This window comes from Lichenostomus cassidix, chromosome 3 (genome assembly GCF_008360975.1).
Source record: "Lichenostomus cassidix isolate B80296 chromosome 3, HeHo_3.0, whole genome shotgun sequence".
Taxonomy (NCBI): domain Eukaryota; kingdom Metazoa; phylum Chordata; class Aves; order Passeriformes; family Meliphagidae; genus Lichenostomus; species Lichenostomus cassidix.
The window spans coordinates 104793417-104865505 of record NC_139483.1 but is presented as its reverse complement, the minus strand read 5'-3'; the positions used below and the strand labels follow the sequence as shown (position 1 = coordinate 104865505).

At 38.3% G+C, this 72089-nt stretch overlaps 1 protein-coding gene across 1 annotated transcript; it reads left to right on the top strand.

The window, feature by feature from the left end:
* Nucleotides 1–18970: 18970 nt before the first annotated feature.
* On the top strand, nucleotides 18971–61793 carry LOC146440351 (uncharacterized). Its single transcript, XM_085056777.1, has 7 exons — nucleotides 18971–19019; nucleotides 19467–19700; nucleotides 20532–20631; nucleotides 38926–39021; nucleotides 49827–49942; nucleotides 58694–58779; nucleotides 61751–61793. Exons 3-7 carry the CDS (start codon nucleotides 20616–20618, stop codon nucleotides 61791–61793), a joined length of 357 nt encoding a protein of 118 aa, XP_084912903.1. The 5' UTR covers nucleotides 18971–19019; nucleotides 19467–19700; nucleotides 20532–20615.
* The last annotated feature ends 10296 nt before the right edge of the window (nucleotides 61794–72089 follow it).

Genomic DNA, 72089 nt, shown 5'->3' with positions numbered 1-72089 from the left:
TGTGCATCTGCACCTCCTTGATAATGCAGGCATCAGTGGTTCAATGCAGACCTCTGCACTGCAGGTACCTGCATTGGGTCTCATGGATTGCACCCAGTTGTAAAACTTGTAGGTGAATTCTCAAACCCCAGAGTATTATGCAATTATACATAACAAGACATAAAATGTGTATTGGGAATTACTGTATTATTGTTTTTTTTCAATTTATTTTGTTTCCAATGTTCTCTTCTTTCAACAGTGAACTTACATAATTTAAAGGACACTTTTAAAAAGGACACTTAGCTTGGTTCCCAAACATGTGTGTCCTAGAGCCCTTTGCAATGTCCTAAATCTAATGAGGTATCTGCACAACATCAAGTACATCCAAGACCTAGACAAACATGACTAGCCTGGCAGATGCAAGCCAGTCAAGATACCCTAGAAAACCTCAAATTATCTTAAATTTCCATGTTTGAGCAATTGGGGTTAACAAATGAGAAAAGTCAGGCTCAGAACCTGAGCGTGTCCAGAGGTACTACCTCTGAGGACCAAAACCAAAGGGGACGTATAATAGGTGAATTTCAATTATTAAAAGTAAAAAACAGAGATGGCAATTTAAAACAGTGTTCTTCTGTTTGCTTTATGAGATCTGTCCAAACTACCCACAGAAGGGATTCTCTTTTCAGTGAATAAAATTTGGCTTCTTCAGGATGTGCAAATGCAACCATGAGTTGTTCACATTTTTTAGTGATGATAAGACCTCAGGCATTAAGATGGATCTGCCAACTGCAAGCACCCCAAAAAGGCTAAAAAGGTGTTAAGCTATGCTACTTCCTCTGAAATTTTGTGGATCTGGTAGGCTGGAGTTGGCTTGCAGCCCAGCATCACCACCTCTCTGGGCAACCTGTTCCACAGTTCTACAACTTTCATTGTAAAAAACCTCTTGTATCTAATATAAATCTACCTTCTGTCAGTTTTAAACCCGTTTTCCTATCGCAGCAGGTCCTGCTAAAAAGTTTATCCAATTTACCTTATAGTGCCCATTTAAGTACTGAAGAGCCACTATAAAATCCCCCTTGGTGGGATCTTGATGTATCTGAGTTACCTTTGTTGTCCCCCTGCTCCCTCAAATATTCTGTTAGCCTTCAGCCATTTCCAGTCGAATTTCCAGTTGGATTTCTTTTGTCTTGGAAGATTGGACTCTGTGAGAAGAGACCAGGGGCTGCACCATCCTGGGCAGAGGCAGTTCCAGACAGCTCCAGAATAGACCCACAGCAGGCCAAAGCAGGGCTTCCTAATATGTCACCATGTATTTTGTTGTTCCTGTTCATACCCATAATATATCCATGAAATAGGTGAAGCTTCAGTAGTGTCAAAGTAGAAACATGGTTTTCCTGGTTAAAATTGTATTTCAAAATAAATAAGATCAGCAAATACACAGCTATAAAAAGTTAATTTAAACTGCTTTCCTTAGGAAATCGCCATATCAGCTGAAAACTGGCAGAAGGCTCATTAAACAAGATAATTATAGATGGGATCATATATTCAGTTGGAAGGTGGAAGGGATTGGGATGGTCCAGAGCTATGAGTTTTAGGATGATTTTTCAGGCAGAGATGATACTGCCAGTGTCATGGAGGATACAGAACAAGCTTTATAGAAATACAGAAAAAACCCAGAAATGTGGTAAGACTTTTCTTAAGGAGATTCAAACAGAGGTAAAACTGTGAATACTGTTGGGAAAAAAATGCAAAATACAAATTCAAGGAAAAAGAAATGAGGCTTGGTTGCAGGAACATCTATGTGTCAATGAAAACAATGAAAAGATGGAACAGTGTCCTACAGGGAGACATGGAAGCTCCTATGAAAGACAGAAGAACAAACTGGTAGTTAATCTGAATTTGGCAGATGACTAGGCTGGATGAATTGATTTCATTGCAATGGGCATTTTCAAGCCTACATACACCCAGTTAGGTAAAGGAACCTCCAGGTTAACAGGTTTTGGTCCCAAGAAGGTGCTTGCTGGACTAGAATTAAAAAAGAAATAACATTATGAAACCATTAATGGAAAAGAAATCTCAGGAAAATTCAAAACACAGATTAACCCCATTCTTTTAGTCATCTGTTTTTTGCATACTTTGGGTATAAAACAAGGATATAAATAAAAGAATTTTCTTCCTACCACCCATCTACACACTGCCACCATCCAGCTGCCTGCACACACCATCAGTGTACAGTACAAGCGTGCTCCATTTCCAGCACAGTATTTGAATTTTTGGCCTGCTTAACAGTTGCTATCAATATGCCTTGCCACAGCTGTCAGATTAGTCAGGGTTGGGTTTTTTTTCTGTTTTATCCGAGTTGGCTTCATTCCCAGCTTCCAGATAAAAGTGATAGTATTTTGCTTGACCATCCCATTCCAAGCGTTAAACACTGTGACTTCAGGCTTGGATGCTCTAATGGTGTGTTAAAACTGTCCAATTTTTAGTGCTTGCCCTCCCCTCTGCCCACACATGCACACACACAGCAAGCCATGGGAATACATTGCTGAGGTAAAACCAATGTGTGGAGCCTCTGCCTGGGAGTGTGTTTAGCTGCAAGGGGTTGGAAGCTACAGAGTAATCACTAGGGTTAAAATAAACAAAATGAAGAGTCCACAGAATGTGGCTGCTGACATGAATTGAAAACAAGTGGTTTTTTTTAGGATTTTCCCTTAAGAAATAGTATGGCATTGACCTCACACATTTTTGTGATGAGAAATTACTGAACAAATTACTGACACTCAAATGAAGAAGAAACACCGTCTTCTGGGAAGTTTATCAGCAGGATGATTTTTGATAGACTGCCTGCATCATTTGATATTGTATTTACCCCATTCAGGTCTCTGTTTGTTTAGCACAGCAAACCTGGTGTGCAGGACTCCGTTAGAAACCAGAGTTGTCTATAGATCACTTCACAATGCAGTGAAATTCTGCACCTTACATGCTGAACTGCAAAACTGCATCTCTCTGCATCTGGATTGTTTTAACTTTCATTCTGTTGATGCCACCTATGGTCAGATATATAAATGGTCCAGTTTAGGCAATCTTTAATTCCTTTACATATAAATGGTCCAGTTTAGGCAATATTTAACTCCTTTACTCAATTTAGCTGTTAAAACTTAAATTACAGTCCTGTTCTACTCTCCTGGCTCCAAAATTACAGAATTTTTCACCATGTATGTCTTTGATATGAGCAGCTAAAACTGTGATGTTGAAAGGCTGCTTCCTCTCACCTAAATAACATACTTGAATGCAATTTTATCTTTATATTTTCTTAAATCAGGAACTCTACATTTCTATGCATCTGTTCCTGAGACAGAATTCAAGGTGGCCAGTACAGGCAACATCATCTGGAAGATATTTCTTGCATTTCTGTCACCTTGCCACATGAAACATGGAAAGAAGATTATGATAATTTTGGGCCCCCATTCAAAGAGATAACAACAAATGGGAAAGTATTTAGTGAAAGGTGATTAGCACGGTTAGGAAACAGTGGAATATGACACGTGAACAGAGGTTGATTAAGCTGGTTTGCTTGACCTGGGGAAGAGAAATCTAAAGGGGATCTTGGGAACCCAATTGTTGTCCTTCACAGCCTGCAGAGAAGATGGAGTCAGGCTCCTTTCAGGGGAGTGCAGTGAAAGGGTAAGTAGCACAGAATGAAAGATACAACCACAGATAATTTTATTTATGGAGAATAACACTCACGTAAGTGCAGACAAATATCAGAGTAGGATCCTCAGAGATGCTGTTAAATCTCTGCCCTCAGATGTGTTCAGTACTCAGCTGGTGGAAGTGCTCTTCCACCTATTTTAATTTCGCCCTGCTTTATACTGGAGTTTGGATCAGAAGATTGCCAGACATCCTCTCCAACTCAAATTATTCTTTAAGTGTGTAATTCTATCAAAATTATCTTCAGTGCAATAGCAGTCAAAACATCTGTGGCAGATCCTCTAATCCGGAAAGGCAATGTAGAAGCACATTAGCATTTCTTGCTTGTTCTCCTTTTCTTTGGAATTCCCCAGAGCACTGTCATTTGCTACTTGTCGCATTAGAACAAAACAGTGCATCTTTTGGCACATGTAACATTTTATAAACAAAGGAACTGAGTTGTTTGGATTCAGTGGAAAGCCAGAGGGACACTAACACAACCATGCAAAACAGTTACTGGAGTCAAACTTCTGAAAGAGCTTCTTAATTTCAGTTTAATCATGTATTTCAGTGAATATTATGAAAACAAGTGTTGATTATAAAAAATCCAAAATGCAGTTGGGAGATTTTTTTTGTCTGTTTGCAGATTCTGGCCACTACTAATATGAAAATGTTCTTCTCTGAAGATCCTGGCCTCCATGACAGCTTCAGAATCTGTCATTTTGATTCCTTTTCATTGCAGATATAATCTGAAAACACTTTTTTTCCTCCCTCAAGCCAGTATCTCATTCTTTACCCCCATGCAGTTACTAGGAGTGAAAGATATGCGTGAAGAGTGAAAAAGGATCGCATGATGAAACCAAATTAAAACCCCCTTAGAACATATCACACTCAAATGCATAAGTCTAGGGCTTCTTTGGAGTTGGATTCTGGGCTGCAAGGCTTCAGTACAAGGTTACGTTCTTATATCAGTGCCTTTACTCGACTTTAAGAGAAGAATGATTTACAGAAAATGATGAAAGACAAATAAAGAGACCACATGCTAGTATATAAAAAGACAGAGACAGAAAATTGTTTTTTTATGAACTAGGAGCAGCCTATTACTCTATATTTGAACCATGCCACTCTTAATAGATCATAAACTGTAACATCTCACCTTTTTTTTTCCTTACTGTTCAAAACTGATGACCAAGGTTGCAGTTTGACTCTCCACTCTCAATCCCCCAGTAAGCAGTGGTCAGGCTATGTGAATTCTGGTTTCTGTGCACTCATCTCTTCCCTCACAGCAAAGATGCAGCAAAGCTGTGTTGGAGTTGACACAGCACAAAGTTTCTTCTGGCACCAGCAGACCACAGATACCTCCCTCCCAACCATCCTGCTGAGCTCAGTACATTTTCTCTCTCTCTAGACCTTAGGCTGTTTCCTTCATTGTTTTAGGGTGAAGGTTTTTACCTTGTCTGCAGTCTCAGGTTCAGTCTCTTCTGCCAAAAGGCCAGCAAGAAATTTCTTTTCCCTTTCCCTTGTCTTCTGGCTACGAGGGCCACAACTGTGCTTTCCCTTCCGTAATGCTCTTTAAAACACCACTGTTCTTTCCTTCTAACACTACCTGTGCCCTCCTTCCCCAGGTTTGTCAGGATGGTTAAGCAGTAGGGATGGCATGGGATGGGATATGGAGGAGTGAACTATTTATGCCTTTTCTTCACTGACTGGCTTAAATTAAAAGGGTTAGAATTTGAGTTTTTATAAATATGAGGTTTTAAAAATTCCCCTGGGAAATTTAAGAGAGCCCACAGAGGTTTAGCTGAATCTTAGGATTAATGGCCTACATATTTTTTTAACTAAGCTGTTTATTGTCTGGAACTTGACTTATTTTACTGAAAATACAGAGGAAAAAAGGAGGAAAAAGACAAGGGAAAAAAGAGTTTTTTTAGTAGGTGAAAGTACTTTATATGTTTGTATGATTCCAAGCAGGCAAATATATTAAACCTCTGCCTTTCCAATACAAAGTTGGTCTGTATTTTAATATTTTAGCACAGTATGTAATGCCTCTGTCAGTGTATGGTTACCATAGCAGGAAAGACATTTTTACTATTAAAAACATTAAAATGCTCTTCTCTGGAAGTTCATATTTTATAATACTATATTTCACACCTGGAATGTTCAGTACAAACCCCTATTTTTTTGTGTGTTGGGCAAAAATCAATTTTAATGCTAAATTTGCTTTTGATATGGTCCAATAACAATGCAAAATGAATGAAGTCTAATAAAATAACACAAAGTTAAATGCAAGTCTGAATTCTTGCCTTCACTATCATTTTACCTGGATTTGATAAATGACATTGCCTGCATTCTAGACAGTATGAGTTGTCATATTTTTCTAAGATCTTGTCTAGTGGAAAAGTTAATGCATTTTTTCTCTCTCTCTCTGAATTTCTCAGTGTGGTAATTGCTATATATTTTTTAATTTAATTTAATTTTATTCTTTGAGATGAGAACTTAAAGTTGTTCTGTCAGGATGTCCTTTGATGCCAGGTGCATGTCAAATTTGTGGACACACACATGGCTTAGAGACTCTATTCATACTTTGTACATTAACAAATGAATCATCTAGAAACCATATTATCAAATTTTCTTTGACAGCCCCAAATTCATTTACTTGACATTAGCAGGGTAGTTTTTTTCCCTAAAAGGCTTGCATGAAAATTTCCTTTAATCTACCCATTTGCTATAAAAGAAGAATGTGAAGAATGTAAAGAATTTGAACTTGCTGACTTTTCATTAGTATTCTTTCCTGTCTCTCACTTCTTGGTACCAATTTTGCAAAAGGTGTTCTACCTCTATATTGACATCTGGATTAAAACACCTTTGTTTGTTTTGAATACTCCTAAAGACTAAATATACAAATTAAAATATATTAAATAATAAATTTATTTATTTATCATTATTGTATTAAATAATAATATTAAATAATAATATTATTCATTAAAGGAATAATGTTGTTTTATAAGATTGTTTTTATTTTTCTAAAATTTTTTGTATTCTTTTATAAATTAAATTTCATTGAGGAAATAAATTTATCTATGTTTTCATTTTGAGGAAAAAAATGCTGACCACCCTTGTAAAGAAAATGGGGAAGGGGAGCTAAGAGAAGTGTGGGTCACAGAATGTGAAGGTATGAGCAGGTTCTGGATGGGATGTTTATTTTCTTCATAGTAGCTCGTGTGGTGCTATGTTGTGGATTTGTGACTAAAACTGTGTTAACAATGCACCAATGTTTTAGCTGTTGCTGAATTGGGCTTACACAACATCAGGGTCTTTGTTTTTAATGTTGCCCTGTTAAGGAGTAGTCTGGAGGTGGACAAGAAGCTTGGAGGGTGAATCAATTCCCTGTTTTGCTTTGCTTGCATATGCTGCCGTTGCTTTTTCTATCAACCATCTTTATCTCAGCCCACAGGTTGGGTTGCACTGTCTTCTCGGTGGAGGTTCACATTCTCAGACTCAAGTTGATTACCAGACTTCTTTTAAGAATTTTACATGAGAATTTATGTCCCATAAGGCTGAAAACAATAATTTCAAGATTTTTTTCTTTCTGCCGTCTTGTCTAATAATTCATGACATACTTCCTCAAACTTGTTGGAAGCACTTCATCTTGAGGACTTGGACACTGCCCTCATCTCCCTTGGCAGCACATCAGGCTTATGGTCTTTTGTTCTCAAGGTTCTCAGTATGACTTTGGGTGCTTGGAACCATTTATTGCAAGTAACCTGATAGGTTAAGAATCCATTTCTACCAATGCCCTGCAGAAGTACAAATAGCTAGGATAAGAGTAATTGTAACCTGCTGAGGGAAAACTGAGTTTGGGATATATGAATGTCCCTTGGTAGCTGCAATTACATCTGCACAATGCTTCTGCTGTGGCTACAGCCACCTGGCACCACTGTTTCTCCAGGGTATAAATTCTTTAATTGCATACATGACTAGAAGTGGGAATTAACCTACATAAGTGTGAGACAGTTGGTGAGTGTAACAGGAAAACCTGCACACATCACACATTTTTTGCTCAGAAACTGGATCCTTTTTCTTCATCAAACAAAGCCACCACACTCATCTCATGGGGGACTTCTGAGTATGCTTAGCTTAATTGCTGTTCTTTCTCTGTGTCTCTGTGTTTGAGTGTTGGGTTTAATTGCTGTTTTCTGCATGTGTTTCTTTTGCACCAACACATCTCCAAAGAAGTATTGCATGCATTTTTGAAAGACACTTCCCTTGCACATGTTTAACAAAAGCTTTAGTATTATAAAGAAATTAATTACTATTCTAATCAGTTTGCTGGTGTCTACCTGATCCCTTTGGAGTCATATATACTTCTAAGATAGCCTCTTTTCCTCTACTATAAGCCAATCTTCCTTCATAACTTATGCACTCAGACCCTTAATCATTTTGCATGGCCTTTGCTGCGTGTTTTCATTATCAGCAATGTCCTTCCTATAATAAGTAGAGTTGATTCAGCTGATACTCATTAGATATGCTGTCTCCTCCAAATACCAAATGTTCCTGCAATATTCAGAGAGATTTCAGTGAACGTGGTGTGGGGAGATGAAAGTGAGGGAGACAGCCATCTAATCTTCCAAACTTAAGTGTCATTTGGTTTGCAATGACTTTGAATATCAATTTACATAGCTGTGAATCAGCTGTCATGCTTGGTTGTATCCTGTGCTGACTCCATGTATGATCATGTCCCTTTCTAACACTTTCCCCTCAACATAATCATACGGAGGGAAGAAAATTCTGCATTTGCTTCATACAGTGCTGTGAGCTGATGAAGCCCCTTTAGTCCCTCCAAACAGATCTCAGTTCACTGTGTTAGGAGATAAATGGGGCACTGATATCAGCTCCTGCAGATGCTGACTTGTTTCTCTACCCATGGGCTTGATCTATAACTAAATAATATCCCAATTTGGCCCTGAATTTCTTTAGCAGTAAGACCAACACTAACAATATGACATCAAAATATGGCCTCTGTAATTCTGATGGCTTTAAAAGAGACGCGTTGACAGGTAAACTAATAGGAAATTTGGCTTAAGGAGACCAGAAATGCACAATATTCCTAATGTAGCCTCATTACTGCCCTATTTAACAGAAAAGGACACTGATTATATATACAATGTAAATCCCAAGGCCTTTTCTGCTTCTGCCAAACACTGTAGAGAGGGATTTACTGCATTATCCATTATCATGTCCAAGTCTATTCTTGGTTTGTATTGTGCTTCATTTTAGGCTATAGTCTCTGTGGATAGTTTTGATCCTCCCTTCTCTCATTACTTTATACTTCTCTATGCTGAACTGCATAAGCCAATTTTCAGACCATAAACCTCATCTATCCAAAACATTTTGAATGCGTATGCTCTGTGCCTTTGTGGCTGCTGCCCTCCTACTATTTTGTGCCATTATCAAACAAAGGCATATTTTAAATATTGTCATACACGCCCCCCGGCCCCTTTCAAAGTAATTCTTAATTAGATAATGATTAATTAGATGTTTGTAAAGTACTCTGAAAAAACAAAGTGCTATAGAAGTGCAAAGTATTATTATTAGTATGCGTCATCGTCAGTGTTATTAATAAAGAGCTTTGCTGCAGCAGCCCTGTCACTACACTCATCCTCCTGAATTGTCTGCTCTTTTCCAGAACAAACCATTTCCTCTTTACAAGGCAGCTTTTAATCCAGTTCAGTGCATTTACCCTTTGTAATGTGCTCTCTGACTTACTAAAAAAATCACTCTGTAGTGTCATGTGGTACCAGGAGCAGTTGTGAAATGCAGAATAATTCTGTGACCATCCTTTTCCCATGAATTAGCAACCCAGCAACGTGTTCAAAGGATTTGAGCCAAATTGGCACACATGCTTTTCTTTTCAAGAATCCATGTAGTATCACCCTTACTGTGGGTGTTGCACTATATTGTGAGTACCCCTGTTGTGCAAAAAAAAAATACAGAGAACAAGACTGCTGACCTCGTCAGATGAAGCTCGGCAGGAATGCAGAAGATTGGCTTGGTTAGTTTCAGATGCTGAATTAAAAGAGAGAAAAGAGGGAAGGCACATTTAAAAGGGACAAGGCATTTCTCCATGATAATGCCCTGTTCCACCCCAGGACAGCTCCTACCTAAAAGTTTACAGAGGTGCTCGCTCACATTTTAAAAAAAATCTTCTAAAAGGCAGTAAAATAGTTCTAAGCCTGAAGCCATCTAAACTGTAAATAGCCTTTCCTTCTGAAAATTATGCTTTCAGTTAACACAATAGTTGCTAATACACTCACTTGGCAGTCTCTGCTCATCTACATCTGTTAGAACAGTGTGAGATCTGCTTGCCTGTTGGTCAGAGCCTTGCTCCAACATACAGGTTCCAGGCAATTAAAAGTTTACATAGGCAGACTTGAAAACATTACGGAAAAATTCGCTTTTCTTCAGGAAGTCCCTTCACTGTGCCAACTGAACAACATTGGAAACATATGCCAGCTAGAGTTAATTACACTAGCTCATACTAATATGACATGCAGTAAGAAAGACAGGCAGAGAGTCCATAGTTCTTTCTAGCTGCCAAAAAGAAAAGCTGTATTGCCCTAGGTGCTGCAAAGCCCATAAAGACCACATTGGAGCATAAACATTAGAGCCAGGTGGAAGGAAGAAATATTGAAATGGCTAATAAAAGAAATTGAAATTTGGAACTTGTCCCAAGAAATAGCCAACAGTCTACCAGCCCAGCACTCTGTGGGAGTCAGCAGCAGCTTTACAGCACAGGGGACTAGAAAACAAGACCTACAGTCAATAACATTTACCTCTAGGAAAAGATGCTGAATGGAACTGTGCATAGTGCATTTATAGCTTTGCCTAGCAGGTTAGCCATCTGACTTCTAGTCCACAGTCTAAACTGAGACAAAAATCAATAGTAAAAAAACCCTATAGCTACATGATCCAAAGCCAATAAAGCTGGAAACATTTTCTGGAATGAAAGTTGTTTTGCTTTTATGCTGCTGACCTTCCCAAGGCTAAATATGTAATCAGTGATTCTATTGTATTCTATGTTCCTTTTGTTTGTTCTTGTACATGTCAGTGTCTGCAGAACTGAGTCTTTGTTCCCTGTATTTAATAGTCATATTAACACTAGATGGCCTTTTAAAAGACATTTTAAGACTGCCATATGTTTGCAAAAATAGCTTAAAACTTCCAAGAGAAATCATATATATCAGCATATAATGACCAATAAAAAGCTTCTGATACAGATGTTCCAAGAGAATGAAAATCTGTGTTAGGCTAAGTCAGCACAGAGGATACACCTCCAAACCATGTGGTCATAATTCCAACAGCTTCATATCATAACATCTGAGCAGGGAGTCTGGGCTAGGTTGCTGATTTTCTTTTGTGTTTTGTTCTCATTACAAATTTGAAAGAAAATGACAACCCTGGACTTTCTCAATAAAGAGAAGATATGTTTGTTACAGAATAACTGGTTGTGCAGTGTTTCAAAAAGAATGCACATCTCAGACTTTAGGGCAGATGAATGGTGATGATGAAGTCAGCTGTGCTTTCAACCAGTGAAAGCTTTCTGGTCTCTGCTCTAAAACGACATCTTCCATATTTTTTAAAAAATGTGCCACAGAAACTTAACACCTTACTGCTGCTGATTGCAGTAGGTTATTTTACTTTCTAGTGGGAGCTCTACAGAAGGAGATGGGCTGAAGTCAGCTTTTGTGTCCAGGGTAGTCACAGGGACAAAATTTGACTCTCTGCCTGGGATTTGCAGAATTAAAAAATAAATATAAAGAAAAAGATGATGTTTAATAAAAAAAACCCCCAAAACTAAAAACCAAGAGTGAAGATCTTCATTAAAAACTGGTTTTAGCTGAACTTCTCTATGACACCAAGAGACAATGGCTAAAAATTGTACAAGTCCAGGTGTGTGCATCAGCTTGTTACAGCTTAGTCAACATATATGTGTATATTGGAGCCCTAGACAACACAATACTCAACTGCTAGAAATATCTAATTGTCTATAAAGAAAATTGGGCTTGTAAAATCAAAAGTGAAGATGAAAGTCTTGCACTGCACTTGTAAGACAGCTGTGGGTGAGCTGTGCCTGGAGCAGTGTGAAGGGTCACACAAGTGTAAATTCATCACGGGGTCTTTATAAATCAGATTTATATCTCCAAATTTATATTTTTCACTTTATAGTTTCTATCCTGCTCTTTATCTACACAGGTAAATGTCCCTTCTGACATTTTTTTGTGCTCTGTCCATCATTTGCTTCACCAACCATTCCCCAAATTTATCTGCTTACACAATCAAAGCTTATGTGCCAGGATATGTACTTCTATTTCTGGACAAATCTTAAGGTCAGTGTAAATTAATTTAACTCAATTAAAAAAAAAAAAAAAGAAAAAAAAAGAAAAAAAAGATTTTCCTTTATTTGATTAAAGTGAATTTAAGGTCATGATTAATTTTATTTTGTGTGCATCATATTCAAAAGCTACTATTCAATTATTTATTTCAGACATTTAAAAAAAATTCCTTCAAAAAACAAGAATACACGAAAAAAATTAAACTCTGAGATCACAGCTGGTGGTTTTGACTTAGATACTTGGTTCATTAGATCTGGAGTGCATAGTATAGATACAATGCAGTGTCTCTTGAAGGAAAAAGGTTTCCTGCTGCTTTCTTGCACTTTTGGGCTAAGCAGAGTGCAAAAAAAATTTCCTTTACTGTTGACTAAGTGCATGTATATGGATAGATTTTGTGGCATAGGCAATGCATAGCATCTTGATTCTCACAGTAAATTGATTGTCAAAACTTTTCAATGGCCATAATATGGAAAATATTATTTCTTAGATGCAATTTTAGTGTCTCTGGTTTTCTAATTTTTAGTGTTTCTTTAGTGTCTATGGTGCCTATTTTCCTCAAGACTTTCTTTTGAAAGGTATGAGGTGCCTTCCCCTATGTTAAATAATAGAGATACTTGTCAAGACATGGATTTTATGACAAAAATCTCAAAATATATGTTGTTTGGCTTAAAAGAAAGCATAAAATCCCAATTTGTCTGACACTTGTGAACCATTCTGATTGTTATCTAAATAATAAAAGAAATACACAATATACATGAAATTTGTACATAATAATTTTGGTAATGGTTTCAAGCAAAGCAAGCATTTCCCAATATTTTCCCAACATGCAATTTTGTAATAGATATAATGGGAAAAATGTGAGTAGATTTAAAATATTTTTAATAAAACACATCATAGTTTCCTAAATTTTAGTTACCCAACTTAATATTATGAATATTTCCTTTGTTGAGCTACCAGTGGCTGGGATTTTAAATGGTACTGATTAAGCAGGTTTACTATTTCTCATTTTATGGCAAAATAATTTTCATAAACAGGTCTTATTGTATAGATAAGAAGAACATATACTTTTATAGACAACAAGGATACAATCTGACTGCTCTGTCTGAATGGGATAAAAGAATTTCAGATAATAGGATTATCTCCATCTCACTTAACTTCATCCATACAGAAATTAGATGTCTATCTGGAGGTAATTGTGTAGCCTTTCTGTTGCCATTGTAGCCAGGGAGGAAGCAGAAGGAACCTGCAGGCAGTTAAAATTTGTTTTGATAAAAGCACTGCTTGAAAATTATTAGTTAAACTGAATAATAGGGATCAGAGTAATTTTTGAGGCATTCAAATGAAATGGCATTTGGTTGGGTTGAAGGAGAACATAGTGGTCTCAAGATTAACTGCTGTTGGTATTTCTTGTGGATTTTTTTTCAGGTTCATTTTATTTAATATTTTAACTAATGTTGGCTGTGAAAAAATGCAGATATTGCTAAAAATGGGCTGATGCCCGAAGAGAGATGTTGCAATGCTGAGGAAGATAAAAATCTCTCAGAAACAACTGTCTGACCTTGAGAAAATTTCATCTGACTATAAGTGTATAATGTAAATTAAAGTTATAACTCTAATGGAAATTATATCAAGAATTTTTTTGGGAAAATGAGAGGCCCATACACAAGAATCAGGAAAGGAAAGGAAGATCCTGAGAGCATTATTTTAGAATGACTGAATGACCCTGAATGTGTGATAAATCCATCAAAACATTACATTTATGAATTGTATTGATAAGGAAAAACATTTCAAAATGTTGCAGAGGAGTATATTGACATCAGAAATTAGGATAATGACTCTGCATCTAGAATTTTCCCCAGTTCTATAGTTGATCAAAATAAAGATTACATCTACACTTGAAACTGAAACTGAAGCCCAAAGTTGCTTAAAAGACAAATAACTTCTCATGGGGCCAAGATAAATTTAATCTGGATATTAACAGATAGATCTTAACCGCCAGAGATGTGAAGTTCTGAAGTAGCCTTCCCACAGGAGAAATGAGAAGAAAAATGGAAAATAATTTCATAATGGAATTTATTACATTTTTAATGAGATTCTATGACATGGTCACCTGAACAGGAAGATGCTTCAAAACTTAAGAGATCTCTTCCACTTCTGTATATTTATGTCCCTGGACACGTGATGTAGGCTGTGTTATGTTTCATTAGAAGTTGTAATATTTTAAATGTTGTAGTCTATTTTTCCCGTCCAGGAAGGATACATTGGAGTTTTCTCTCCTGGGTCAGTTTGACAAACAGACGGAGCTCAGTTAAAATGGTTAAAAATAGGTGTTTGTCAGTTAGGTCACCTGTGACTTCTGTGGAAAGAAGCACTCTAAGGAAAAAAAAATGGGAAGAAATATTTTGGTTTAGGAGAAAAGACCCCACAGGTGTGAGTTACATAGTGGTTTAAGCTAAATTTTTCTTCTTTTCTACTCAATTTATATTCACTTTTTTTGCGTGCTTGGTATGTTTGTTTTTGAACTAAATTTTAAAAACCTGAAGAGAAGAAATTTTTCTCCTGCAATCTCATCTTGGAGGGTGTGACAGGGTCAAAATGAGTTAATCCAACTGTTGGAAGATTGAGAATTTATTCTCATACAAATCTTGGATAGTTTTTGTCTGAAATACAGATAATGATTAATTGTTTGTAAATCAAACATAAGATACCAAGCCCTTATCCTCAGGTAACATAATTGTTGCAGGTTTTCTACATGTGAAAAAGAGGAGGAGGAAAGCAGTATTTCTTGCAAATATTTTCATCTATGAGAGTTTCAACTAACCAGAAGTTCCACGAGGCAATTGCATAAATAAACAACTGCCTTTTAAAATAAGGCTTAAGTAATTCAATTGAGCCATGGGAAATCCAGTCCAAGTTTTGAGCTAATGAGGATGTGTCATAAATATTCACATTTTCTTGCCATTAGCCTTATAATTTACTACCTGCAGGTATAGAGATAGATGAAGAATCTTACACTTAAACCTTCACTGCAGAATAATGAAGAAGGAAAGAAAGAAAATTAGCTTATCCAGCTACATTTTTAGTGAGCAGCCACTAGCAACAATTGTGCAGGAACATCATTGATCTTGGGCCGAGAGACCAACAAAGTCAGAAATAGAGTGATGTAAAAAGTAGAGCAGTGGAAATATAGAGCAAATAGCTAAGCTGGCAGGATATGCTGTTACCGTGAGAGGAACTCTGGGGGTGTCTATTTATTATTTGTATATGATATCATGGGGACAGAGTTCACAGAAATTAAATTTACCAAGACCAGAAAAATATTCTATTTCTGTGTCTGCACTGCTGAGGCCAGCAACTGAAATAATAATTTTGTCTTGACCCTGTGCAGTCGGCAAATGGTTTATGAATGGGAATTATACAGACTTACTGTTTTGCATGAGCATTCACTCCCTTTGTTTGTACACACAAAAAATGGTGATGGACTATCATTATCCAAATTGATAGCAGCTGTGCTTACTAAAAAAAATGTTTTCCTCAAATCTGTTGACATGTCAGTGGTAATAAAAAAAATAAAATATGTCATATGGTACACTGAAACTCCTGAATTACTTGTCACAGCCCATTTAAATGTGTGCTGCATTCAATCCAAGAAATCTTCTGTTAAATTAATATATTTGCTAGGCCCTTTAGGACAGATTCTACCATCCTCCGGGGAAGTATTTTGAAGATATCCTTAAAAATCTAAATATTTAACTTCCTTTCCCATTTGCATAATTTAATTGAAAGTTTTCTTTTAGCTTGTTTTCTTTTTCTTTCCCAGATTTCAAGTTGTCCACCATTTTGTTTCATGAAACTAATGTACTGTCAGATTAACTCACCAGGGAACAGCCCATGAGCTCCCTCTGTAGTACCAGGGGACTGGAAATTTATTAACACTGTGTTTTGCAGGAGGAAGCAAACATGCTCTCCTTTCAGCAAAAACTGAGTGGAATCCATGTGAATAAAGGTTCTGGCTAACAGCCTTTGCTGTGTCTGGGTGGATGAAGTGCTGGAGGCTCCTGTGTCCTGCCAGGCTAATGACAGTCGTGGCTTCAAGAGCTGCTATTAGCTCTCTCTCAGAGGCCACCTGCAAAATATCACACCCCAAAAAAGCACTCAGCACTGCTTGTAGGTATGTGCAATGTGGAGTTTTTTTACTTCAGGTTAATAGGAATTTTTGAGCTTATACTTTTGCAGGTTGCATTCATGGTCTATTAGATTGGATGCCTATCTTACTTTCTCCATAGGCACAGCCCTAGGTTTCTGGTGAGATGCAGACATAGACAAAGAAAAAAAGCAAATAGGGAAGAAGGTTTTTAGGGGTCATGTTGCAGCCTTACAGAAAGCATAATATTCCTTGAAGTTCAAAAAGTGTGCTTTTTCTGAAGAAATAATTAGTTACTACATAGGAAAAGCCCTGCCTAGTCTGGGTGTCATTTGCTGGCATGTCTGATTTGATTGCTTGGTGCTTACAGACAGTAAGTGCAATTGAGACCTTTTTCCTAATGATGCTACAGACACAGGCAGCAGATGTGTGTCCCTGCTCGGTGCAGCTGACAGTCCCAGCTGAACAGACAAGGAGACCTCAGGGAGATGAAATAACTTACTGTTGTTCAGGACCTGAGCCAGAGTTAATGCTAGTCTTTCAAACCTCAGTGCAGTGATGTGTCTAGTACATCGCCTTGCCTCCTGTTCTCACCAGAAAGCACAATAAAATGTACAAAACCAAGTGTTGTAGATAAGATAGACTCTAAAACGAGGAGATCTGAGAGAGGCAAAAAGCCACTGGAAACCTAAGTTCAAAACAGGGAGCACAGTGGAAATACAGAAGGTCACAAGCAGCAACAGAAAAAAAGGGAAAGATATTGTAAGACAGCAAATAGCGTATGTGTTTCCTATCCTGAGAACAAAATACCTGTCTGCTCGCTGTGCCCTCTCTGAGGTTTAAAACTTCAAGTAACAGAAGGCACCATTAAGCCAATTTCACTGGCTGCGTTGTGATGGACTAGCCAAGTCTTCCCTTCACAGGCCTGGAAACTGTGGCTCCCTGCTCCAGGAGAAAAACTGGGAGATGAGGTCACTCATTACCTGATTTCTATGGCAACAGAAGGCGCTTCAGTCTCTCATCTGTTCTTTTTGCTTCTCCCATTTTTTCTGGGAACTGAAACTTCTGGCAGTGGATTTATGTTCCAGCTGATGCTGACATTGCTTCCAATGTGTTCTGTTATTGGCTTGGATATAGTTAATTTTCATCGTAGTAGCTCATATGGGGCTATATTTTGGATTTGCATGAAAAAAAAAAGATGTGACTCCCTTAGAAAGAGTGATATGAAAAATTCAGGAGAATGACATTTTCCTTCCCTAAGTAATTGAAAAAAGAAAGGAGATGGTTTTGAGGGAAAGGGGCTGAAGACAGAAGCTACCTATTTTTGTCAAGACAATGTAGAGTGCAAAGATATATGGAGTAAGTATAATTGTCAGTCACTTTCCCATGAAGGATATTTTATGCGGTAATAAATGAGACAAACAGGCACTGAATAGGGCTTTATGGGAAGCAGTTTTGGCTCAGTTGTACCTCTGCCTCTCAGGGTGTCTCCCATTAGTCACTCAGCTGATGAATTTGCTCAGCAGTGGTGGCAGTTTCAGCAAAAGAAGAAACAGCTCTCAGAAGATTCAGCAGTTTAGTTTAAATACATTTCCTCTCCCACGCCTGCTCCACGCTGAGCTTGTGTCTCTCTCTCTGCAGCTGTTGTCTGTTTCATGGGTACCTTTTCCTTCATGTTAATCACCCCCATCCATCCCTGGAGGCAGCAGAGACAATCAGCATCATCTTCTCACAGCCATGTCATGGGAAGATACCAAGGTTTTAGAGCCTGCAGAGTTTCATCTGAACCCAGAAGAAACTCAGGTTGTTTTCAGGATTCAGAAGTGTTCAGTGATTTCTTGGGATTCAGAAGTTTTAAGTTCAGGTCTGATATCTCCCTTGAGGTTGTGGTTGCCCTCTGGTGTGGCTGGCAGGGTTACCTGGTAGATGGAGCTGCACCTGTGTGAGCTGGTAGTGCATGAGCCAACTAGAGACTACTAATGCTAAGGAAAATGGTGCAGAAAAACTCCAGCTGTCTTTGCCCAGAGCTTGCACCTAAATCTGTGGAGCTGCAGTGCATGGCTCTTCAAGGAGGGAAACCCTATCATGAGTTCTTCTTTGGCTTGAGCTGACAGCAGTTTGAGAAGCTCTGCTCTACTTTCTGCAATGTGTTATTGACACTGTTTTCCCCTATTTAAGGCAGAGATAATGTTACATGCAAAACATGCTGAGATGTGTACTGGGATGTGAATTCAAGGGAATATTCCAATTCCTCTAATGGGTTTCTTTCAAACTCTGAAGCAGGGCCATGTGATTTTTTTTGTCAGCTGAATTGCAGGATTTAAGTCTATTTTTGTGACTGACAAACACTAATCCCTCACAATACAGTGTATTTTCCCATTTACCCCTGACATGGCATTTGATAAAGTAAGCTATTAGATAATAATTGTTGTAGTGAAGGGCAGTGTGTTTGCCCACTCTTAGAGATTTCTGAAACATTAATACATGGAGGTATTGCTGCAGCTGTCTTAGATGTGCCTGCACTGTTTGTAGCATGTACTGAATGCTCTAAGTAAACATATTTTCATTTACTAAGTGGAAAAAAAATCAAAATTGCTTTTTGCACCAGGCTGGCTATTTAATTGGGATGGGGAAAATAAGGAAGCAGAGGAAGAACAAGTGAGTTATCCCCAGCAAGAGACTGAGATGAAGCACTTTTTGCTCAGAAAACATCACTGATATCAGTCATTGTCTTGGAACTACAGGTACTCTCTGAATTTTGGTCACAAGCTAGTAGAGGGATCTGAAGATGCTGTAGGAGTTACAGAGCTGAGGTAAGGTGAAGTAATTTCTTCAAAGATAGTGGCTTCTGCTGGGGCTTGGATAGCTAATGGGATTGAAGAGTTTTCCCTGGGGGCCATCAGTTGCAACTGAACACATTAAAATGAGAGAACAGCTCAGTGGCTTATGTAAAATGAGATGGTGGCATGAATCCAACTATTCAGTTCACAGGTATCTCCATCTACATGCTAATACTGAGGTTTGGGCTTAGTGTGCCATGAAAACAGTTGATGGAGCAGAGAGACCACCTCTTATCATGGATTGCAAGGCTCCAGCTTTCTAATTCCAACAGCAGGGAGGACCTTATTTTTATACAAGAGGTTATATGCCCATAGAAATATTTATATGTTAATAAAGAAGAGGCAGAAAACTGTGCATATGTCCCAGAAAATGGTTCCCACTTTGTGATGCAGAGTTGCCTTCCCTTTCTGTTGGTCCAGGGAATCCCAGGTTCTATTATTCCAGGTGAAAGAGTTTAAAGAGGTGGGGCTGAGACAACACTCTGTATCCTGGCCCCCTGTGTGATAGGAAATGACTACAGAAATTGCTGAGAACCAGAAGCATCAGCACCATCAAAATCACTTTCAATTCCAGGGGCAACCTTACCTAAGCAGTCAAACTCTAATGTCTTTAAATGAGGAAATCAGACCTGTACGGGCTGGCATGAAAACAAGGTATGATTTCAGTTCTGTCTAGAATTCTGTAGGAAGGATATCATTAGCAATTTATACTTTACAAAGTACCTAATGATAAGGGTCTTCATTAATTTTCTAGAGTTTTCTAGGAGGGCTTGGGAAGCCCTTCTAGAACTCTTTCTATAAGGAGTTTGGAAATGTTAAATCACCTCAGTTGTGAAAGGCTTCCTTCACTGCACAGATGGATGCTTGGGGAAATATTTTCTGCTGTACCTGCTGAGCAGATCTGTGGACCTCATTCATTGCTTGGTTAAAATAGCAATGTCATTGTAGATATGATGATTCAAGGCCATAACCAAGTAATGTTTAGTAAGAAAGGTAATATTGTTAGGAGAAATCTTCAAGCATAGCACAAGTTTAGGAATCACTGTTCTGAATTTATAATGTTTAGCAGCTATTATGTCACCTTTTGTTGCTCTACAGTTACTAACTGTTATTCTCTCAATGGTTTTAACTGGTTAATAAAATCAAGTAAAACTCAACCTGTATGTAGCTGGAAGGCTGGTGTCTGTTGTTCATAACAGGAAAAGCGTATTTAAAAACATGATTTTTTTCTCTCCAGCTACTGCAGTTAGTTGACAAATTTAACACACCAATGAGAAAAACCTCTTTTTGCAATCCAAACTTAAATTATTTCTTATTTTTTTAAACTGTTCCTATGTACCACTTAAAAAAAAAAGAATAAAAATGCATTTTAATGCCCTCAGATTAAGGTCAAAAGCAGCTTCACACTTACTCCATTGACAGAATCATCTTTCTGACTCTGACCCTCTAGAGGCAAACCATTTCTGAAATATATTGTGTTTACAGGGCTTTTGGAGAAGAGATGAGACCTACTGTGTAACTGCAATTTCGTTGGAACATGCAACTGTCATGTAATGCAGCAAACAAATTATGAAGCATATTACAGGCAAGGATTGCAGATTTTTTTGAAGCCAAAATACAACCTTTTTTTTCCTTTGCTTTTTAAAAGTGGTTGTCAGTGGAAAAAAAGGGTTTATCAAACTGTACAAACACTGAATTTTATATGACCTCAACAGAGAATCAGTCCCCCTATTATTAATGCTCTCTCCTTTCAAAATATTGATTTAAAAACTCATTCATTCCATTTGACCTATGAGCTATAATATCACTGTTTCACACCTGTCCTGAATCTGTGTGTGTATATATATATATATATATATATATACATACACATATATATATGTAAAAACTGTGGATTAGTGACTTTCTGGGACGTGGTTCTAATTTTGAGGGGGATATATTACTCCTTTAAAGCACAGCTAGTATTCTGCAATGAAGCAAGGGTTGCATTTTAGTTCAGTGCTTAAACCAAACCAAAACAATACATTTGCATTGACCTGGATTGACTTTGTGGGAAAAGGAACAGTGAAAGAGAGAAAGGGAGAATTGCTCCATTCCTTGCTTTGTTAAATAAATACTTTACAGTAAATAGAATTGGAGAGAGAGAGAGAGAAAATCTCTACCTCAATTTTGACTTGCATTTAATCATGAGGGTGGTAAACGGGAAAGCTCATTGATTCAGCTTGGGAGGCAGCTTAAATAGCATGGGAGAGCCTTAACAGTATAGGAGAGCATATAAAAACTTATTTATCCAGTTCTTACTGGCCTTGTGAAAACCATCTAAAGCCTATGGCTAATCTGGCCTGAGAAAGCACAACGTTTAGAGAACATTAAAATGAATCATATGGACATTTTCAGAAAACAGTTCCTGTTTTCAGTTCAGTTGGAACCATTTCCTAAATTAATCTTTAGTTTCAGTATAGTCCAAAACAGCTTTTTTTTTTTTATTAATCCATAGAAACTATCACCCAGACATTTTTCAAGTGTAGGGTAGAAATATTTTCCTTTGACATTATCTGGCTCTGAAGATTGCTCACGTCATTCACACACTCTTATTGACCAATGATCCAAATCAAGGACTTGGGGATGTGTAATTGTAGGCAGTGTGACATCTTCCCCAAAAGACCTTATGATTTTATCTGTGAGTTGAGGAACAAGATGGCTAGAGCAGAGAGATAAGGGAGAAGAAGGCAACAAAATGTGATTAACATTAGTGTAGTAAGCAGTGATTAAAGCACAGGAGGTTTTATCACATGTCAGAACATATCCCAGCAGAGGTGACTTTTCAAGACCTCAGCACAATTACGCTGTAGATGTCCCACAGCTCTGCTCAAAGACAAGGCTGTGACTCTAATGTCCACATTCCCTGGCTGTGACTAAGCCAGATTTGTCATCTCTCCAGCTGCAGGGATGGAGGAAGGAGAAGCCCCTTTTCAGGGGGTGGTTGATGTGCTGTGGCTGCTGCCAGAGTGGGGCTGCGCTGGGGGCTCCCCTCAGTGCCTGGAGCTGCCAAGAGCACAGGGACAAGATGGAGCAGGAGATCAATGTGCTGCTCCCCGCTCCTGAGACCACTGTTAAAAGTGTGCTACCTCATCAATCATTGGCCTCGACAGCACTGAAAATAAGTCATTATGCATTTTTTATGGTCTTTATTAGCTCCAAAGCACCACATAGGTGTAGGACGTGATTATAAAATCACAATATAAATGTACTTTCCTAGATGTTAGACTTTTTATTTTTTTTCCATAACTGTGCAAAACTATATTTCCCAACATAAAAGTTTTATTTGTTTTTAAATTACATCCATAGGAAGCAGGCTTGTTTCCAGCTTCATGAAGGGAGAGCAATACCATAAGAAGAAAGAAAATGCTTGAGTGGAATACTCTGATTCCAATTGTGCTTGCTGCTGAACTATTACTTTGTGGGTTTGGTGACTATAGTACAAGGATTTTGTCATTCTTCAAAACAAGGCTAAAGAAAGCAGCTCTATTACTACTAACAAATAAACTAAATATGAATGCAGGATAATAACACGCATAAACCTACAGAAGCCTAGAATTAGGGAGAGTGAGAAGGAAATTTAAAATCTAAAAAGAACAGACTATGTGAAGCCAAATGAATATTTTCAGTTGTGCACAGATAACAAAGCAAAGGAAGTAAAAATAGAAATTAAAAAGGAAAAAAGTCCAACATTTGGAGGAGATATAAGGAAACACTTTGTTATTCAAAAGAACATAAACTTGTAAAGTGGCCTACCAGGCGACACTGTTGAACTTAAACACTGGGGCTATTCAAGACACTGCAAGGCAGTGTCTCTAAGGGATCATGGTATTGAAAATGTAATGAGACGTTACTTATCCCCAGTGATCTCTGATCTTACATTGTATATGAAAGCTATTCTCGCAAAACAGTGGCTGAGCCTGCATGCAGCCTTGCAGGAGCATGCAAAAGCAAATCCACACTGTCTTTGTTTGTGTTGATTATTTTAACGCTGCTTATTTGTATACTGAGACTTTCCCTGACAGCTTTGCAGGGAAATTGTATGCAGATTTTGTCTCTGGTGCAGCTTCATGCACAGTTTTGGCAGGAGGTCCAACAGGTTAAGAAGAATAGATGAAATCTTAAAAGGGAAGGTTCAGACAATGCACATCTACATCTTTCTGATCATGCTGCTGCTGGGGTTGAAGACAGGATTTTGTGCAAAGAAATATTCTGATCTGTTTAAATGTAAAGAGTCAGAGATATGATGATAAAACTCTGCTCTTGTTAATGTGGCCTCCTGTGATTTTGACACTGATTCTTCTCATGCTCCCACATTGTGAAAAAGGTGTAACCTATTTAGCTTTCTCTCTCTTTTTATGATGATGATGATTGTTTTGTTTTGTTTTGTTCAAGTTGGCTTTTTTTCCACCTCTTAAGATCTGCAGGGTGAGGACTTGGCTGGACTAGTATACAAGGGCACAATTTTCCCTACATTGAGGAAGGTTAAGTTGGAGTCAGATGGGGCAGTGGTAGGGCAGGGAGAGAAGGTGAGGAGGGGTCTGGAAACAACATAATTGTATTCAGATCCAGGAAAAACAGTGCCTCCTGACACTCCTCTGCTCTGCTGTTAAAGAACAGGGCAGTGAGATGCACATTGTTTTGTCTGTTAGCTGAGTTAACATGTAGGATAACAGCCCATTTCTGCTGTCTGGATTAAATCAAAAGAAGGAGATCTCTGCTCTGGTGTTACATTTATCCTTGTGTTGCACTGTCCCCAAAAATGAAAGGTAAAATGCAGATATCCTGCTGGCAGAGATAGTATCCAAACCCCAGGCAGCAATGTGGGCTTCTTTTTCTTCAGCAGTTTCTAACTCTTCTAAGACTCAGTGGGTTCCTTGTAAACATCCTTTATGGACAGTGGAGGAAAGGCACCATTTTACTATCTGTGTTTAGTTGTAGTCCAGATTTAGGAGTGCCATTAATCTCCACTTCTCCACAAGGGAGGCCAAAGAGTGCTCAGTCCTTCTGATGTCCCTGCTGGCACAGAGGGATGTGTTCAGTCCTGTTCCTGGGGACTTGCAGTCTCCACCTTTCTCTCCTTGATGGGTTCTCAACCCACAATTTTTAATTTCCAGCACAGTGTTTTAACCACCACATTGCAGACCAGCCTTTGGGGAAGCATTTTCTGTCTCCTCTAATGTAGGAGTGACTCAGACATAGATCAATGGTCCATTAAGCTGTTTTTCTTATTTGCAACATTACTCTATAGTGACTGCTCAGGGATGACCATAGGAACTCAAAACCTCTGTGAAGCAGTTCATTCCCTGATATATCACCCAGCTGCACAGCACATGTGTGAGGGGGTTCTAAAGTAGAGTTTTCTTTCAACCTCACCTTGTGACAAAAAGGCTGATGTTTATTTGCGTGCTATGTAAATAAAAGCAATTTTTTTGTTTGAACTTGTTGCTTAATCATTTCACTTGTACCTCTGTAATTTGTATGTCACCCTGTTCACCCACTTGGTAACTATCTCATTTCTTATCCACATCTAAGTCAACTCAGTCTGCTCTCATGGAAAAGACACACAATACTTGTAATTGCCTTTTTTGCCTCTTTCTCCATCTTTCAAGCCCTGATGTGATCTTTTTTAGTTGGGTGGCTGAAACTGTGCACAGCATTCTAGATGCAAGCACAGCGTGCATTTACATAAAAACATAAAAGTGATTTCTGTTTTGTTCTCTTTTCTTTTCCCAATAATTCCTACCATTCTATTGCATTTTGACTGCTGCTGAGCACTGAGTTGATGTTTTCAGAGAACTATCCACAGTAACTCTAAGATCTCTTTCCTGTGTGGTAATGGCTTATTTACAGCCCATCATTGTGTATGTATAGTTAGGGCTATTTTTTCTTATGCACCCTTATCAACATTGAATTTCATCTTCCATTTTATTGCCTATTCACTCTGTTCCATGAGCTCCTTCTGCAAGTCCTCACAGTCAGCTATAGATTTAAGTATCCTGCATAATTTTATATCGTCCTCAGCCTTTTTTACGTCTTTATTTACCTCCTTTCCCAGATAATTTTTTAACATGCTGAATAGCACAGGTTCTCTAGCAATTTTTCTCCATTGTGAGGACTAATCACTTATTCCTGCCTTTTGTTTCCTGTCTTATGCTTGAGATTAATTCATAAGAGGACCTCCTCTCTTACCCAGACAGCTCAGTTTCTCTAAGAGGCTTTTGAGAAAGATCATGCCACTGGTTTTTGGAAATGGAGAAGTGCTGCACAGATTGGATTGTTTTCCACATTCTTTCAGGCATCCACAACGACCTCCTTCTGAAACACAGCTTCTCTACATAGGAATTATGTTTACCTTTCCCAGGCATGTCATATTCATCACTGTCGTGATTTTTGTTTTTCATTTTAGTTTTTCCAAAACTCCAGGATACTTTTTTCTTGTCAGTTGTTCACCTGATTACTCTGAAACCTCTGGTAAAGACTTCTAGTAGATTTGCCACCTCCTGTTTCTCTGCTATGAAAACAGTTAAGGAATAACATAGAACTGCAATTAGTTGAGAAGGCTCTCATTGAGGACCTTAGCAAACTGTTAATTTTATTTTTTTCCCCCCCAAAACATCTGCAATTGTCCAGTCAGGAACAGTGCTTTAGGCTTATTTCCCATACCCAGTGCTTCCTGAGTGGTATTTGATGCACATTGATCACCCACTGGTGATCACTTGTAAACTTTCCTCTTCTGACGTCTCCTATGATTAGCTTCTAAACCTTTAACAAGTTGTTCTTCAAAATCTTATCTGTCTTACTACACTCCTATATTCAGTTTCTCAAGGCTTATATAGTTTTCTATTTTTCTTAAGTAAATACAAATCCAATTTTGCTGAAGGTTTTTTATTTCTGATAAACTCCTCTACTGTTTATCAATGCAGAGTTTTTTCCTGATCCTTTTGGAGTGGGATTTTTTGTTTGTTTATCTTGAGCTTGTGGTATATTGTTTTTAAATATTCCATAGTGCCACTTTGAAACAATTTATCTTGTTGTGTACTCCTGATGCTTTTCCAATGAGCTCTCCTTTTTTTTTGTAATTCACCTTTAAAAATAAATATGACTGTTGCAGATTTTTCTCTTTTCCCCCCCTTTACTTTGTTTGATTTATTTTTATTACTGATTGATTTTTTTGTATAGCCTTATTTTGAAGCAGGTCTTGAAAGCACATGGGAATGCTTACTGTCATCTGTGTTTCTGGCTCCAGAAAGCTGTTGTTTATGATTATTGCAAGTGCAGTCCTCCTGTAACAGGGGAGTTTTGGATTGTTGTTTTGTGGGGTTTTGTTTGTTAATTTGTTTGGGGCTGAGTATATTTTTTCTTGTTGTTTATTTATTTTGGGGGTTTTATTTGTTTCATTTTGGTTTTGGTTTTTTTTAAATCTCCTCAGTGTCTTTTGGAATCTTTTGGCCTATGCCATCAAACCAATGCAGTCAGTAGCACAGGCATAGCAATCTGCTTCTCTGAGCAGGGGAGTTCTGGCCTGTGATTTCTGGAGTATGGCTTGATCTTGCTAATTTATTTTGCTTTTGATCTTGTTAACTTATTTACTTTTTGACTGTACACCTTCATTTGTAATTCCTTTCCTTTCAGCCATGAGCTGCCTTTTCCATCCACACACACACAACTGGTTTTCTGACACCCAGAATAGCCTCAGTGTGACCACTTGGGAATCCACCACTGTCTTGTGGCTTCTGGCAATTTTTACTCGAAGGCTTTTATTCTCTCTCCTTTGCTTTCTATGTATCAATTTATTGTACTTTCATCATTAATATGCAAAGAGTTTCTTCAGTTGACCAGTGTGTCCAAAACCTTCCTGGTCTTGATGACTGTCATTCCTTGAGCAGTCAAGAATGTGAGAGTAGTGAGGCTAAAGGACATCAGCTGAAGGAAAGACTTGTTCAGGGTTTCTAGGATGCTCATTTCACGTTAGACCACTCCTGGGAAAACTGAACCCCAAATCCTTTCTTCTGAGGTTCCTAACTCTCTTCTCAGATAATATAAGAAGGCAGGGTTAGCTTTAAGTATTGCATTGCCTACTGCCTGGGATTTTGCTCTTGCTTTAAAAATTATACAGACAGCCTCACTGCCAGAAACAGTTCCGTGAAATTTATTTTAAGTTTCCCTTTTTTTAACTTTGACCCACTATTTCTTGGAAATTTTTTCTGGCAACATAGGAAGAAATTTCTTTCATGCCTGAGGGGAATGCAAACATCTTTCAAACATTTGCAGATGGTTTAATGCCCCCTAGTCATCCCTCTGCATGCTACATATTATATCTTTTTAATCCTAAGGCACAGGTTGCTCTATAAAGCTGAAAACTCACAAGAGCACTAGGCTCTATCTCTGTCTCCCTTTAAATTTTTTTTTTTTAATTTTCCTTCTTTTTTTTCTTTTTCTGCACAACTTCAGCTAGTTTCACTGACATTGGCATATATGCATCCACAGGCAGAACTTGTCCCTGTGAGTATGAAGGAAGCTCTGGCCAAATGAAGCTTTTAGTCACACCATTGGGACTCTGTTGACTTCGGTTTTACCTTCAGGTGGTGGTCTTTTGTGTGTGCTGGATGAAAAGACACAGCTCAGACAGTTCTTAGAAATATTCTGCTCTGTTCAGGGCAAAGTGCCACAAAACCTAAATCTCAAAAAATCCTGTAACTTGTCCATCTGGAAAAGGTGTTTACAGTCATACAAATAAAGTTGTTTTTTTCAGACCTAGAGCTAGACCTTTACTAAAATATCTGACACCTCCTTGAAAACCAAGCAAACAGCAAACAACAAGCAGAAAAAATGAGGGAGTTGGAGGTAAGGGAAGGAGGGTAGTGCTGAAATGAACTAAAAAGCCTTAAAAGTTCAAAGAGGAAGAAGTATCCTGAACAATGTAATGCAAAAATTCCTGTTAGTAACACTGCAAATTCTAACTTTCTTACAATTTTATACCTCATGGCAGCGGATGTAATTTGTAGTCTGAATATAAAGTCATCTCACCCAAAAAATCTTGGCCTTTTAAGCCATTGAAGCAGGATATCCCCATTTTGTGGAGGTAAAGACGATTAGAATAAGGAGTGGCATCAGAAGAAATTCTCTTTGCCTACTTTTACCCAAATTGGCATCCTCTATTCTGTGGAAAGTCACTAGTCCTATTGCCTTCAGTGGATCAGGCTCTTTAAGTTGAGCTCTTTAAGCTAAGTTAAATACTATTTTCTTTACTATTCCTCTTGCCAGTTGTTAAAAGACTACATGCTACTTGATGCCATAAACCATAAAACCCTAGTAAGGGAAAAAATATTATATACCATATATGGAATGTTTTAAAACAGTGTAACAAAGGAATAATGGATTTGAATATTCAAAGTTCTGAGTTTTGTGACTTGTCCATGGTTACAGATTTGGTCTAATATTAAATTTAGGTTTTCCAGGTATTCCTGAAGGGAAAACTGGAAGTGAGAAAGGAAAAGGAAAGAGTTGAGAGACCAATAACAGTGTTAAAGGCTGAAGAGAAAGAGAAGACAATTTCCTGAAGAAGTGTGGACACAGTCACAGCCTACAGATAATGACAGACTAGAGCTGGTAGACTCAGGATTCAGTGTGTCTCTGCCTTATTTAAGTTCTGGGAATAAAGTTCTCATGATTTTTTGTTTCACGAGTTTACATCTGTAGACATAAAAGTATTTAAGTAGGGTTGGATTTTTTTTTAAGCTTCAAAAGATTCACCAAATTGAAAAGATTGAGGACTGGTAGTTTAGGAACATGTCTACAGATACCACAGCTTTTACAGGCTCACCTCAGCTAGCTCTAAACTGGTTAATCCCGGCAGGGTAATGCAGTTGTGATATCAGTTGATTGTAGGCAGGATCATGCCAAGGTATTTACCTGGATGTCAGTCAGGCTTTGCAGCCTGAGTCCAGCTCGGTGCTGCCTGACTGCACTGGGTACTTAGCTTAGCTAGTTTAGAGCTATTATGGTTTGATCCATCTACACGAGATTGCGGTTGAATGTGGTTGTAACTACAGCAGCCAAGCTTTTCAAAAGTCTTTAACCACTAAGATGCATTACTGCATCTCTCTCTTTTAGCTTTTATATGTTTTTCTGTAGTGCTGTGCTTCTAAAGTACATCTGCTTTGGCAACCTTTAAGGCAATGTCCAGCTGAATAGAAAATATTTACTCCCAGCTCTTCATACCATAGCTTACACAGGGTTCCTCTTCCCTTTTTCACCACTTTGACAGCTATATGAATGAGATCAATCTATTCACTCTGGTCTACAACTCCCGTAACATGCTAAAGTGTCATGCAGATTTTTCATGATTTCCCGTTACCTGTGTTAAATTATACATTAAAATTACTTCAACACGGTCCCTTAGCAATATTTCCAGTATCTTTCAACTGAAATGAGACTTAGAGGACTTGTCCCCTGAATCTTCCCTTGATTCTTTCTTGAATCTGGGAATAGCTTTAGTACCCCTTAAGTCCTTGGGTATGACTGCACTCCTCAGTGGCCTGTCAAAAACCTTTGCTGAAGGCTTTCTTATTGCCTTTGTTACTTCTTTCAGGATTCTGGGACACAATTCATCTGAGCCTGGTGCTTTGTCAAATGTAACAGTCCTAATTGCCTTATTATCTTCTCCAGTGAAATAGCAAAGCCTTTTAACATTTTACTTTCCCCTCCAGGAGAATGTCTCTCAGTCACAGAGATGCTACATTCCTATTTTTTTAAAATTTTTCTCCCCACTTCTCCCCAATGAATAATGAGGTGAGGAATTCATTTAGGCCTGCAGCAGAATCAAACTCATCCGTCACTAACCTTCCACTTACGTTCTTCAATGTCTCTACTGTCTCAGTGCCTCTTGTAGAATTCTGAATATATATTTGGAATCACAGAATCATAGATGTAAGGAATGGAAAAGAGCTACTAGGTCATCCAGTTCATCGCCCTGCAACTGGAGGATTGTTCTATGAAATATATTTCTCAGTTTTCTGTTCAATCATTTTTTTAACATCCCAAATGTTTCCTTTGGAGTCACTTTAATGTCTCTCACAAGCAGGAAGTTTTCCCAGATGGTTAGCTGTTTTCTCTTTCTGAATTTTAAGAATCTTGTCTAAATTAAGTACTCTTGTTTCACTTCCATTTTTTTTCTCTGTTCATCTTTTGTTTTACGTTTTTCAGCTTTTCAGATAGATATAGGTGACCCTCCTCTTTTGGGGAGACATTTGGACCTTATCTTCACACTAGCTTTTTGGGGCCTGAATTTCTCATAGGCTCATAATAGCATAAAGACGTTAATGGTTTAAAAGATCTTAGAATAGGTGGAAGCTGTCTTTTGAGTGTCAAGCCATTTCCAGCCTGTGTGAAAGCACCATGAGTGCATTTAGAATATCCTGCTCTGCAGGTGTCCTCTGTTTCCCATGGTCAGCATGAACCACAGTGAACATGTCTGCAACAGCAGTCCTGAGCCAGGCAAAGAGCTTTACATCCCATTCCAATCCTTCTTCCAAAGCCCTGAGCTATGATGTTATGTGGCTCCCAGTTAGCACAGATTTTGTATTGATCTGTTCCAGTATCAGGGCTCCTGGTGTCCAGCCAAGGGCAGATACCCAAGGCAGAGCAATACACAGCTCACCTACGACCCAGAAGGAAATTGCTTTCTTTCTGCAAAAGGGCTGCACACAAACTGTCTATCCTAGATAATCACAGCTGGACTTGTGCCTGTGTTTTACAGTACCTTCTTTACAAATGGGGTGTCTGGCTAAGACTTCCCAGTATCTAAGGCTGCCAGGCACAGGCTCCTCGCACAGAGACCACCAAGTGTAATACCTGACATAAACAACCATAATTTACTACCTACATACCAGCTCTTCACTGTAAATGGAATGATGGAAACCAGTCTCCTGACTGTCTAAACCACTCTCCTGAATTTGTGTACTGCAGCATGGAAATCTATTGTAGGGATGAGACTGCACCCCTAAATCCCTCTGGCCTTTCCTGGTCTAGCTCAGACTCAAGTTATTTAAAAGTGAACACAATATTCTAGATTCCAGTTATTAGAACCCCATTGACAGCTTCCTGCAGGCCATGAGACTGTGCTAGTTACAAATTGTTTATTTTTACTTTCTTTGCTATTACATATAATTTATTATTCTACCGAACCTTATTCCTTTTTACAGTTCATAATTTTTCAGGCTTTTCCCCATTTATCTTTTGTTCTTTGATATTTTCAGGTGTTCAGCATGGTTCAGCAAGGGTTTAATTTTCCTCATCAAGCTGTGAACTTCTTCCCTTTTTCTTTCCAGATAGCTTAATATGGTTTGACATTTCCTCACATTTCCAACAGTCTGTAGCTGCTTCTACATGTAGCCACTGTGATTGGAAATGACTGCATATGATTATTGTTAGACATAATATTGTGATTGTACTGCTGCTGGGCATTGCTTTGAACGAATGGAAACCCGAAAGAAAACATATTCTGCTCCCAAACATTTCAGTCCTAAAAACAAGGCCAAAGCATGAGCCAAATAATCTTACCAGGGTGCAACACTGGAAAAATACTGAGCTGTTAAGAAACAGGCAACCAGGATTACACATATCTTTAAAAGAATTACAGAATCAACCCAGTACACTTCCAAAGTAGGAAATTATGAAAAGCATGTATTCTGCCTTATATTTTGGATCTTTTTCAATATTCCAACAATTTAATCATTCTCTTTAGGATTTGTCCCATTCTGCTCTGTATGTAAGGAAATGCATTATATCAAACCTGATAGTATTTGCATTGCCCCTTACATGAAAACCTGCACCACATGTTCTCATTTACTTGTATTTTTTCTTTTTATATGGTAGAAGAGAAATTTGGATAACACAGCAACAGAAATGCTTGCAATTTCCAAAATTATTTGCTTATTTCCTATAGTCAGATCTAGTGTAACTTTTTTTCTGAAAATATGGGAAAGTATTTCCTTGCTATGACAAAGAGTTTTACAACTTAACTCTGTACTTAATGTGGAAAAAACTGATTTGTTTTAAACCTGAAGCTTGAGACTCTCAGTTAGCATTACTTGTTTCATATCAAGAATAGTAAAATACATTTTCTTGCTCACCTCTTATATATTTTTCATATATTGAAAATATATGAAAATATATTATTCATATATTCACCTCTGCAACGTGTCTTCACAATCATGTGCTAATGTTACTGGATAAAAAGCATTTCTTATTAAATCAGGGATCTTTCAGGCAGGAATGGGTTTAAGTATAACTGGCCTGCGTTGGAACAGAGGGACTTGGGGATCCTGGTCGATGGCAAGTTGAACATGAGTCAGCAGTGCCCTGGCAGCCAGGAGGGACATCCTGTCCTGGGGACATCAGGCACAGCATGGCCAGCCAGGCAAGAGAGGGGATTGTCCTGCTCTGCCCTGACCTGGGGCAGCCTCACCTCCAGTGCTGGGGGCAGTTTGGGGTGCCACAATATAAGAGAGAGCACCCAAAGGAGGGCAACAAAAATGGTGAAGGGTCTTGAGGGGAAGCTGTATGAGAAATGGCTGAGGGCACTTGGTCTGTTCAGCCTGGAGAGGAGGAGACTGAGGGGAGACCTCATTGCAGTTACAGCTTCCTTGTGAGGGGAAGAGGAGGCACAGACACTAATCTCTTCTCTGCGGTGACAATAACAGGACCAAGAGAATGGCCTGAAGTTGTGTGAGGGGAGGTTTATGTCAGATATTAGAAAAAGGTTCTTGACCCAAAGGATGGTTTGGGCACTGGAACAGCTCCCCATGGCAGTGGTCACAGCTCCAAGCCTGACAGAGCTCAAGATGGGTTTGGACAATGCTCTCAGGCACATGGTGGGCTGCTTGGGGATGATGTTGTACAGGGCCAAGATTTAGGTTCAATGATCCTGTGGCTCCCTTTCAGCTCAGCATGTCCTGTGATTCTGTGATGTGCTCGATGGTCAGACTCCTTCCCCACATAACAGCTGGGCTGATCTGTACCAGGATGGGCTTTTACACCACCTGGGCAGTGGTGTCTGATGGCAGCTGGTGCTGTGAAGTCAGATTACAGTTACTTTGGGCCAATTGATTAGCAGGAAGAGTCTGAGTTAACCTACTTCTGATTGGAAACAGAGACAATTTCCCAAACCTGCAAAAGTCAGTTCGCTCCTGGAATCTGTGAGTTTAATTTACGCTAGTGGGATATACAAGGGAATTGATAGGAACACACAGGTGTGGATGCCTGGTGCTGAGAAAAGGTATTATCCTTGAAAGCCTTTGGCAGGGATTGGAGGGCAGAGAGAGTGTACCTGGTGTATGAGGAGCACAAAAGAAAAAGACAACATGAGATTTGTCAAGAGAAGGAGTTAGCAAAGGGGGTTCCCAGCTATAAGAAGATTTTTGTTTAACAGAGTCCCCATCTTTATCATGATTTCATAAGAATGTGGCCAAGAAGTAAAGGCACTTCAGGAAGACAAACCGATGAGGCAAACCCAAACCATTCTTTTAGAAATCTAGTATCTGTTTTACTAGATGGTTTCTGTTAAGAATGGAGATACGCACACACAGCTGCAGATCAAAAAAAGACTTGAAGCTAGACATGCTTGCTCTGTGCTGTGCCAGACTCTACTGGAGAAGCTGCCAGTGCTGTGAGTAAAATACATCCACTTTGTACATACTAGTCAATTTAGGATCAAACCCATTTAACATCCTCTGCAACAGGGACTCAATGCACCTGCACAACATTTGGTTTTATCAAAACCATTTAGCCCATTTAAGCTAAGAATGTGGAAAAAACTCTGAGTCCTTGTGTTCAGACCCATTTCTTTTTATTATGGATATGCTGTCAACTAGCCTTGCCCACATCAGCATCAAAATTAACCTGGTAGTGCTAAAATGATGAGGTTGAAAAAATAATTAGCTTTTACCTTCCATTTTCATGTAAGTGAAGCCAAAGACAAAAAATCATCACAAATCTTTCAGTCTAACTTGGCAAAGATTTTGCTACATTTGTTTTCAAAAAGCACTTTCTCTATTAAAAAAAACAACAGCATAACAACAGCCCACAACAAAATGAACTACTCCCCCAAAAAAACCCACAAAAAACCCAAACCCAAATACCTCCCTGCAAACACAAGCAGAAGAAAAGTAATCCAAATATAGCTATTTAGCTCCATATTCCAACCAGTGAATCCAAAGCAATTCAAATTTAATCTGAGTGCATTTATGCCAAATTCAAATCCTTTCCTCCCCTCTGCATTTGATAATTTCTATTCTAAATGTCTCTAAGTGTTCTCTCACCACAAATTCTTGCCACAATGGCAGCTGTTTAGCAAATAAACTAAAAAATAAAAATGTTGTCATTGTGAAATAAGATATATTTAATTAAATAAGATAGAGAAGTGCTATTACAAGAACATAAAACTGTAAGGCACAAGATAAAACTAAATTACTACATGGCTGCTCAATTCAATCTAATCCTTGAAGATAAAGATGGAGCCAGAAAATTGCATGTATTGTGAAATCAACATAAGCCCTAAGCAAATATTAACTAGGGATATATAAACTGATTTATTATAAATACAAGTGTGAATGCTAGGATTAGTTAAGGAAATGCAAACCGAGACACAATAAGGCGTAAAATACTCCAGTATTTCTCTAAAATGTGGGGAAGTGTACACAAAAAAATGTGGAATGCCCAGGACATAATTTTTGTTTACCTGACTTGACACACTGTGGAGGGGATATTATGGATTAGAGAGAAAAATGGTACCTTTTTCTTCAGCAATTTTTAATAGCATTCAATTATTAGAGTTTCTTTATATATTAAATAATGGGGTATGATTTTTTTAATATCCTGCCTTGGTTTTAATTGTTTGTTTTTTATTAAAGTTCTGCCTACTAAATTATTAGGAGTGCATATTAGACATTGAAGACTGTGAATGAGATACTTCTTAGTATCAAACGACTCATATTTTTGTATGGTATGAACAGAAGAACATCTAGAGCAGTTTTACTTCCACACCTTTCCTGGTTAGTCTATAGAATAACCATGAACAATAGAGAGATAAGGGTCATTGGTGTCCATGATAATAATGGTTACATACTGCAAATGTCTATCTAGATTTTATCTTTTGGAGAGGTAAAGATGCAAAATCCTTCCAGCCAGACCCATCTCAGTCACCAAATGCTGTCAGTGGACTTTATTGCTTGCATTATACTGACCCACAAGGTAGATTAATTCCTGTTACACTGACCTTATTGTACCTACATGGAGTGAGAATTTTATGTAATTTGCAGCAGAACTTTTCTGCCCTTATTTTTTTATTTTTATGGCAATCTTCTCATGGAAGGATAAAAAAGATAATCTGGGAGCTTTGATGGTGTATCTTGGTATCTTGTTCCATACTACAGAAGAATATCCTGAACTCTAGAAAGACAACTGCTTTGTTTATTAAGTCAAGCTTCCAGAAGGTACTACCACAGGCCATAAACTCTGCAACGACCAGAAATCAAAGAGGCACAATCTGGACACTGTCCATTCTTTGCCTAGAGTGAGGCAAAAGTTCCCTGGTGAACCTGAGTAGGAGGGAATGAGGCAAGCAGGCATAATGCTGGGACATACCTGCTTTACAACAGGGCTGGACCCTGCAGGTTTTCTCTCCTTTCTAAGTGGAACCATTAACAAAACAGACTTTTCATTATTTGTCCTCCAAAGCTCCATCTCTCCCCGTTTAACTTTGCTGTTCTGGACCCTCAGTTATTTACAGCACAGATCTCTTAACTTACATTTGGGCTCTGAACTGCATTAAGGAACTATTTTTGCCCCTTTGGCAGTGGAAGTTGGCAGGGGGCAGTGGGTTACAATGAGAGCTGACCTAACCCTGTATTCAAGCGATGTTTGTGGTGTGGACAACCAGAATCATGACTATCAGGTGCTCAGCAGCAACTACATGCCCCAGACTAACCTACCTGTCTGACTGTTCCAAAGCTTTTCTTAGGAAGTCCTGTTCCTCTTTCAGTTTTCCATTTTTTCTTTCTGTTCCAATAGTGCAGCCTCCAACATTGTTTTCTAGGAATTTCTTTTCTTGGGAATCTTAGGCTTCCACTTCTTGGCTTTATGCACCAACTCTTAATCCAAAGGAATCTAATCCCTCCAACCAAACTGATCCCAAACTCATTTTTCCTTCATCAAATTCTGGCTTGTCTCCCTTTTCTGCAGCAATGCTCAATGCTGGTCTCTTTGCATAGTGCATTGGTTTGAAAACAAACCAGTGGGAGATCACAAGTCAAGATTGAAATTAAAAATAAGTGAAATAATACAAGGAAAAGCACTGACAGTCAGATACAACCTGTCACCCGGTTAGGGTGGTAGTAGCAGTCCAACTGAAGTAGTCCAGTTGAAGCGGTGATCCTGTGAAGGTCTAGTCTCCAGCTGAAGATCCAGTGGTAGCTCTTGTCCTCTGGGAACCCAGTAGACAGGGCTAGCTCAGGCAGTTCCAAGGCCAGGTTATATCCAGGTGGGAACACCTGGCTCCTCCCTCCTGGGCAGAGCATCCCACAATGGGATGAGATGTCCGTGAGTCACACGGTGGGTCCCTGATGGCCCATTGCCTGTCATCTGGGGTGGGTCATTAGCAGCTGATAGCAGCTAACGGCCCACAGCTGGTGGTAATAGAATACTTAACTACATCTATATTGCAACCTAGGACACATAGTCAGTCTTGGCCAGCAGTTACCTTCTCCTCATTTTAGCTTCCTGGTGTGGCTAGCCCATCCTGTCCCCATATCCAGTGATCTCTTTACCCTCCATCCTCTCCTTACTTGTTTCAAAACAGATCCTTCAGCACTCTCAGGAGCAATTATTTGGGTGCCAGTTGAAAGGAGACTATGGCAGTTGTGCTGTTCTTGGTTTCAGTTTTCAATCCTATTCAGCTCTATGCAGCCTTCAGAGGGAAAACCCATTATTTTCTAGGGACTTAATCATATTTAGCCACTACATGACATCAAGACTTCTATGATGTGGAAAACTGGAAAAAGGCAAAAGCAGTCACCTAAGAGGGAATACAGCCTGTTGCTGTTACAATTGCAGAAATTCTTTATGGCTATATGAAAATTATTTATTTCAATTTTTTTAAAATTTAGTTTTGACATCTACTTTGGGAAAATTCAGGCATATTTTCCACAGAAGTGTCAAGAAGCGTATCAGACATGAGATAGTCCTTCCCTGTTTAAATTATTTTTTGCCATCCCAAAGGATGATGCACATTTCAAAGAAGGGTTGCCATGAGAGTTTGAATGTTGATAAAAGATATATGTACTTGTATTAGTCTCATTCTCACAATTAATTTAAATTTGGATGAAAATTACTATGTATGTAGACTAGCATAGATGATGTCAACATGATAGCTGATAGTTATATAGTTTTGAAAACAGAATTTTAATGTGAAATTTTTGGCAACTATACTTTTAATGGTGGTATAATGTGGATTTTATGTACTTATTTTTCTGAACTTATTCATGACAAGTGAATTCCACTTTCTACTCACAATATGTGCTGTCATTCTCTGCTTAGCATGTCCTAAATATTATCCATGAGGTTATTCTGAAAGTTCTCTCTGCACACAAAAACAGATGAAGCTTTTCAACCTTTCCTCTAGAGATTTTGATTCACCCTGGTTTAACCTATGGATGATTTGCTGCTGCAGGGCAAAAAAAAAAAGGGGGAAAAAAAAGGAAGTAATACCAGGTGGAAAATGAGAACACTTAGTGAATGGATGCCGATCTCTTGTCTGGCAAAATTTTCATGTCTTTTTATTGCTGCTCCACAGTCCTGATATCCCCATGCAGTAAGGTCTTAATCTTTTCTGGATTCTCAAGTTCAAACACACTGACACATCTTTCTTTTCTTTCCCTCTTTTTCTCTTTCCAACTGTCTGCAGATAACTTATACTTTCAGGATTTCTTACAAGGCCCTTAAATCTTTTTCCCAGTCAGTTCACAGCATGATTTTCTCATTTAGCCTTGCTCTGGAAGACATCCCTTTACCATGACTATGTTTGTTATGATGAAGACAAGGCGAAATATTCTACTAACAAAAGTTAGACCTAATAGGCCATTTTTCAGTTCAATTTTTTAAACAAAAGAGAAATACCTGAAGAATAATAAACACCCAGGAAACTTCAAAACTAGGAGAAAAAATGAAGCTTCTATTGTTTCATCCATCTAGGATCTGCAGCTTTGATGTAACATGAGGATTACCCGGGTTGTTTTGTCCCAATTACTGAGAGCAAAGTTGAAGAACTTCAGTATGCATTATGCCTACCAACTTTGATGTTGAACATTCCTGACTCAAACTTGGGTTGTCAGAATTGGCTTAGAATAACTGGATGCACATCAAAATACTCAGAATATAAACAGTGCAACATCAAAGTAAATATTTTGATGTTATTTTCAAGACCAAATAAAACAACAGTTAGAAGTGTTGATCAACTGGTTACCACTGGATTTTGTGACAAATTGCAGAAGCCATCCTTTTGTTTCTATCTCAGCTGGATTGGTACCATCAACCCTTTGAAAATTGCTACCAGGTAACAGGAATATTATGCAGGCAGGATACAGGAAATGACTTGGGCATTGGGACACAGATACTGAGATGCCTAAAACTTAGATTTCAAGTTGTGAGAATGGAAATTATAGTATTCAGTTGAGTTCAACACTCAGTTGAGTGGACAAGTAAGGCCTCTAATTTGCATTCACAGCAACTGGCACAGGAAGGGGTGGAATTATAATTCTTAATTTCTTCCTCCATTTACTAGGGTATGAAACCTGGATACAGAACCTGCAAATCATTCCAGCACCTGTGCCATCATCACCTTGGATAACATCAAGACTTCCCGTGCCTGGCAGTGCCTGTAAGGTTGCATGTTGTTTCCAATTCCATGTTAAATTATTACATGTTTTGAAGTATTCAATAACTTCTGGTTTACCTTCTGATTTCTATAAACTTTAGAGTCCAAAACTATGACTGAGTAAAAAAAGATATAACTCCTTGAGTTTTTTTTTTTTGAGCAACTTGTTATGACAGAACAAATGTTCCAGCTTTCATACACACATTCTGCTTGATTTCAGCCTTCTGTGTGAATTTATTTTCTTTTTAACTTTAGATATTTACTGTGAATTGATTAAGTACATCTTGCACCAAGCAATATAAACCTTGAAAAATCTTTAGAAAATTCAAACTTCTACTGGCTGTATCCTAGTGTTCTCTGAAGCACAGTTTTGAAGATGTGGTGCTTATGGACATGTTTAGTAGTGGTTAATGGCTGGACATGATGAATTTAAAGGTCTTTTCCAATGTAAATGATGCTATGATTCTGTGATCAAGTTGGTTTTTTTTTTAAGCAAGCTACGTTGTCCCATTTTAATCAAAAGCTGGAAAATGGTAGAACCAATGAAAAACAATTGTAAAAAATTAATGTCTTGTGCTCATAAAATTGTGTTTTGCATCAAAAATAGTTTCACTTTTTGGAACCTTGCAATATAGCCTTTAAGACAGGTATGTACTTAAAGAAGGCTGAGTACAGCTAAGGAGGATTTGCATTGCTTGGATTCCTAATTTCTGACAGTAAATGAGAGAAAATCATTACTCTCATAACAAAATTTTGTAATGCCCTAAAATTACATTAAAACGTGTCTTATGTAGCCATTTTCATTTTCATTCAAATTCTGTCTAAAAACTAACATTTTTCTGAGACTGGCTGGAATTACAAAGACTGTCATATGGGATTAGAGTGGTTTAGTCTAGTATACTGACTATAGATTCTGAAAGCAGACTATAGCAGCTTATTGAGAGAAGCACAGAAGGAGTCTTTTGCAAAATTATAGACATTTTCTCTATATGCTTTTTTAGTTTATTTAGCCTTCTCAATTAGAATTTAGATTTTGAGCTAAAGCATAAGGATTTTGAAAATCTTTCAAAAATTTAAAAATAAGGAATTCTTATAAACAGGCCTAGCTGCTTCACTTTCAAAGTTATCCAAGGTGCAGCTGATGATATTTTCCTCTGCTTGTCTGGACTTTTCCTGTGCTTATTGCATCCAAAATTAGTTAACACAGATCTGATGGGTTTGTTGCTTCAAACCAGTGCTGTTATTGGCTCTATCCCCAGATTTCTTTAGAAAAGAATAATAATCAGATAGTGAAAAAAATGGTTATGTTTAACCTTATAATTCTCTTAGTGTTCTATCTTGCTGTAGTTTCACTCAAATTTCTGCACTCTGCTCCATTTTTAATACAGCCTCTAAAATAAGTTCTGAAGAGGAATTTAGTTTTTTAATCATAGAATTATAGAATGGCTTGAGTTAGAAGATAAGATCATGTGGTTCTAGCCCTTGCCCCATGGACAGGGGCACCTCCCACTAGACCAGGTTGCTCAAAGTCTCATCCAGCCTGGCCTCAAACACTTCCAGGGATGGGGCATCCACAGCTTCTCAGGGCAACCTGTGCCTCAGCACCCTCACAGTAAAGAATTTATTCCTAATATCCAATCTAAACCTACTCTTTTTAAAGCCGTTACCCCTTATCCTGTCAGTATATGCCCTTATGGAAAGTCCATCTCCAGCTCTTTTTTAGCCCTCTTCAGGTACTGAAAGACTTCATAAGGTCTCTATGGAGCCTTCTATTCCCTGGGCTGAACAATTTGAATTTTCTCAGCCTTTCCTGAAGAGTCTTCAGGAAGCTGTCTAACCCAACCTCCTGCTCACAGCATGGCTCACTGCAGTGGTTTTGCAGTGGTTTTGCAGGACTGTATCCAGCAGAGGGTTGAATATCTCCAAGAATGGAAATCCCACAACCAGTAACTGACCCACAACCCAATATCTCCAAGAATGGAAATCCCACAACCAGTAACTGAATTCACTTTGGAATTTTAAAAATAAAAATTTATTATAGTCCCTCTTTGGCCTAACTCTCTCTCTCTTATACACACATCAGCTCTTTGATGGAAATTAACGTGGCCTAAATTCTATCTCTGTCCCCATTCACAGTATTTCCTATTGTCTGGCTGAAGACCTTCAGAAGCACATTGTCAGTAGGGAGCAGCAGGGGCTGGTCCTTGGTTGAAATGTAGGGCACCCGAATCTAGACTTTTGACTCTGTCATACACAGCTGCAACTTTCTCCCTTCCTGCTAAATACCAAGCACTTTGTCTCCTGTCACATAAATCAGACAGAGCCAGATTTTTCTATTCTAGCTGGGTTTGTGTGCCTTCCTCCTCACTGGGTGCCTTCCAGGAGTACATTAATCAATACGACTCAGGGCTGTCTCTGGTGTTTTTGTTGTTTTCAGTCAGCTTTTCCTCAGAGGCTACAGCCTGGCCACCTGACAAAGAGCACAGCTTTCCTCAGCCTTTCCCAGTTGTAGGAAGCAAAGAACATTGAGAGAAAGGATGAAGTTAGTTTGGGAGAGATGAGACTTTTTTTACTTGAGTAAGAGATGAGACTTTTTTATTTGAGACATCTCTTTCTTTTGATCTACTGCTGTCATTTTCAGTGTGAATTTCTGGGTTTGCATTATCTGCTAGAATGTCAGATCATTGTGATGGAATCCAGATATTGAGAGAGATAGATATACATATGCAGGAGTAAGGGCATTTAATTGAGACCAGCAGAAAACTAATATTGTGGTAATATTTAAAAATGGTAAATGGGACAACCCAAGTAATTATAGTCCTGTCAGGCTGACATCGATCCTTGGTGAAATAAGGGAACATCTGATATAGGGCTCAGTTAGTAAAGAGCTGAAGGATGGAATTAATGCCAATCAACATAAGTTTATGGAAAATAGATCCTGTCAAACTAACCTGATATCTTTTTTTTTTAGATTACAAGCTATTTTTTAAAGTAATAGTATTGATGTACCATACTCTGCAAGCTATTTGACTTGATAGTGCATAACACTTTCATTAAGAAACTAGAAAGATATAAAATGCACATGACACACATTAAATGGATTGTAACCTTTTCTTACTGATGGATGATAAGATCTAATTGTAAGTGCACTGTCATCCTATGGTAGAATTTTTAAGAATATTTGTCCCTCAGCCACATGCAGTTTAACACTTTTTCAGCATCGAGGATGAATTACAAGATTATCACTGATGAAGTTTACAAATGATCAAAGCAAAATGTACTGGTGAGGAGCATAGTTCACTTTTCTAGTGAATCTGTGAATGTTTGATGAGCTGAACACAAATCCTGTCTAAGACCAGCTGCAAAGTCCTACAGCTAAGAAGAAAGAGTTTACAGTAATTCTATTTTTGTATGTTTAACGGTCAAAGACTTTAGAGAAAGAAGAAGGTAGAAGTAATATCCTTCAGTAGGTCAAAAAATGAAGTTAAAAATGTGGCCTATCTCCCTGCCTATGTGTGTGTCTTCACTTCTCCATCTAGGTCATCCAGTTTAATGAAGAAATTTGCTTTTATTCTAGACCTTTCCTTGCAAAGAATGCTGGCCATACAAAGCTGAAGATTATCTCAGAGCACATCATCTTTGAAAAGGCCAGAAGGTTAATCAGTAGTTAATCTGTGGTTAATTAATCCATCACAGTCTGGTTAAGTGAGTTAATCTAATTCTCAAGTAGATAAGCAAGAGACTCCTGTGTTGCCATTACAGCAGTTAATTGTTGTTGGTTTAAAAAATATGTTGCGAATTTAGTGTGAAATAAAGTACAGGAACACTATTTTGTTGAAAAATCCAAATGGTGCTTGAATGACAATTTCTTTGCCAGACAGGATGATTTTCTAAACCAGATCCCTGAGAAACAGAAACCCACTCAGGGCAGTTATGTACTCCTTTTCTCACCATACACCTGCTTACCAACCTTTCTCAGCTTTCATGAAATCCCAGTATCTCAAACTATTTTCCATTCTTTCTCAGGAGGCAATATTACAGGAAATACGGGTATTAGGTTGTCTTCCTTCTTTTTTTTTCTGACTCTCCCAAATCTTTGTACTGTGATTTCCATCAAAACCATCCCTGAGTAGCACTTTCTTCGCTTTCCTCCCAAAAGTGCATGCTGTTTGCTGCCCTCCATTGGTATTTGGTAGCCACCATTGGTATTTTGGCTCCCCCTCAGTACATCCATCATTCTAACCAAGATTTTACCTGTAGCACCTGAAACCCTTCACAGACATCTTGTAACCTGCCATGCCATGACCCTTGATGCACAAACTAGTGTTTATGCAGCGTGGCAGTGAAGTAAATCAGAATATAGTGCAATATCTGGTCTTAACAGACACTACCACATGCTTGTCCCAATGTGACAAACTTTAAAGAAACCTTTAAAAATAATTCTAGACCTGGGTGAATCAATTGACTACAGGATATTTCTGTTACTTTGGCATTTCATCAGTGTTTCTCTTAGGATTTGTCTTCAGATGCAAGTTAATTCAAGCAAAGGTGGGTTGTGAATTTAAAATGAAACAATTGCTCCTGAGTAAATCCACATACTCCTCTGCTGGAAAAACAGCAATATACTCTTATTTAGTAAATCCATTTGGAAAGATTCGTCTTTTCCACCTGAAAAAACTCAAGAAGGCATTTTAATGCCTGTGGTGTTTGGCAGCAATAGAATAATTTCTGTGTAATTTCATGACCAAAAAGCACATCCTTTAATTCAAAGTCCAATTTTACCTACTGGACCTGCTGTGGGCCTATTTCTTCTCACTTCCACATTGTCTGCCAGTTCCACTGGAGGTTACTCCAGAGTCACAGGCCTTTTCTTCAAGTGATTTTCACTTACAGTAAATAGTAAGAGCTCCAGGAGATATCTTTCAACTATACTCTAAGAAGTCCCTTTTTAGCTTCTCTAGCAGCATTTGCTGCTAAGAGCCAGGGAGCTTCTACTTTTCCATCCTACTTTATGCCATCTATTATAAGCATGTTTCCCCTAGGATTATTTCCCACTCTTCTGTTACACTGAGTTTTCACATGTTTCAAGACCTTTTGGGGGAAGTTTTCACAGACTAGTGCATATAATTTTATTTTCCTTCTTTTACGTATCTGAATTTCCTCTGACTTAATTTATTGTCATGCTCATCATCTCCTACCCTTCCCTGGGGCTAATTTTCATTCAAAGTTTATGGAATAGGGTTATCTCTCTTTTTCTGTATATGGACTAGTTTTGAACTTATAATATATTTTGTTATAATTGCCCCATGGAGTAATTTTTATACATGAAGTACAGATTATCAGTGTGTGTCAGATATCATGATTTCATAACTCAGAGTAAAATTGTATAAAATTGTGTCTAAATATTATAATTGTGCCCAAAGGCCAAAGAGATAAAAAACAGATTGGTGTTGTGTAAATGGATGGATAATAATTGCTTGTGTCCCAGAGGTCTTACAATCCAAAAATTTTTTTTTGTTTTTTAACTTAATTGGAAATAATTAATATTTATCACTTTTAACATCAAAATCCCAGACTGGGATCTGTTTTCTCCACCCCACTTCCCATTCTATATTCCTGTCTGCTTATTCAGTCCACTTGAGAAATAGTAGGTAGAAATAGTGCTTTAATCAGCCATTTTAGGGCACACTAAAGAGTACTTCTGACTGAGAATGGTAATGACTATCAGATTCAAATATCTATTACCTGCTACAGAGCAATGAGGCTGATGAAGTTTGTGCAGGTACTGCAGATGTATTTGAGATTATCCAAGTTCAATTGAGTGAAAGTAGCTATGGGTGATTTGCCCACTTATGCAAAGAAGCAATTTTTGCTTTTCCTGTGTCTAAGGACCCTTTAGAACTAAATTAGCACCTATATTTTGGTTTGAATTAAAAGTAATGTTTTTAGTGAAATGATTTCTTCAGTATCTATCGAATATTATAGCTGTTATAATGATGATAAGAACTGCTACCCAGTGTGCTGAACTGTCACAGTTCTATAGTAGTCTTTTTTTGTGTGTGTGTTCTTGCAATGCAAGAGAGCACACATCTAGGGAGAAAACATCATAAAAGATCCCATATTACAATCTGTGATGGTGACTGGATCAGGCCAGAGCAGGGTTTTTTAGAAGTTAAATCAGAGCTGTGGTGATACAAGGCAAAAACTAGGAGAGTGTTTATCTGACGGTGCTACAATTTCATGTTCCCTGTCTGCTGGGATTGTCCTGACAGAGCAGGTCACAGGCCTATATTTCACTAATGAGGTTAATGAAGACCCTGGGAAATTGGTACAGACACTGCTTTCGCGTAGGCTATACACATGGGGTCTGGTACCAAACCTCTGCTGTGACACTTGCAAAACTCCTCTGGCAAATCATAAATCACAGACCATTTATTTCTATCTCTTGTTATTAATCTATGAAGGACTTAGACTCTTTAAGAGATATTCTAGTGAAGAAAATGTTGTATTTCTACTTCTACAACAAAAGGTTGCAGCTCCCAAATGTGTTTTTTGACTTTCCTGTTCTTGCTAATTCATTGTCAAATTATTTTAATAATGACAAAATTATTCAGCCTTTTAAGAAAGAGAAAAACAAGCAATCAATGCCAAACCATGTTGGTTGATTGTGTTCCTTTTGTCAACAATAACTTGCTTAAAATGAAAGACATATCCTTTTATTTCATCTTCATTTTACAATTTTGACTTTTTTACGAATCCCTTACTTTTCTGCCATAAGCAATTAAAGAAAGAGGTGCACTTTTGAAGATGTTCCCTGTGTTCTGAGTTTTCAGTGAAGGCTAATGTAACTGGTATTTGTTAGATGAGCATTTTTGTTTTTATCCCACTCTGTAAATGGCTGAAACCTTGATGTTTAGCAATCTAAGTCCTTCAGGCTTCTAGAGGAACAAAACACTAAAGATCTCATGGATACTGCTGTGTGGTGGAAATTCTGTATCATTTATGATTTTTTTTTAATGTTTCTATGAAGCAGCCAAAGTTCCTATGGGATCAAGAACTTTAAACTAAAGGCAGAAATTGTGAAATATATTTGTCCTTATGCTGGACCAGGAGTATTGCTAGAAAAATATTTCATCCTGTGGCTTGAAAAATGTGATTAATTGTCAAATGAGAACCATCAAAAATGGTATTTTGTATGAGAAAATCCACCCAAAATATGCAAATCCACACAAAAATGTAAGATGTAAAGATCTTACTATTTAAACCCAATAGAGGAAGACAGAAGAAATGGCCTGGTAGGGGGTTTTAAGAGGCCTTCACTGTGCAGATGTAGAAAGATAGATGAGAGATCAAGTGACATTAATGCAGCTTCTCCTTCTCTTGCTGAGGAACACCCTGAATGGTGCAATCCTCAGCTGGCAAATATCTGTTGGTGCAGATGATGTCAGCTCACCTGAATGCAGCCTGGTTCTGGACACACTGGCTGCATCTCCACTGCGAGTAAAACAAGTTAAAAATTACCAGGCACCAGCACAGCTTGGACACACACAGATAAATTCCCTTAACCCTTAAACCAGGATGGCTTTGGCCAAGCTTCAGTGTGGGGATGTTCCCTGGGCTGCACTGGCCCTTGCACGGTGCCTAGGAACTGTCCTGAGAAGGTCTGATGAGCTGTTGGGGTTTGTGGCAGTAAATATTTTGGTGAGGCATCTATGGAGTGAAGCTGATTTTGCATTAAGCATTTCCCAGCCTACTTTCAATGGCAGGAAAATTCAGATTAAGCAGAGTTTGTCAGTAGGTAAGTTATAAACAGAGAAAAGGACTACATTTGTCAAATTGGTGATTTTCTACTGATTCCTCACTCGGCTCCAATTCTCAGCTATATCCCAGCTGTCCTGAGGATTAATTAGTTAATATTTATGGAGCACTGTGAAAATGAAGACTGCTAGAATGGTGCTAAATGTTTTATTTACATGGTTTATAAACAGCAGCCGGTTGGTCCCACATGGGGTTCAGCCCATCACCGTGTTCACAAATTTCCACTGCAGGTTGAATCAGGATGGCTTTTATCATGATGTAATGTATTTTTATTGCTGTAGCAGAGCAAATGTATCCTTTAAATTATGTGATTAGTTTCAGTACAGCTCACTCTCCAGAATAGCTATCATAAAGCGTGAGACTTTGAAAGCATTGCCAAATTTAAATTTAGACTTCAGTGTATGATTTCATGTCAAAAATTTATGCACAGCCTCATTTGTCAGGCAGCATTATTGATTTTATAATGTGTAATGTTTTTCTTATTGAAAAAGTGTTCCCAGGCCTGAGCTTATTAACACAGTGTTGATTACTCTTTGGGGGCAAGCAAACGGTTTTTCCATTTATTAAAGATGATAAGAAATGGGAAATCATGGTTTTTATATACACATTATTTGAATGAAAATTATGGTTACTGATTAAATAATATGAGGCTTGAAAATTCAAGTATAACACAATGCTTCCCCTTTATAAAGTTGTGCCAGTTGCTAGAAAGTCTGCCTGTATTTAATAGACATATTAGGAGTCTTACCTTTGTCTCTTTTTTAACTGTGAACAAAGTTTACATCAAAGAACAATATTGTGTATTTTTTTATCAATGCCCACATCAACTAATGTGACAACACACTGCTTGAGACATCATCATGTCCATAGTGTGCATATTCAAATATGCCAGAGGATCATAATTTTTGTAAGGAATAAACATAAAGAGTGCAGATGACTGCTAAGAAACCTAAAACTGAAGGGTTTGGGAGAGGTGAGGAATGTTGCATTCGGTTTGGGTTTTTTTTCCTTTTCTCAAAGACAGTAATGGGATTTAGAAACATAATTTTTAAGTTTTATTTTTTAATTAGGATGAGGATGGCCTGTGAAAATCTCAGTTAAAGCTCTTACTAACTAAACAAAGAAATAAGGAGCCTTCTCTCTTTACCAGCACTTCCTGTAGGATTATAATGATAAAAATTGTACAATGCTACAGTAACATGGCATATTAAATCAATCAGGTAAAGATCAAGCTTCTGGCCTCATTGGAGTCTTTCTAAATTCCACTGACTTCAGTATGGCCAAGACTTCATTAGTTATTTCCCATGACACTGCTCAGCAGGTACCCAGTCCTCATACCCTGATGTGTGCTCAGTTCTCAAATCCTCCAAAGAAGGTTCAGATAGAAGAGATGCTCAGTTCATATTTTTCCCTAAAAGCTGTCTTATTTGCACATTCTGGTTTTCACTAGGGATATTGCTGGCAAGAGCTCCACTTACGTTGTGTAAACACATAAATAAGCTTTGCAGCAATTAATATTGGTCCACTTTCAAGACTATCCCCATATCTCCACTCCTTTGGAATCCATTATCAACTTTTTCATTATTAACACACCACTCAATTTGGCTTTATAGATTGCCTATAAACTCCTTCTATTATGCCATGTTCATGTTTATATCCCAAGTCTTTCTCTGCCTCCCAGAGGAGCCTGGGGAAATACGTGTTACTTTCAAAACATGCAGCACTGGGCTGTTATGTTGCAGGGTTGATAGTGGCTGAATAGGCATCTTAGAAGTAATTCTTCATGTCCTCTCCTCCTTGATAGCTCAGTGTCTTGGTCTCCTCTGGAGACTCAGTGGCAGATGGTGGTAAAGTTGAAATTAGCTGAAATCTTGCACTCTTCCAATTATTATCTTCCTCCCTGGAATGCAAAGCAAGAGCAGATATTTTCCTTAAAGGAAACTGATATGGGTCTTGGGCAGGCACAGCAGGGAATTCATTGCAGTATCTTCTTGTGAGTTTTCAGCCTCCTCTCCTCCTTGAGTCCACTTGGATTTTTAATTATCTTTCAGATCCTCTTTTCATTTTGCTTGCTCAGAAATGTAGAATAAAGCCTACCCCCTGTTTTCCATCCAATTCACTCACAGTCTTCTGTCGCAATTATTGTACTATAATCCTCTCTCTGCGTTTTAATCCTTTTCCATAGTCAGTTTATTTCAGAATTAGGGTTCTTATCCTTTGATCTATTAATTTATAGTTTAACCTTATGGTCTCCTTCTGCTTTTTATTTGGGGCATTACCGAGGATTGTTTAAGTGGGGAGAAGGCAGAGCAGGGCCTTCTTATTACACATTAAGGATCTCTGAAAGGAAAGCATTAGGGGAGTCCTCCTAAGGGATGGCTAGTGGGAGAAAAATGCAATTTGGATTTGGATCTGAAAGCTAAGCAGGGTAGGGAAGCTAGAAATCAAAGAGCTGAGCAATATTACTCTGATGTTCATTCACAGAATGAAACATCTTATGGTTTAATTTGCTGACTAACTTTGACTAAAGTGCAGCTGATGTATTTAGAAAAGCAGAAACTCTCCTTTCTCAATACACATACAACACATCCTGTAAATCGTTTGGATTTTTTTCCAAAGTGAGTAGCCTGCCTGTAGTATCAAATGCTTGAGAATAAAAAGAAAACAAAGCAACACCTCTTTTTTATTTTTTTTACTTTCAGAAAAGTCAATAAATACTTGGGAATGAAGTGAAACTTTAAATTGAATGAAACTTTTTCTTTCAAGTTGAAAAATCTATTCGTTGCAGGAGCCTTTTCGTGTATTGGAGGTAGCAACCTTAACGGCGATATTGTTTAATAGAAAATGGGAGAACACACAAAAAGGGAAAGACAGAATGGTTGCCTGAGTGGACAAGACAGAGAGAGCACTGCACAGCTAAATAGGTAGGCCCAGCACAAGTATGGAGCCATTCCAGAAATTTGTAGCCATTTTTCCTCATTTTCTTTTAGGTGCTGCTCTATGCTCCTTTGTGGGAGAAGGGGAGAGGAGAGGTTGGAATCAAAGAACTCATTCACGTTTGGATTGGCAGAGATGTCCATGGGGAAAGAGTTTCAGGAGTCCTGAGGTGAAATAGTTCTTTAGCTTCATACTTCCTATATAACTGTAAGGAAGCAATCCCATGATTCAATTCCTCTCCTACAAAATGGGAATAATACATCTCTTGCTCAGAGAGGTGCTGCAAAAGGGTAAACTAACAGTACAAATAAGGGTTTGCAATGGCAGAGGCCACTAAATCAATCTGCTCAGGATTTTTAGCCCCACCTGGCCTCAACCACAACCTCTGCAGGGTGTGGGGTCTTCTCACAACAGTGTGCAGGTACAATGTTGAAGAACCAGTTATGTTAATGAAGGATTTTTAAAGTAAATGATAAAATAGAAAAGGGGGGAAAAAATGGAAAGTAGCAAAGATTGCATGAAAATGAGAGCAACAGCTTCTTTGGAGTCTCTACAATCTGTCATGTAAATAGAAAAGATTCAGACATCTGCAAAGATCTTCTCGTACATATGGGGACAAATTTCAGATTGTCTATCCTGCACCCAAAACATTGCACTGTGTTCTTTTGCATATTGGTGTGTTTGCAGCAAGGGAAAGTGAGAAAAGCTGCAGTCACCACCCCCAAATTGTCTTCGCTAATTAAGTGTACTTCAAGGTCTGCCCTTAGTGTCTTAATTTTTTGTCCACCTGACACACAGCACTCTAAAAGTATGTGCCTAGAGGAGAACAACATTCACACCCCTCTACAGGAAAAAAACAGTTTGACAGAGAAATATCAGACAGAGAAAAAATCTGCTTCAAAACCAGGTCTTTGCTGTGACTTTTGCTGAGGGGAAAAATAAAAAGTCACTCATTTGCTTATCCAGATAAAAATAGTGCCATTTCCAAAAATGTAAAGTCCCTAAAAGATGAAAGTAAGAAGTGGATCAATTCCTTTTAAGTCACATCTTCAAATCTGAAATATGTTGTGGCCTATTTTAAAAACCTTGCCTGTAATGAACTGTAAATATTTTAAATGACTACAGACAATTCTAGTGGCATCTCTTAATTTATTGGATGCATTTTTACAAATCACTATAATGTCTGAAAATCCTGGTGCTATGATGAATGCTGATGCTACAATAAATGTACACATGAAAATTTATTGTCAGATTGGAACCTCATGCTCTCTGGTGTGATATTCTGCTGTTGTGATGCCAGTGGCCAACACACACTAAAAGTGACTTCTCTTTATATGGACACAAACTGCACATGGTTTTACACATTTTTGTCGAAGTTCAATAAAAATTAAAGAAAGTCCCAAGACTTCAAGTACTTGAAAACTGACAGCAAAGACAGGGGATTCTACTAAGTCTTGAAGCCAGCTGTGGCTTCTAATTCTGGGCCAGGTGGTCTTCATGAGCACAAGGAGGTATTTGTCTGAGTAGCACTTGCTTTTTCTGCTCTGAAAAGGTTGGTGGTCTGCTGATTTTTGTGCATATTGTTCTGTGGCTAGGGATTATGCATTAATGGTGCATAAACTTCTGCTTAATAGCATATAGACACTCAAGGAGATGGGAAAAGATGTCCTGTTGTCTAGCTCATTGTTAACATGTCTGCTTCTTTAAAAGGTCAACCTGTTTTCACAATCAATTCTGTGCAAGAAATGTTTCTTGAAATCTTCTGATTTTGCTTCTCTTAACCCCTCTGGAAAGTAATAGAGGTATAAATATTAAACATCCCATTTCCTTTACAGCTTGGATTGACTGGGGGTGGAATTCTGACAGCCAATGTGATTCATTCCAGAAAACCAAAGAAAATCATTCAGTGATAGAATAATAGAGTACAACAGAACAGATTAGAACACACTTCATCACAGATACCAGCCCAAAACCGAAATTGCTATGGTGTTAGGATTCAGACACCTGTTCTGCCTGAGGAAGAGTTGGAGATTTGTCCTCACACATCATGATTTCTTCTCCTTACTTTAACCTTTCTCTGTTAGACTTTCAATCTGTATCTTGGACCTTGGTTTTGCATTTGAGCTCCACATAAACAAAATTCCTCAGTGGAGATCTTTTAGGCTCAAAAATTTGTTGTGTGGATTTGATTGTGAACCAGGAGCTAATACTGAAAAGAGTGTTTCCTAGAGTGATTGTAAACCTGAATGCTGAGTTGATTCATTCTTTGATAAAGGACGTATTTGGTCAAAAAAAGGAAATGGTGCATTTTTCAGCAAGTACAAATACTTTTTGATCTTTTTTGTGCTTGTTTGTTGCAAAAAAATGGCTTTGATGGCTTAGAGTGGAGTGTTATTTAACAGTATTTGTCCTATCAGTTATGAGAATCTCAGGATCAGGTTGCATGCCAGGGCAGCAGTGAAATTGCTCTAATGAATACACTTATTCATCTGTGGGCTTTATTGTACAACCAAATGGTAATTGTCTGACTTCCAGAAATTGTCTGACAGACTGAATTGTTTGAAAATGTGCTCTTCCCTCTTTTATTTCCAAATTCCTGGTAATGAACATTTTTTCTTTTCAACTGCTTGTATGACAAAGTCTGGGGAAAAGGCTGAGGTACTTAATGCCTTCTTTGCTTCAGTCTTTCACAGTAAGACCAGCTGTTCTTCAGGTACCCAAATCCTGAGCTGGGAGTCAGGGACAGGGAGAAGAATGAAGCTCCATAATCCAAGGGGAAATGATCAGTGGCCACCAAGTCTATGGTCCCAGAGGGGATTCACCCAATGGTGCTGAGGGAGCTGGTGGAAGAGCTGGCCAGGCCCTCCTTCATGTGCTATCAGTTCTGGTTAACAGGGGAGGGCCCACCTGGCTGGAGTTTAGCAAATGTGATGCCCCTCCATAAAATGAGCCACAGGCCTATCAGCCTGACTTTGGTGCTGGGGAAGGTTAAGGAGCAGATGCCCTTCAGTGTCATCATGCAGCAGCTACCAGGGGACCTGGGCCAGACAGCCTGGCTTTCTGAAAGACAGGTCCTGCTTGGTCACCCTGATCTTCTGTGACTAGGTAACCCTCTTGGTGGGTGAGAGAAAGACTGTGGATCTTGTCTACCTGAATTTTACTGAAGGCTTTTACATAATTTCCCACAACATTTTCCTGGAAAAACTGACTGTTCACGGACTGTTCATTGGGTAAAAAGCTGTCTGGATGGACAGACCCAGAGTGGGGAATGGAGTCACATCCAGCTGGTGGACAGTCACTAGTGGGGCTCCCCAGGACTCAGTATTGGACCCAATTCTGTTTTACATCTTGCAAGGCCCAAGGCCATCCTCAGTCAGTTTGCCCAGGTCACTAAGTTGGGTGAGAATGTTGATTGGCTGGAGGGTAGAAGGCTCTGCAGAGGAATCTGGACAGGCTGGATTGATGGCTGAGATTAACAGTATGAGGTGCAACAAGTCCAAGTGCCAGCTCCTGTGTCTGGGTTACAACATCCTCAGACAGTGCCACAGGCTAGGAGCAGAGTGGCTGGAAAGTGCCTGACAGGAAAGGCCCTGGGAGTGCTGGTGACAGCAGCTGAACATGAGCCAGGTGTGCCCAGGTGACCAAGAAAGCCACTGGCACCTGGTTTGTATCAGCAATAGTGTGGCCAGTGGGGTTAGGGCAGTCATCCTCCATGTGTCAGGGGAGACCTTATCACTCTCTATAACTGCCTGAAAAGAGATTGTAGCAAGGTGGGGATGTTCTCTTTTCCCAAGTAACAAGCCATAGGATGAGAGGAAATAGCCTCAAGTGGTGCCAGGGGAGGTTTAAATTTGGTATAAGAAAAAGTTTCTTCATGGGAAAAGTTGTCAGGCACAGTCTGCCCAGGGAAGTGGTTTTCACCATCACTGGAGGTATTTAAAAGGTGTGTCCATGTGGGGCATGATTTAGTGGTAGATATGGTAGTATTGGATTAATTGTTGAGCTCAGTAATCTTAATTTTTTTTTCCAAATGACTATGATTTATGTTCCTAAGTCTCTGTGACCTAGAAACCTTTTCTTACTTTAGGTGAGTACATTTTGAGTATTTATTAACTTGAGACATCTGAAAGTAATGTACAATGATAAACAGTAATTCTTTATACTGCAATTTGTTATACTCAAGGAAAAAACAACCTTTGTAAATGCTGAATGGTTTCACATAATAGGGCTTGTCTGTTAGAAATAAAGAATAAAATTCACCTGACTAATAGTAGGCAGGGAAGAATTAAAAAAACAATTACACACACAACATTTTTCACTATTGCTCACTATGTATATTTATGTGAGAGGGACATGTTTAAAACCAGTTTTTTCATGTTATTGCCCATCAGAAAGGTGTTACAATAATACCTTTATATCACATGAAAAGAAGTACTAAGATGGAAATGAAAGACTTCATATTTCAGCATGTCTCTACCATTCTTTACCCTTCATTACACCTACACAGTATTTATAAGTATTTAAAGCTAATTAAAATGAGGATTGAACAGGGTGATCTGAGAAAAAGAGTTTCAGTCACATTCTTTTTTATGATTTCTCAGTGAATCTCTGTAAGGTCTGTCTTTCCTAGAAATACAATGGAGGGGTAGCTGGATTGCTCTGGGATTGGTAATATGATGTAGAGTCTTTTATTTCTGCATTGTCAGTACAATGCCAGCCTAAGTCTGTGACTAAAAGTTGTTACCATCTGATGGCTCTTCAATGGGCTATTGGAAATGAGTTTCATGGTTCCAGTTTCCAGCAGTGAGGCATCCACATCAGAAAAGCCATCATTGCACTTGGCAGTACTAATTGGCACCCTTGTCACCAGCCAAGGACTATAATGGGCTGATGGTAGTCCCTTCAGATCAGAGCTTAGGAACATTGCTGTTGAAGCTTTTATTCTTGCTCCCTGTGCAGTACATTTTTTTGTGGACAGACAGAGACATTTCCAGAACTGACAGTCTGATTCTTTTTTCCACAAGTTACTATACTCTAATAAAAAACCATTTTGTCAGAAAATTTTTGCAGAGATTTACAGTGTTTTTGCATTTAATTTTTAAATACTGCTTTTCAACAAAGATGTTTGGAGCATATTAGGACTCCCTACATTGTACACTTACATGTTAATAGTTTTAGAGAATATAATTAAAATCATGCACTATCTTGGGTACCCATGTTGCTTCCGCAGTGTCACAGAATTTTATCTTCTTAATGTATTCTTGCTGTATCCTTTTGAGGTGAGAACACCTAGTCTTGTCATTTTAGAAAAGTGAACTAAGGGATGTGGACAGATATCCTCTTCCAATTCCAAATGTGTGGTTTGTAGAAATCTCTGTCCTCAGCTGCCCTCCTCCTAGAAGTTACTGACTCCTCCGCTGCTCTGGCAGAGCAGTTTATATGATTGTCCCCCATGTCGCTCCAGGGAAAATCAGAGTAAGTGTTTCAGACCACAAAATTATTCTGCTAGAAGTAGCCTTGCAAATTTTGCCTGAAGGCACTTGGAGAAATTTCATACAAGCTTTTGCCAGTGTTTGTATGAGCTCAGTAAATTCTCGTAGTGTGTAAGGATGAGGTGTTAATTTCGTCCTCTGACAAAGATGTGACCAAAAGAGAAAGTTTTTCCAGAATGGAGATACAAGAAGCCTTACAAGACCTCCAGGGCAAAAAGAGTAACTTAGGCAAGTGCTAGGCTAGCCAAATGACATGAGCACTTAGTTTGGATATTTGCTACCAGACCAACAATTAAAAAGGATAAATTCTATTAAGAGAATTATTGCAGAGCCAAAATAAGGCCCAGGTCAGCAGGGCACATATTTTTTCGTAACGCATATTAATATTTCTTTAAAGTCAATGAGATAATTCACATATTGAATCTCTGGGACTTGTTTACACGCCATGATGAACTGAGATTTATGGTTATAATAGCATTAAAAAAGCTATGAAAAGGGTTAAAGGAACTTGGGGCATGGAGAGACAGAGAGCAAGAGAAAACCAGGAAAGAAAAGGAAAGATGAAGATAAGAAAGAAAGGAAAAAGAAAAACAAAGCCTTACATTTCTATTCTTTTGCTAGAGCCAAATGTTATTTAGGATTCTGTAACTTGTTTCAAAAATTACTTTTAATTTTAGTATTTTGCCTGAGATCAGAACTGGAAGTGCCAAAATACTACGAGAAAAGCTGTTTTAATGTTAATTTTGGCCGTGGACAGAAGCAGAAGTGTGAAAAATCTCACCATGAGCAGTCTTTCACATTACATTTCCTTCCAGTTTGAAGTTTCAAGCAGTTAAGATTAACGCTTGATTTTGGATCTTAATCTCAATTGAGCCCAAACCTCTTCAGGTACTGACATCATTAATCAGGAGAGTTGAGTCTGTGTTTACATAATAATATATAGCTATTGAGAGCTGCCTCTGACACCATATGAGATCCAATGAACTTCCATTATATCACTCCTTCAGCAAAGTATGGTAAGTTAAATGGTGGAAGTCAATACCGTGGACACTGATCAGGGTGAAATTTTTGTGGTTATTATAAAGTCTTTTTAGTCTTGAGACTTCTACACTTAAATTGCTCAGGTCCTTTTTCAGTGCTTATAACTGTAATAGCTGAACAATATCATGATCTCTGCAAATCTTCTTTTCCAGCCACTGACATTCATGAATAATGAATCTGGCAGTTTGTATTCTAATAATTATGATGCAGTAAAGACTAATTATAGATTTTTCTTATTAAGCAGTCTATGTTATTAATGAGAACAGTAGCTGTGACAAAACTTATGAATTATCTGCACATTTATTTGAATAAAACAAAAAAAGGATGGCAAGTAAGCTCTTGGAAGAGGAGGAGCTTTCTGGTATCCATGGTTTTACAAAACTGAAATGCTAGATATATATTTGAAAGTATTTTTTGTAAAAAAACCAAAATATGTAATAATACAAAGTACCTTTGCAAATAGAGAAGTCTCCTTTTAACAAGGCTAAAGGAAAAATTAAAACGAGACTCTCTTTTTCCAAAAGAGAATAATTAAGATTGTAATCTCTTTTTGTAACTAGATATAATGTCTGAATTAGAAAATGATAGAAATTGGTGTCTCCTTTTAAATAAGTAATGTACAGAACACACTGAATGCCAAAACAACTATGCATATATCTAGACCTGTTTTTCCTCTAAGCTCATCAGCTGAAGGACAATCAATCATATTATGTCGCTTTGAGTCAAGTTCTATACTGTTGCTGATCTGGGTGGGCAGTTGTGTATATATATATATATATGTTTTGAATAAGTAGTTTTTTTGTGGATATAAATAGTAGGAATACATTCTGAACTGTGGCGCCAGTTTGACCTTGGGGTCAAGCTTGAGCTGAGGCCACCAGATAACCACCAGAGAAGAGAATGGCTTTTGTTAGAGAGGATCCTAAACACAGGTTGGCATAAGGAGAATGTGACTTGGAAATCTGCCTTTAAGCTTTTGATCATTATTGATATTTGTTGTTCTGTTGTGTTATTCTGACACTGACAGTAATGTGTGCTGTTTTTGCAAACTAGGAAGTCTGGTCTTGATTTTTTTGTTATTTTCTCTGAGGAGAGGTACTGCAAGATGATTGAAATGCACAGATGTATAGATAGACTTACAGGAAAATAATAAAGCCAGGTATAAGGACTTCATATTCTTTAAGGTCATGAATGCTGTGTGGTTGTTCATTCTTTATGTCTTTATGGAACAAGTATTTTACTGCAGAACGTGCTGCAAAATTGTTGTGTGTGTCTTCTCACATGAAAATCCCTGAAAACCACAAGACTTGTGTTTTTGATAGCATTCTAGAGAGTGTGATGAAACTGGAGAATCTGGGTGGATGACACTCATTTCAGAGCCAGGGCACTGCCCTATTACAGTCATAGCTGCTGCATGTTCTCTTACTCTGTGGTTAATGCAAGACAATTCAGGGCAGCTTATCTCTCAAGAAGATTATTTAGCTTGAGTGCTTCATTTTCAAAGTATTGCAAGAACAGCTATTGTCAGAAGTGGATACTCCTGTGTAAGGTGGGTTGTTTTGTGTCAAAAGTCTCAGCAAATTTCTGCTGAGTATTCACCAGAAAGACTGGAGAAGATCACTGGTAATGACACCCTTCAGGGCTGTGTCTTGAAATGAAATCAGATGTTGAAAGTTGTGATCTAAATGTTTAATATGGATATGTGTCTCATACAGTGACTCACAACGAATTATGCAAAGACACCCATGTTTAAGGAGATCAAAGAAATTACATGATTAACAGAAAATATTGTAAGCAATGGCATGGAGTGAATTTGACTCTACAAAGGGCAAACCCCAGATATTTTCAGCCAAAACAATCCCCTTCCCTTGGATACTGCTCTGGTTGTGAGGGCCAGATGCACCACATTTTCAGAAAAAATGAGTTATTTTTTCAGCAAAAGAACAAGTGTCATGATGTGATTTCCTTTTGTCCCAGATGAATTGAAGATATGGAGGCACTAAACAGCTCTTTTGAGTGTTGAACATCTGAAAATTGTAAAAGCAGAAATTCAGAGCAGTATCTTTCCCCCTTATTTCTGGAACTCATAAAATTGCTCTGAAAAAGAAATAATACTTTTATAGTAGACTAGATAGTGATAAGGAGAAAGTTTTTGAAGAAAATAGCCTATTGGGAAGAAAGCCTTAGATAACTCCAAAAGGTTTTTGTGGACCATCTTCTCTTTGCCACGCAAACAGAATACTGTGTCAAGGATGAAACATATTTTCAGAACAAAACATAACCGCTGCTAGAGAATGCCCTTCCTATCTTTCCATTTACCAAGGATTGTCTTCATCCTTTATTTTGCTTATAACTATCTCACCTCTTTACTCCTTGTATTTGAGCAGAAACATAAGCTGATAGATTCCCTTGAACTATGTGCAGCAAGCACATCCTCTGGGGACACTGCATGGACCTGTCGCATGCTGAGGAGGTGACCCGAATGGAAGATGACTTTTTCTATTTTGTTAGCACATTTCTGGTGGGAGTAGTCACCTGTTCTGCCTTATCTGACACTGCAGCCCAAGTCACGAACTGATTGTGCTTGCTATTGGGCACTTGCCATCTCTTAGGACATCTTTTTTTATTATAAGATACCACAAGTCTTCCACCCCTTGTTCCAGGCTACATACACATAAAATTATTCCCTAAGTCCTTTCTGAGTTGCATTGATCCACTTTTTTATGAAGATAAGACAATGTCTCTTTCTCGAGCAGCTGACATTTATCAGAGTTTCTCAACATGTGTTCTGTAGACTGCCATCAGTTTGTAAGACCTGAGATGGAGTCTGAAAAATGACATTAGGAACCTTAATCTTTGTCCCATATAAAAGTATTCATACACAAGCGGGTGAGGAAGCAAACAAAAACAGAAACTAGATAATAATAAAAAAACTAACAGAAAATAAAAACAACAATTCAGAAACTTGTCAACTAAAAACTTGACTAAGAGAAACTATAAAAGATGATGTATGAGTAGTTTTTGTAATAATAAATGGTTTTGTTTAGGAAAAAAAAAGAGACACTGATCTAGATGATGTTGAACATAGTAAGCCATGTCATCTAGAAAAAGGATGATTTTTTACACATGATCTGTGGATTCATGTGTTGGTGCCTTTTTTCAGAGGTCTTAAAAGGTAGCCACACAAAGCAAATGTTCAGTAAGTTACATTCCCTGGCCCAGGGTTTGACCATTGCTGGAATTTATATTTAGAGATCTATACACTAAGCTATACCTACTTGTGTGATGGTTCCAAAGCCAGCAATTTGTCTTTCTTCTCTCTTTTTTTACTTTTTTTTTAATCATCTCTTATTGAACAAGATAGTAACTGTTAACTAGGAAAGACAAGAAAAGCAGAAACGCCAAACCATTGACCCCAGCTCTCATGTAATGCTGAAAGATTATGAGCAGTTTAAAACAATTCTCCTGTTCTATCACTCTGTTTGTAGCTGTCTTTTGTTGAAGTTTTTGGTTTAAATCCATAGTGACTACTGCTGCCTGTCTGGCATGGCTACCTCACCATCAATACAGAATATCTGCTATTGTGCTTCATCACCCACTAAAAATGAGCTTTTCCCACACGGATCTCAGGAGTTTTGTGTTTATTTCAATAACTATCTCACAAGTTTTTCCTTCACCAAGTAAGAACAGTTCTGCCCCGTGGGCTGTTCTCTCCTTTAAGCCGATAAAGCCGCGTGTGCTCCATCTGCAGTGCTGCTGCCACACAACTGGCTTGACTAAGGACAGGGACAGGGGAGCCTCCCAGCAACAGAATTAAGGCACAACACATTTTTTTTTCTCCTCATTGCTCTGATTTTTATCTTCTCTTCTTTGGTGAACAGTTTCTTTTCCTTCCTGTTAGCTGCAATTTCCTCCTGCATTTCTCCAGTGACGCTCACCTCCCCAGGCTCATGGAGGTCATTCAATCTGGAGACAATTTTTTTTTTTTTTGAGCTCGATTGCCAAGCAAGTCTTCACAAGTTCTCAGAGCTCTGCATGCAACTAAAGTAATTACAGGATTAAACTCATTATTAATATGCATAGAAAAATGCATATTTTTCTCTTACAGAGGGAGCTCAGGAAAAGGGAGAGGTATTTAAATGTCACTGATGCAAATTTCGATGTATATCTCTTTGTGTATGTGGACATCTCTAAAACAGGTTGCCCAGAGAAGCTGTGGATGCCCCATCCCTGGAAGTGTTCAAGAGCAGGCTGATGGCGCTCTGAGCAACCTGGGACAGTGGAAGGTGTCCCTGCCTATGGCAGAGTGGCTGTAATGAGGTGATCTTTAAGGTCTCTTTCAAATCAAGCCATTCTATGATTTGAGGATTCTACGATTTACAGTCTATGTCTGCACTTCTATCTGTGTATGTCTGATTTCTGTACACTGTTGCAGCTGCTGTTGCCATGTTGTTTCAGATGGAGCACTACTGATAACAACTCTAAACTTCACTTCATATACAGTAAATTCTTTTAACACCCTGTGCTGACATAGTGCAGCAGATTGTACATTCATTACTGATGACACATGAAACAAGACACTGATAACAAGACTCAATTCTTTGTATGCTCACCTTGTTTTTCTCTTTTTTTTTTTTTTTTTTTACCTTTTTCTTTCTGTGGATTTACTGAGCTTGTTGCTGTAAGGTCTGTATAAGATACACAGTCCTTACTGTATTCAGGATAAACAGGAAATTCAAATAATCTCAAAAGAAAGGAGGAGTGGGAAACAAAACCTAATAGTTACACAAGGCTGTGCAGGCAGGGGCAAGGGCTACACAGTGTGTGCTGAAAATTGCATATAACTTTAGGCGTGCCTGGGTGCACACACAGAGTCGGCATTCTTTATTATGGATGGGGCCATAGTAATTATTACAAAGAATTTTAATAGTGAAGTAAAAATTAGACGTTTGCTGCCATAATAACAGCCCTTAATGTAAAAAATCAAGCCAGGAAGATTGGATTTTAGTTATTCATCTGCTCTGTTGATAATATACCACTGCATAGAGTGATGCTTCAAAAAGGGTTTTGTGTCATAAGTCTACTTTAGTCTGTTCTCACCATGGTGTCTTATGGTGCCTTCTTATTAAATCAATTTTTTTTTCTTTTTTTAATCTCAGACTAACTGTGATTTAAATATTCCTCACAGGTGTTATCTGAATTAAAAAGGATGACTATTGCTAGTAGCATGCTTTCTTCTTAATAGCACAATGCACACAGCTTCTTCTGCTCTCCATCCTTATGCTGCATGCTGCTTAACTGTGGCTTTTAAGGTTTCATCAATTCCTACTGACACTGCACTGATAAATAGGTCTTTCAGAAATTCAACTGCATCCTAGTCTGAAGGGTTATGAGGCTGAGAGGGTACTGAATCATTTCCTTGGTCTTTCTTTCACCTCCCACAGCAGGCAAGCCCCACCCAGTAAATCTTCGACGAATGGATTATAAATATTAAGGAATTCACAGAAGTAGATTAAATATCCCATGGAAAGAGGCACAGCTGGATGTTCTCCCTATTTGAGCTCAGATTCAGCAATGGGATGGGGTGACTATTCACCACCCCTGAAATGCAAAGCATGAAGATCCTTACCTTCCTTAGCCATGTAGGCTACAGCTGAGCCAACACTTTCTGGGACTGCTCTACAAACACAATGGAAGCCAAACAAACACGTGGTCAATGCATATCCTGAAACAGGCTTTTGCCTCGAGCAGGTGAGCTGAGAGAGGGATGATATTTCTCATAGCGTGGTCTGATGTCCAAGTGGGTGGGAGGAGAGGGAGCAGGAGGATTGACACAGCCTTGGTGTGGTGCCAACCTCACACCTTGCTCCTTTCCATTATCTTCATTTTTGGAGTGGGAGTAATTATATCCCTCTGGAAGCCTCTGCTACAACAAATGAGTGAGGATGTACAAGTCCATAGTGCCACAGGGCCAATACCTCCTCCTCCAAGGTGACACGCCACAACTGGGTAAAAACACTACCTAGACAATAGTTCACATTTGTGGAGATCATGGAATTGTTAAGGCTGGAAAAGACCTTGAGATCATCAAGTCCAACTGTTAAGCTAACATTGCCATCTTCACTGCTAAACCATGACCCCAGGAGCCACATCTAGACATTTTTTGAGCGCTTCCAGGGATTCTGATCCCACCACTTCCCTGGGCAGCCTGTTCCAATGCCTGAACACTCTTTCAGGGAACAAATTTTTCTGAAACTTAATCTAAACCTTCACTGTCACAACTTGAGACCATTTCCTCTTGTCCTGTTACTTGTTACCTGGGAGAAAGTATCACCTACTGGTAAAACTTGGGTCAGAGTAGCAACACACAGAATTGAAGCTTACCCCATGTTGTCTCACTGATCGAGAAAGTCTAATTTCCTTTGCTCTCTATTTCTTCCCGTGGTGTTACAGGATGTTTCTTACCATAACGTAGTTCTTAGGGGATTGTCTAGACTACACTGTGGCAGTGTGCTACATTTTTTTTTTTTAAAACTGCATCATAAATTGTGCTGAAACCTTCTAACTTCTGATTTTTAATGACCTTTAAAACTAGTTATTGGACTTCTGCTTTTTGGGGACTCTACAAGTGTCTTTTTATGTGCAGACCTAAACTGATAAGAGCTCACTTGGATAAACACACGTATAGTGCAGCATATTGTAACTTCTAATCAATTACATTGATTTATTGCCCTTATTGATTCACTGATGTACATCGAATGATGTGATTTCTTAGATTTCTTTGTGGGGTGGGAGAGAGGGGAGGAAACAGAGGCTTTTTATTAGTATCAATTTTTCTGTGAAGCTATAAATGGTAAAATGCCAGGATGCAATGTGTTCTGGTGATATATTGGAGACAATTAAATTGAACAATGACTTGCTTATAAATCAAAGCAAAGGAGGAACCATAAACCATTCCTAACCAAGTGACCAGAGAGATTTTGAGATGAAAGGAGGAGCACAGTTGTTTTTCCCACGACTGATACTCAATTTTTTGTGCTTTGACATGTGTGGATAACAAACAAATCTTTAAATTATTTCACTTTAATGTGTTCTCCCTTTAACAGCCTTAGAATTGATTTTTTTTACAAATTTTATTTTATTAAGTAGTGGTGTATATATAGAATGTAAATAATACAAAAAAAAAAAAAAGGCAGCTTGAAAAATAAGCTGGTTTTTTCTTTAAATATCCTGAGACAAAGCCATAAAAAGTAAGGTGGTTGCTTTTCTTTTTTCCTTTCCTTCATTTCTCTGTCAAATAACAGGCAAAAGAAGAGAAAATCACATTTATAACTTATTCAGCAGATTTGATTCCCAGGGACAATATGTTCTAATGCAGTTGTATAATCAGTTCTGTCCTCCCTCTCCTATAAGAAGGGCATTGTGGTGTGATATAGCACAATAAACTGGTAAAAAAACTAAAGGACTCTTTGATAGAAATAGTCTATTTTAAAGGCAGGATATTATTGAATTGTGTCATATGCTACTGTATAGACTTTGTAAACCATAATGTGGATAATGTTGACAAAGTAATGAATCTGCTTGTTTTATCAATTCCCTGCTTTATTAATTCAAGACTTTTTAACACACTTGAAAAGAATAAGCACAGGTTTGTGATAAAAGCATCAAAAAAAAAGTCAGTCAGAGGACCTGAGATCTATTCCTGATCCTACTGAAGATTTGCTGCAGAAATATTACCTAAGCCACTATCTTCAAAGTTCATAGACATTAAGTTTGGATCACTTTTATGATTATCTCATCCAATCTTCTATATAACATAGGCAAATAACTTTTTCAGGATTTCTATTTCAAACCTATATTGTACTTGAGCTGGAGAAAATTAGACACTTAAATCTCAGGCAGAAGGGGCCAAGGATTTGAATCCTCTTTGCCAAAGTGATGAACATCTTCCATTTTCTTCTTGAAGCTAAAGACAGCTGTGCATGTTCAATACTTCAAAAAATAAGGCCATCTTAAACAACTTTTACCATGTTTCAGTAAGGTTATTTATATTTCTCTACCTCTCATTGGTGTTATGAATTCACTGATATTTGTAAGGAACTTGATTGGAGGTGTTATAGAAATTGAAAATACAGCAATATATCATTTGCATTGACTTGAAAGTGCTGAGAGAGAAAGAAAGATATCTTTCTAGATATGAGACAGTGCATTTAAAAGGCTGTTTTTTCTGTCCTCTGCTCATGTACTTATCTGTACACACAAAATATTTAGCGTTATCAATGTCATATACAGAGGAAAGTAAGATTTGAGATACTGGAGAGCTGAAAGAGAATAGGTTAATAAGAAATCAGAAGAGTAAAATAAACTAAATTAACTCAAAAATAGGAAGGGCAGTGCTCTGAAATGGCTTTACAGTGGACACCTTTTTTCTTTTGAGCAGAGGCAAAGCAAAAGAAAATACTTGGATGATTTAAAATGCAGAGTTGAAACAGCCTTGCTTCTTGCATAGGTCTTCTGAATGGGATTTGGTTCTGTGTGAAATTAAATGCATTGCATTTCTAACACCCGGGACATATTAGAAAGTGATCTGCATTGCCTTGGGATTTTTAGCCCATGCACGATTTCAGTATATTACCACAGCAATTAAAATGCAAGCATATTTTCTCAAATAAATACTTTATTTCATCTTCCATCAGGACAAAAGCATTTGTATATGTATAACATATATGTATACATGTATATAAATATTTGGATTTTTGTTTTTGCTTTGTTTCGATGAGGGGTGTGGAGCTGATCATATGAAAAATATCTTTCCTTAACGATGCAGTACAAGTAAATCCCCACAGAAAACATGCCAGAATTGTCAGGCATTGCTTGGAATATCTTTAGTACAGAGCAGGACACATAACAAGATTTACCCACTGCCTTGGAGACAGAGAAGGGGTTGTCACGAGGACAGTTCTTAAGAGTTTTTACAAAAATGCATGGCTCCATCTGTCTTCCCTCTTTTCCTTGGCTACGAGAACAGCCTAGCAATTTCAATAACCCAACAAGGGACCTCATGCACCAGGAGAAGTGAGGAACAGATTTTTCAATTTGGCACCATTCTGATTTATTTTTTTTTTAAATGGCAGTTGAAATAATTATCCGCAACTCCAGGCAGCTGATGGATAGCATGTTTAATCTATGGATCCAGCTTCACACTCTGCACTGTGTACTGAGGATAAACAGTGATGTTATGAGTGAGAGAGCTGTATGAAATAGTTCAAATACAAATCAAAGCTAGAATGGTTTGTCTTTTTATTAACTTCACAAAAAGGAAACTACTGGAGCTGTTTTACAGGCATCACCTAATCTTCACAGTATTTAAAAGAGTAAACAAGATGTTGGTGCCCTGACCCTGAAACACTCGTGTATAAAGCCATACCCACAGCCCTACATAAAATATATATATATGTGTATAAACATATACGCACAATCAAAACATATGCATATAACCAAAGGCCAGCTATATTTTAACATGAATGTATAGAAAAACTCTGCTTACTCACTGCCTAGGACATATCCCACTGTAAATTTCAAAACTCACTATGATTTCTAATGGAGAAAAATGGGAGGTTTCAGTAACACTGAATGCAGCAAGCCAGCTAATATTTTTAGCATAATTTTGTAGCCCAGTGGATTGTTTCTAGAAGATTTAACATGGATTGATCAGTTTTTGTTATTCAGATATTGAAGGATTTTTTAGACTGTTTGATGGGGTAGATGGTATGGGAAGCGCCTTTGACCTTCAAATAACAGGTGATTTATTTGAGATTTGTTTATAAGACTAATGCAAGAAATCTTTCCCTCTTCAAATGATCCCACTACTCAGTTTTTTTCTTTTTTTTCTTTTTTTTTTCCTTTTTTCTGACTTCACAGATGGTATTTCGCAGTTATGGGCTTAAAGGACAGACTTCCCCAATGGCTACAATTTTCTGACAGTGAATTTCTTGGTAGTTTTGCAATTACTTTCCAGAAACTATGGGTTTTTCAAACAGTACTTTTAGCACAGGACAGAAGATGCAGCTGCACACATTTTGGCTAAATTTTGACCTCCAGGTAGATTTCTTTTATATTGTTCTGCCGCTGTTATTACGATTTCAGATATAGCAATACCTAGAAGATCTAGACTTGGACCAGACAAAGACCTAGCAGTTATTGCACCATGAGCTGCACAAACAAAGAACAAAATTAAGTCTTTGTCTCAAAGCTTACAGGCTGTGGATCAGATGAGAAATGTAAAGGATAAGTGAGCAGAAAAGCATAATAAAAATACTGTTTAGCATCATAGGGTCTTGGTATATCAAAATCTTGATTCTTGTCACTGTTTTCATTGAGACCAGGGCTAAGGAGAGTTGGAAGCATAGATTTAAAGGAGGATAATGAAACAGTTCTGCTCATAGGGAATTCCTCCTATGCATGAAAAAATAGAAATCATGCTTAAAATCCAGTGCCAGTAGGTGGTGGAGATTGGTTTTTGAACTGATCAAAATAGACATTTTGTCACTTTAAGATGATGGACAAGTTGGCTTTGAAAATGCAGCTAATTAGCTGTTATTGGATGTGGTATTGAAGGAGAGGAACAAAAAAAAAAAAGTGATGAAGGAGAAGGGAGTGAATATTGCATGGATAAATCTGGGGGGCTGTGGAAATGGTCTTTACCTCAGCCTTAACAACTGTATGCTGTGGGACAAAGCTGTTTGCAGCAAGAGAAAAGAAGAACTTTGCAAAAGTGGAATTTTAGAAAGGGAGGATCTCAGCCCCACGGGTGGAGGAGAAACCTGAGATTTTGCTGTTGTGCTGAGAGAACACCTGGAAGACCCAGAGAGATGCCTGCCTCATTAGTTTCACGCCTGCACTGCAGGGCAAACACAGTTGTGTAGGAGCACTGGGCATGTCCACTGCTGCTGAGGAAAACGAGTTCTGACCCCTCCTTGGAGCACAGCAGGGTTTGTAGAGACAGAAAGGTGAGAGCCACCCCTGGGGAGGGTGGGTGCTCCTGAGGGCACTGGCAGTCTGACTGCATTCGCCTTTTAAAGCCTTCACATCTGTGCCCCTGGCAGCTCTGCTTTTAATTATCCTATTAAGCTCTGCCTCTACCCACTTTAGTCAGGAGAGCACAGGGAGAGATTTTCTTTCTACCTCTTCAGTGTCAAGATGGGTTGCTTTGCTTTTTCTTTCCCTTGAATATACTGATCTCAGAGACACTTCATAATTATCCCCTGTTCCAGCCTTAGCTGATCTTTTTTTTCTCCATTCCCTTTTGGTGACTGATTTTATTTGCTTGAATTTCATAAAGAGTGCTTTTTAATTATGTTTTTTGTTGCATTTTAATCATGGTTTTATTGCCCCTTGCTGCACCTTGAGCATAGCATAAATATTATCATAGCCTTTCAATGTTTAAAGGATACCATGTCTGTTATGATAAAATATGTCATTACTAAACGTGTCAGGAGCAGTCATGTTTTTTTCTCACATGGTCTTTGGTTGTTGTTCTGTAGCAAATATGCTTAACAGCCCTCAGCTTAGTTTTTCTGTGTGAAGAAGTAGGATATAACCAGTTTCTGTTTTTAAGGAGAAAGAAAAATCACAGCCTCTGGCTCAGTTGTTCAGCTAATGTAAAATGGCACAGTGTTATTAAAATCAATCAGACCTGGGCCAGGTTGGTCTAGCCAGGCTATCAAGTGATACTAACATATCATACAGTATATTACATTTCTAGAGTAATAATATAGCTAGAAATTTCCAGTGGCCTCCCAAATTTTAGGCTGATTCACTTACAAATTACAGTGCTGAATGAAGGGCATCAGAAACAACAGTCCTGGTACTTCTTTCAGTGTAAGTGCATATTATTTTTCCCCAGGTGAAATCCTGGCAAATTTTAATCTTTGTTGGGTCCAGCAGGGCTTCAAACCATGTTTTTTAGATATGTGTGGTTTTTTTAGGAAAAAAACATGTTGAAACCCCATTCTTGGTGCGTTTTGCACTTCATGATAATATTTTCAGAGATATTCTTCCAATTAAAACATGGAAGAACCAATAACAGAGTTTTGATTTGATTGCTGAGGGCATCTGGTCAGAATGTGATGTGCACATGTCCTGTCATGAAAGGCTACACTAAGTGTAACATAGCTTTATGCAAAAGAAGGAAATTGGTGGCGGGTCTGTGTGGCCTCAACAACTCAACTGTACACTCCCAAATCACAGGATCAGGGCCTCACTAAATCCTGTTTGTGAAAAATTCCTCCAAGAAGACAAAATAAGGGCCATCACAGTGGAAGCATTTTGATCAAAACCACAAAAAGTAGCTGCCTGCACAGAATCCTATGAACCCCAGAGACCTCAGCATGGCAATGGCAACTCCCTGCTGCATGAAAGACAAATTACAAGCACACGTTCTGGAAAATATGTCCCTGATGTTTTGCAGATTTTTTTTTATATACCTGTGTTTGGATTTTTGTTCTTTTGAATTTCAATACATAGGGAAAATATTGCAGATTCTAACAGATCAATTTTAAGGACAGATTCTGCTCGGTCATTTTCTTGGTAATGATTGGGGCTTTAAAATTATTGCATGGATTAAAACGTCAAGCAGTTTGGAAGTCCCAAAACCATTGTCCCTTACTGTAGGGCTGTGCAGGATCAGTGTCAAGAAAGGACTCTCTATGGGTCTCGTTGAAGAGACTTCAGGGCAACCCCATGTGTATGAAATCAGGGAGAGACTGTATGAGATCCAAGGATTAAAGGAAGTGTTTAAAAGGTAGCATTCCTATCGGTAGCAGGGAATCACACATATTAACCAGATTCCAGAGATACTGGAAATGTTGAATTTCTGTACTATTGGAAGATTCCTTTTTTCAAGAAAAAGACTTTGAAGTCAACCATCACAAAGTCCCTCATGAACTGACATTTTGGGGAAAGAAACAATTTTCAGGTCAGTCAAGCCATTCTTTTCCCCATCAAGGAGACTGTGTTTTGCTCCTATTTTTTGCAGAAGTTTCTGCATTATTTCACCATAAACTATAGAATTGTAGAATAAGGTGAGTTGGAAGGGACCCATCAGGATCAGCGAGTCCAACTCCTGGCCCTGCCCAGGGCACCCCAAGAATCACGCCATGTGCCTGAGAACATTGCCCACAGTCTTCCTGAACTCACACCAGCTTGGTGCTGGGACCACTTCCCTAGGGAGCTTGTTCCAATGCTTAACCACCCTTTGGATGAAAAACCCATAAAATACATACCAAGAACAGAAAAATAATTCTATTTGAAAGCTGAAAGCCAAAATACTGCATTTCAACACTGTTAAAATATATTCCAAATAATATTATTGGAAAAGACACTTTTTTTTTTTTAAATTAAAAGCCAAAAATGAAAAAAAGCCTGATTCCAAAGAATGGACATTTTCTTAAAGAGTTGCAGAGCAGAGATATTTTTCATCTGGTTTTAGTTGCTGAAGTTTGATTGTGTTCTGCACTGAAGTGAAGGGAGTTATGGAAACTTTTGTACATTCCTTCTTGCCTTTCACCTGTTTTCAGAGAATTCTCCATCAGCTGGGTTTATGCACAAACTGAACTCTGTCTCTGATGAGGTTTGTTTTGAAGAAAGAAAAGAGAAAATAATTCACGGGTGAATACAGTTCTCCTGTAATATTGCTTGTAATGATAAATGTCACAATTTGCTGAAGTCCCTGTGTACCATTCTTCCCCTCTCACTGCTAAGAATCTTTTGATCTAAAGAACATCCACGATAATTTAAAATACAGTTTCAGATGGCATAAAAATTTAAATTTTTTGAAATTAAAATTAAAAGCATTTAGCAAGCAATCATAACTCCATTCCAGTTAACAATTATATAAGATAATCAAACATCATGCTCTAAAACTCTAGCAGTGGGAAGCAAAACAGGATTTTCTTGCTTTTGCATTTTACGTAATTATCTATCTTTGTTACAGATGGATTTTTAAAACCTCTTCTCCACTTAAAATATCAAATACTACTTGCAGGGTAGCAGAGGGGTGGCTAATCCTGCGTGCTTTCATGTGGCTGTAAACCATAGGACACATGGCGAATCAATGGGAGAGATGATTGAAGAGCAATTCACAGACGGGAGATGACAATGGCTCATCATGGCTCCTATTTGGGGAATTGGTGGGGCCATGCATACAGTCTTTCAAGGTCACCCGGAGATATCAGCCTCATTAGCCCCTTCTGGCTTGGCGCTGCTGTGAGCAGGAGAGGCTGATTGCACCCGCAGTCCCTGAGCCAGCACGGCCCATTGCTCCTTTCCTGGACACCATTCAGCCCTGGCATGGAAACCTCTCTCCAGCAGCTCAAGAGGTGCACATGGCTCAAGGGCCACATGTTGGCCTGAGCCAAGGAGACACAACACTGGCTTGATTGTCTCAACATTCCCTCATTAGCATGTATCTGCAGATTGATTTTTAGCACGCTTTTGATGGAAATTATTTCTCTCAGCAAAATCAACAGTTATTATGAGAAAATCCCAGATGAGGAGACTTGATTTCTTCTTTATATGCTACAGATCTTGGGCTCTATGGGGCAAGATAGGTTCTAACAGCTATTAGTATAAATGAGCCCAGTGCCTGGTGGCTTTAGGAAGGAGGGGATAAACACATGCACAAAACTTTCACTGCTTTTTTCTTTTCTTTTGTCTTCTTTTTTCTTTTATTTTTTTCTTTTCTTTTTCTTTTTTATTTTTTCTTATTTTTCCTTTTTCCTCTTTTATTTTTCCTCTTTCCTTTTTTGTTTTTCCCTTTTCCTTTTCCACTCTTTCTTTTTTTCATTTTTTCTCTTTTCTTTTTCTTTCTTTTTTTTTTTTTTTTTTTTTTAATAGGAGTTTAAACTAGAGAGGTTCCTTCGTCTAAATTATATCTAATCATCTAATTCATCAAGGGTACTTTGGAAACCCTGTCGCTGATACGGGAGGATTAGATGCTCCCATAGAGCAGCTTTATCCTTCTCTTGAAGCCATTTGGTTGTGTAATTGTGTTATCAGTTCATTCACCAGTACACAATGCATATGCAAATGTGTGCTCTTAAATAGTACCGAAAAAAATATAATTCATCTAAAAAATAATTTGCAAATCACATACTCTGAGTATGCTTTGTTGCTGTGGAGACTTGAGGGTTCTTGACTGTGTCTTCTCTGCTGTTGGTGTTAAATCAAACCTGCATACTCCATGACTGAAATTACTCTTGTGTCTTTGCTTTCCAGAGGGACAGTTAAATGCTGCCTGCCTAAGAAACGCTCAGCTGAATAGTAAAGCATGGAAGCTCAACCTGCAGTGAACAGTCAGTCATCTCTTTCCTTTTGCACGACACTCACCAGCCCAGTGGAACAGTGATAATCTCTTTTGGTAACACTTCCTGCTAGTTTTGTGTCAGGAAGACTGATATTAAGGATGTACAGAGAGTCTGTGACCTTCCAGTGTGCATGTGAATGCAGCACAGTAGATACAACTCTCTTGGCTCTGCAGGGTTAGGAGGCAGAAAGCACAATGTCACCAGTATGGGCCACAATGTCCAGTTGCTAATAAAATCCACTGGCATTGCTGCTTTCAACTCCAGCATTGCTGGTAACTCATTGCTGTCCAAAGACTTTATTTAAGTGTTCAGAGTTAAAACTGCAGGACACATTTTTAGCTGGTGTAAACTGTCCAGGTGCCCATCAAGGGATCTCTACTACTATAAGTCTGTTGATGGCACAGTTCTGTATGGTCCA

Bases quoted from the DNA above. Each gene is read 5' to 3' on its own strand.
- LOC146440351 (XM_085056777.1), top strand. The intron at 49,943-58,693 runs GTGAAATAGTTC...GTATTTGAGCAG, and splicing joins AGAGTTTCAGGAGTCCTGAG to AAACATAAGCTGATAGATTC. The intron at 58,780-61,750 runs GTGACCCGAATG...CACCTCCCACAG, and splicing joins ACCTGTCGCATGCTGAGGAG to CAGGCAAGCCCCACCCAGTA.